Source organism: Triticum urartu, chromosome 2A, assembly GCF_056163025.1.
Source record: "Triticum urartu cultivar PI428250 chromosome 2A, HENAU_Tu73, whole genome shotgun sequence".
Lineage (NCBI taxonomy): Eukaryota > Viridiplantae > Streptophyta > Magnoliopsida > Poales > Poaceae > Triticum > Triticum urartu.
The window spans coordinates 35,097,311-35,169,399 of record NC_141874.1 but is presented as its reverse complement, the minus strand read 5'-3'; the positions used below and the strand labels follow the sequence as shown (position 1 = coordinate 35,169,399).

Here is a 72,089-nt window from a genome sequence, read left to right as displayed (position 1 = left end):
AAGAAGAACAGCAAGCAAGTTGCTGCTCAAGTAAAAAAACCCAAGTCTGGACCTAAGCCTGAAACTGAGTGCTTCTACTGCAAAGGGACTGGTCACTGGTAGCGGAACTACCCCAAGTAATTGGTGGATAAGAAGGATGGCAAAGTGAACAAAGGTATATTTGATATACAGATTATTGATGTGTATATTACTAGTGTTCGTAGCAACCCCTCGGTATTTGATATTGGTTCAGTTGCTAAGAGTAGTAACTCGAAACAGGAGTTGCAGAATGAACAGAGACTAGTTAAGGGTGAAGTGACGATGTGTGTTGGAAGTAGTTCCAAGATTGATATGATCATCATCACACACTCCCTATACTTTCGGGATTAGTGTTGAACCTAAATAAGTGTTATTTGGTGTTTGCGTTGAGCATGAATATGATTTGATCATGTTTATTGCAATACAGTTATTCATGTAAGTTAGAGAATAATTGTTGTTCTGTTTACATGAATAAAACCTTCTATGGTCATACACCCAATGAAAATGGTTTGTTGGATCTCGATCGTGGTGATACACATTTTTATAATATTGAAGCCAAAAGATGGAAAGTTAATAATGATAGTGCAACTTATTTGTGGCACTGCCGGTTAGGTTATATTCGTGTAAAGCGCATGAAGAAAATCCATGCTGATGGGCTTTTGGAATCACTTGATTATGAATCAGTTGATGCTTGCGAACCATGCCTCATGGGCAAGATGACTAAGACTCCGTTCTCCGGAACAATGGACCGAGCAACAGATTTGTTTGAAATCATACATACTAATGTATGTGCTCCGACGAATATTGAGGCTCGCGGCATGTATCATTATTTTCTGATCTTCACAGATGATTTGAGCAAATATGAGTATATCTACTTGATGAAACACAAATCTGAAACATTTGAAAAGTTCAAAGAATTTCAGAGTGAAGTGGAGAATCATCGTAACAAAAATAAAAGTATCTACGATATGATCGCAGAAGTGAAGTATTTGAGTTACGAGTTTGGCCTTCAGTTAAAACAATGTGAAAAAGTTTGACTACTCATGCCACCTAGAACACCATTACAGTGTAATGGTGTGTCCGAACATCATAACCGTACTTTATTAGATATGGTGCAATCTATGATGTCTCATACCGATTTACCACTATCGTTTTGGGGTTGTGCATTAGAGACATCTACATTCACATTAAATAGGGCACCATCTAAATCCGTTGAGACGACACCGTATGAACTATGGTTTGGCAAGAAACCTAAGTTGTCGTTTCTTAAAGTTTGAGGTTGCAATGCTTATGTGAAAAAGTTTCAACCTGATAAGCTCAAACCCAAATCGGAGTAGTGCATCTTCATAGGATACCCAATAGAAAATGTTGGGTACACCTTCTATCACAGATCCGAAGGCAAGATATTCATTGCTGAGAATGGATCCTTTCCAGAGAAGGAGTTTCTCTCGAAAGAAGTGAGTGGGAGGAAAGTAGAACTTGGTGAGGTAACTGTACCTGCTCCCTTATTGGAAAGTAGTTCATCACAGAAATCTGTTCCTATGACTACTACACCAATTAGTGAGGAAGCTAATGATGATGATCATGTAAACTTCAGATCAAGTTACTACCAAACCTTGTAGGTAAACCAGAGTGAGATCCGCACCAGAGTGGTACGGTAATCCTGTTCTGGAGGTCATGTTACTTGACCATGACGACCCTATGAACTATGAGGAAGCGATGATGAGCCCAGATTCCGCGAAATGGCTTGAGGCCATAAAATCTAAGATGGGATCCATGTATAAGAACAAAGTGTGGACTTTGGTTGACTTGACCGATGATCAGCAAGCCATAAAAATAAATGGATCTTCAAGAGGAAGACGGACGGTGATAGTAGTGTTACTATCTACAAAGCTAGAATTGTCGCAAAAGGTTTTCGACAAGTTCAAGGTGTTGACTACAATGAGAGTTTCTCACTCGTATCTATGCTTAAGTCTGTCCGAGTCATGTTAGCAATTGCCGCATTTTATGAAATCTGGCAAATGGATAAACAAAACTGCATTCCTTAATGGATTAATAAAGAAGAGTTGTATATGATGTAACCAGAAGGTTTTTTCAATCCTAAAGGTGCTAACAAAATATGCAAGCTCCAACGATCCATCTATGGACTGGTGCAAGCATCTCGGAGTTGGAATATACGCTTTGATAAGTTGATCAAAGCATATAGTTTTATACAGACTTGCGGTGAATCCTGTATTTACAAAAAAGTGAGTGGGAGCACTACAACATTTCTGATAAATATATGCGAATGACATAATGTTGATCAGAGATAATGTAGAATTATTCTTCAAAGCATAAAGGAATGTTTGAAAGAAGTTTTTCAAAGAAATACCTCGGTGAAGCTGCTTACATATTGAGCATCAAGATCTATAGAGATAGATCAAGACGCTTGATAAGTTTTTCAATGAGTACATACCTTGACAAGATTTTGAAGTAGTTCAAAATGGAACAGTAAAAGAAGGAGTTCTAGCCTGTGTTACAAGGTGTGAAGTTGAGTAAGACTCAAAACCCGACCACGGGAGAAGATAGAGAGAGAATGAAAGTCATTCCCTATGCCTCAGCCATAGGTTCTATAAAGTATGCCATGCTGTGTACCAGACCTATTGTATACCCTGCCCTGAGTTTGGCAAGGGAGTACAATAGTGATCTAGGAGTAGATCACTGGACATTTGTCAAAATTATCCTTAGTGGAATAAGGATATGTTTCTCGATTATGGAGGTGACAAAAGGTTCGTCGTAAAGGGTTACGTTGATGCAAGTTTTGACACTAATCCAGATGACTCAAAGTCTCAATCTGGATACATATTGAAAGTGGGAGCAATTAGCTACAATAGCTTAGTGTAGAGCATTGTTGACATAGAAATTTGCAAAATACTTACGGATCTGAATGTGGCAGACCCGTTGACTAAACTTCTCTCACAAGAAAAACATGATCACACCCTAGTACTCTTTGGGCGTTAATCACATAACAATGTGAACTAGCTAGATTATTGAATCCAGTAAACCCTTCGGGTGTTGGTCGCATGACGATGTGAACTATGGGTGTTAATCACATGGTGATGTGAACTATTGATGTTAAATCACATGGCGATGTGAACTAGATTATTGACTCTAGTGCAAGTGGGAGACTGAAGGAAATATGCCCTAGAAGCAATAATAAAGTTATTATTTATTTCCTAATTTCATGATAAATGTTTATTATTCATGCTAGAATTGTATTAACCGGAAACATAATACATGTGTGAATACATAGACAAATAGAGTGTCACTAGTATGCCTCTACTTGACTAGCTCGTTGATCGAAGATGGTTATGTTTCCTAGACATAGACATGAGTTGTCATTTGATTAATGGGATCACGTCATTAGGAGAATGATGTGATTGACTTGACCCATTCCATTAGCTTAGCACTTGATCGTTTAGTTTGTTGCTATTGCTTTCTTCATAACTTATACATGTTCCTATGACTATGAGATTTTGCAACTCCCGTTAACCGGAGGAACACTTCGTGTGCTACCAAACGTCACAACGTAACTGGGTGATTATAAAGGTGCTCTACAGGTGTCTCTGAAGGTACTTGTTGGGTTGGCATATTTCGAGATTAGGATTTGTCACTCCGATTGTCGGAGAGGTATCTCTGGGCCCTCTCGGTAATGCACATCACTTAAGCCTTGCAAGCATTGCAACTAATAAGTTAGTTGCGGGATGATGTATTACGGAACGAGTAAAACAGACTTGCCGGTAACGAGATTGAACTAGGTATTGAGATACCGATGATCGAATCTCGGGCAAGTAACATACCGATGACAAAGGGAACAACGTATGTTGTTATGCGGTCTGACCGATAAAGATCTTCGTAGAATATGTGGGAGCCAATATGAGCATCCAGGTTTCGCGATTGGTTATTGACCGGAGACGTGTCGGTCATGTCTACATAGTTCTCGAACCCGTAGGGTCCGCACGCTTAAGGTTTCGAGGACAGTTATATTATGAGTTTATGAGTTTTGATGTACCGAAGGAGTTCGGAGTCCCGAATGAGATCGGGGACATGACCAGGAGTCTCTAAATGGTCGAGGCGTAAAGATCGACATATTGGACGACTATATTCGGACATTGGAAAGGTTCCGAGTGATTCGGGTATTTTTCGGAGTACCGAAGAGTTACGGGAATTCGCCCGGAGTATATGGGCCTTATTGGGCCATACAGGAATAGAGGAGAGAGGCCAAAAGGAAGGAGGCGCGCGCCCTCCCCTCTGGTCCGAATTGGACAAGGGGTGCAGCCCACTTTTCCTTGTTCCTCTTCCCCTCTTTCCTTCTCTCCTACTCCAACAAGGGAAGGAGGAGTCCTACTCCCGGTGGGAGTAGGACTCTCCCCTTGGCGCGCCCTCCTCCTAGGCCGGCCGCATCCCCCTTGCTCCTTTATATACGGGGGCAGGGGGCACCCCATAGACACAACAATTGATCTCTTGATCTCTTACCCATGTGCGGTGGCCCCCTCCACCATAGTACTTGATAATATTGTAGTGGTGCTTAGGCGAAGCCCTGCGACAGTAGAACATCAAGATCGTCACCACGCCGTCGTGCTGATGGAACTCTTCCCCGACATTCTGCTGGATCGGAGTCCGAGGATCGTCATCGAGCTGAACGTGTGCTAGAACTCGGAGGTGCCGTAGTTTCGGTGCTTGATCGGTCGGGCCGTGAAGACGTACGACTACATCAACCGCGTTGTGCTAACGCTTCCACTTTCGGTCTACGAGGGTACGTGGACAACACTCTCCCCTCTCGTTGCTATGCATCACCATGATCTTGCGTGTGCGTATGATTTTTTTTTGAAATTACTACGTTCCCCAACAACGTCTCCAACGTATCTATAATTTTTGATTGCTCCATGCTATAATATGTACTGTTTTGGACATTATTGGGCTTTATTATCCACTTTTATATTATTTTTGGGACTAACCTATTAACCGGAGGCCCAGCCAGAATTGCTGTTTTTTTGCCTGTTTTAGGGTTTCGAAGAAAAGGAATATCAAACGGAGTCCAAACGGAATGACACCTTCGGGAACGTGATTTTCTCATCGAATAAACTCAGGAGACTTGGACCCTACGTCAAGGCAAGTAACAGGAGGCCACGAGGTAGGGGGGAGCGCCCTACCCTACCAGGCTGTAACACCCCGGATGTAACTTTCCCAATTTGTACTCCAACTCTTGCCGTTTCCGGCGTTAAGTTAATTTATTTTCTCGGGTTCATGTTTTTGTCTCCGTGTGTTGTTGTCATTGTCATGCATCTCATATCATGTCATCATGTGCATTGCATTTGCATACGATGCATTCGAGCATTTTCCCCGTTGTCCGTTTTGCATTCCGGCGCTTCGTTCTCCTCCGGTGGTCATTTCTAGCTTTCTTTCGTATGTGGGGATTAAACATTTCCGGATTGGACCGAGACTTGCCAAGCGGCCTTGGTTTACTACCGGTAGACTTCCTGTCAAGTTCCGTACCATTTGGACTTTGTTTGATACTCCAACGGTTAACCGAGGGACCGAAAAGGCCTCGTGTGTGTTGCAGCCCAACACCCCTCCATTTTGGCCCAAAACCCACCTAAGTCTTCTCCATCATCTAGATCGTTCGATCACGATCGCGTGGCCGAAAACCGCACCTCATTTGGACTCTCCTAGCTCCCTCTATGCCTATAAATAGACCCCTTCCCCGAAATCCGGATCCCCCCTCGTCCAAACCCTAGATCCACCCCTCGCGCGCGCCGGACATTGTCCGCCGGTGCCGGACACGCTGCCGCCAGCCACCCACCGCGCTGCCACGTGGCGCAGCCACCGCCTCCACCACCGCGGCCCGCCAAGCCCAGGGACGGCCCCCACGAGCCTGCGCCTGCCGCCGCCCTCCTCCCTCGTCGCGCCGCCCGGGGCCTCTCCTCCCCGCGCTCCGGCCACCGAGCCGCCATCGCCGCCCTGCCGCAGCTCCTCGCCGGCCCCACCGCGCCACCGCCTCCATCGCCGCGCCGTGCGCCGCCGCCTCGCCCGCTCCGCCCGACGCCGCCACCGGCCGCGCCGCCCTCTACGCCGCCCGGATCCGCCGCTGCCCGGCCTCCCCGGCCCTTCTCCTCGCCGGCCCGGCCACCAACGAGCTCGCCGGAGCTACAGTGCGCGCCGCCGCCTTGGTTCGCGCGCCGGTCAAACCCTAGATCTGGGGGTTGTTTTTTTTTCAAGTCCCTAAATTTTCAGTTCAAGTGCTCATGTTCATAGCTCCGTAACTTCGCATCCGTAGCTCCGATTCATGCATATAGCATATCAAAATGTTCATCTCAGAGAGTACATCATTTTCATTTGAGTTCATCTTGATGCCCAAAATGCTGTTAGAAGAGGGATACTTGAGTTAATTGTCAGATCTGCTACTCCATTTAGCTTTTTGTCATTTTTGCCATGATTAATGTGTGCATGATATGCCCGTGAGTTCTACATATGTTTTGTTAAGGGTTTTGTCATATTTCCAGAGGTGCAACCCATGTTTTTTTGTGATGTGTGTTGTGACTAGTGCAAGCTTGCAAAGTGGTGTACTTGCTAATTCTGTTTTCAGGGACTGAGCAATTCCACTAAGTCCTTGATCTGTTTATCTCATGTTGCCATATGTTCATGTTGTTTCCTAGTGATCCGTGCCTCTTTTGAGGATGATCAGTAAGGATGTTTTGTTAATCTTGTAGTGCTCTATCCATCCATATCTTTGTTTGCAATTATGGAGTACCCTAGCTTGAGTCAATCGAGCTCTACTTTTGCTACTTTGTGAATCTGGGCAGATTGTCAACTTGTTTGCAATTTTGCCGGTGATGTTGTAGTTGATCCGTGCATGCTATGCTATTGTTCTTGCCATTTCTAGCTTGCATTTTGTGCCTTCTTGATGGTTGTATGCTTGTCTTGCCATGACTTGCTCTGTAGTGAGTGCATCGAGCTCGTAAACATGCCTACATGGGATGTGTTTCAGCATGTGCAGTTTTCACTAAGTCTAAAAACTGATTATGTTTTTGCTATGTTCACATGCTTGCAATTGTATTTTATGATCCCTTTTGGCTCAAGGTCACTAAGGGACTTTTGTTAAGCTCTTTTAGTAGCTCCATGCCATGCTTTACTTTGCCATGTTCAGATCCTGTAGCATGTAGTTTTGTTGCTCCGAAGAGGGCTACCTGATCTGAAATTCCAGACAAGTGTTAATTTCACTAAGTCTGAGATCTGTTTGTCATATGCATTTTTGCCATGCTTGTTTGAACCTGTTAATGGATGAATTGGCCGTAGCTCAGTGATAGACTTTTGTTAAGCATCTTGTATGCATCCCTGCCATGTATTTTGTTGTCATGTTTGGGTGCTGTAGCATGTTCATCTCATTGCATTTAGATGGCTACTTGCTGTAAATCGTAGACCGGTGTCATATTTGAATCGCTTGTCATTTCCAAACCGTAACTCCGATTCCGGCGTTCTTTATATCGTTTTCAAGCGATTTCATCTCATCTTTCCAGTGGCACACTTGGTTTTCCAAGTTGAGGCCAGGTTCATGCATTTCCTGTCATATCTTGCATTTCGCATCCCGCATCGCATCCCGCATAGCATACCATCTTTGCATTGCGTTGTTTGAGTTTGCACGTGGTTGATTGTATCCTTGTTGCTTGTTTGTCTTGTTTGGGTAGAGCCGGGAGACGAGTTCGCTAACGAGGAGCCCGTTGAGTTTGCTTTCGAGGATGCAGTCAACTCTGACAACTGTGCAGGCAAGATGATCATACCCTCGAAATCACTACTATCTTTGCTATGCTAGTTTGCTCGATCTTTTGCTATGCCATTGCTACGATGCCTACCACTTGTTTTCAAGCCTCCCAAATTGCCATGTCAAACCTCTAACCCACCATTGTCCTAGCAAACCGTTGATTGGCTATGTTACCGCTTTGCTCAGCCCCTCTTATAGCGTTGCTAGTTGCAGGTGAAGATTGGAGGCCGTTCCTTGTTGGAACATTTATTTACTTGTTGGGATATCATTACATTGCCATGTTATCTTAATGCATCTATATACTTGGTAAAGGGTGGAAGGCTCGGCCTCTCGCCTAGTGTTTTGTTCCACTCTTGCCGCCCTAGTTTCCGTCATATCGGTGTTATGTTCCCGGATTTTGCGTTCCTTACGAGGTTGGGTTATAATGGGAACCCCTTGATAGTTCGCCTTGATTAAAGCTTTTCCAGCAATGCCCAACCTTGGTATTACCATTTGCCACCTAGCCTTTTCTTTCCCTTGGGTTCTGCAGACTCAAGGGTCATCTTATTTTAACCCCGCCGGGCCAGTGCTCCTCTGAGTGTTGGTCCAACCTAGAGCCCCTTGCAGCGCCACCTCGGGGAAACTCGAGGGCTGGTTCTAGCTGTACGAATTGCTTATCTGAGTGTGCCCTGAGAAAGAGATATGTGCAGCTCCTATCGGGATTTGTCGGCACATTCGGGCGGTGTTGCTCGTCTTGTTTTAACCTGTCGAATTGTCTTGAATTACCGAGATACCGAGTCTGATCGGAACGTCTTGGAAGGAGGTCTATTCCTTCGTTAACCATGAGAGCTTGTCATGGGCTAAGTTGGGACTCCCCTGCAGGGATTTGAACTTTCGAAAGCCGTGCCCACGGTTATGGGCAGATTGGAATTTGTTAATGTCCGGTTGTAGATAACTTGAACCTTAACTTAATTAAAATGAATCAACCGAGTGTGTTACCGTGATGGCCTCTTCTCGGCGGAGCCCGGGAAGTGGACACGGTGTTGGAGTAATGTTTGCGCAGGTTGCTCTCTAGTTTCTCGCTCGTGCTTTGCCTCCTCTTCTCGCTCTCTTTTGTGAATAAGTTAGCCACCATACTTGCTAGTCGCTTGCTGCAACTCCACATATTTACCTTGCCTTACCTATAAGCTTAAATAGTCTTGATCGCGAGGGTGCGAGATTGCTGAGTCCCTGTGGCTCACAGATTACTATTACACCAGATGCAGGGCCTGATGATTCCGCTCCAGGAGACGCGTATGAACTCAAGTGGGAGTTCGACGAAGACTCTCAACGTTACTATGTTTCCTTTCCCGATGATCAGTAGTGGTGCCCAGTTGAGGGTGAACGGGACCGTTGTCGCATGTTGGGTTCTCTTTTATTTTGGCGCCGTAGTCGGGCCATGAGTGTTTGGATGATGTAATGTTATTTATGTACTTGATTGACGTGGCGAGTGTAAGCCAACTATGTTATCTACCCTTCATTATTTATATTACATGGGATGTTGTGAAGATTGCCTAACTTGTGACATATGCCTTCAATGCGAATATGCCTCTAAGTCATGCCTCGACACGTAGGAGATATAGTCGCATCGAGGGTGTTACACAGGCGCGCCCCCACCCTTGTGGGCCCCCTGTTGCTCCACCGACGTACTTCTTCCTCCTATATATATATCCACGTACACCCAAACGATCAGATACGGAGCCAAAACCCTAATTCCACCGCCGTAACTTTCTGTATCCACGAGATCCCATCTTGGGGCCTGTTCCGGAGCTCCGCCGGAGGGTGCATCGATCACGGAGGGCTTCTACATCAACACCATAGCCTCTCCGATGAAGTGTGAGTAGTTTACTTCAGACCTACGGGTCCATAGTTAGTAGCTAGATGTCTTCTTCTCTCTTTTTGGATCTCAATACAATGTTCTCCCCCTCTCTTGTGGAGATCTATTCGATGTAATCTTCTTTTTGCGGTGTGTTTGTTGAGACTGATGAATTGTGGGTTTATGATCAAGTCTATCTATGAATAATATTTGAATCTTCTCTGAATTCTTTTATGTATGATTGGTTATCTTTGCAAGTCTCTTCGAATTATCAGTTTGGGTTGGCCTACTAGATTGATCTTTCTTGCAATGGCAGAAGTGCTTAGCTTTGGGTTCAATCTTGCGGTGTCCTTTCCCGATGACAGTAAGGGCAGCAAGGCACGTATTGTATTGTTGCCATCGAGGATAACAAGATGGGGTTTTCTTCATATTGCATGAGTCTATCCCTCTACATCATGTCATCTTGCTTAACGCGTTACTCTGTTTTTTACTTAATACTCTAGATGCATGCTAGATAGCGGTCGATGAGTGGAGTAATAGTAGTAGATGAAAGCATGAGTCGGTCTACTTGTCTCGGACGTGATGCCTATATACATGATCATACCTAGATATTCTCATAACTATGCTCAATTCTGTCAATTGCTCAACAGTAATTTGTTCACCCACCGTAGAATACTTATGCTCTCGAGAGAAGCCACTAGTGAAACCTATGGCCCCCGGGTCTATCTTTATCATATCAATCTCCTACTACTTAGTTATTTACTTTGCCATTTACTTTGCCTTTATTTTACTTTGCATCTTTAACATAAAAATACCAAAAATATTATCTTCTCATATCTATCAGATCTCACTCTCGTAAGTGGCCCTATAGGGATTGACAACCCCTATTTGCATTGGTTGCGAGGATTTATTTGTTTTGTGCATGTGCGAGGGACTCGCGCGTAGCCTCCCACTGGATTGATACCTTGGTTCTCAAAAACTGAGGGAAATACTTACGCTACTTTGCTGCATCATCCCTTCTTCTTCGGGAAAAACCAACGCAGTGCTAAAAGAGGTGGCATCGCACCCCTTGTACCTATATATGTGCCTAGTGCACGATCAATGAGAATATCGATGCACACAATCCCTTTTACAGGAGAGACAAAAAATATTAGCAGCCATCAGTGAGCTTGACCTCACCTAGCCAATCGCCCTGAAGGCTGCTAGTTATTATATATCGCACGTCATATATAAGAACGGACATGAGCGTTCATATATGAAACTCTAGAGGAATATGAACAAACATGTTACAAAAAAAACACGTCTATTGGGCCGGCCCAGTCGCGACCGCAGTCAGCAATTCCGGGATTCGACATGCCACGTCGACAATCCCTGTTTGGAAACTCTCTCGAGGTTCAAAATATACCGGGACCGGATAGTTCGATGTGTTGATTTCCGGGAGTGAAAGTTCATGGTTCGATTTAGATTTCGTCTACAAGTTCAAGGTTTGTTTTCAATTTTTGCTTCTGTGAGTCGTACACGAGCACCTGAACAGGCTGGTCGTCATCAGGGACATGCACGAGTCTATCAGACAGCAGGCACACGAACCCAATGCTCCAGTTAGGCCGGCGCCTGGCGTACCAAGACCTCCGCTGCTCCGCCCCATCCTTCTCGCGCCACATGATACATTCTTGTCAACTCCTTCTGCGACCATGAACCACAGGAGGCCAACTACATGGTGTCAAGATGGTGCACCAAGACCATTGCCCGATGGTGCCGGCCTTCTTCCTCGACAACAGCGCCCATGGACAGTCTACAACCTTGATGTCGGCGACCTTGCCGAGCTTGGAAATGGGCTCTGCAATTCTGGCAAAGCCTTTTCTCTCGGTTGTGATGTCTAGTGAGGCACAAAAGATCTTTTCTAGGAAGTTATAAATGTTGTAGTTGGCGATGAATTCATATGTGAGACAAATAAATAAATGCATTTCTATCCACATGTGAGACTAGTAATTAGCTTTCGTTATATTTTCTATCCACATATGGGACCATACAAATAAATAAATAAAGATCTTTTTCTAGGTGCTTATAATTGTAATTCAAAATGTTATACACTATTTATCTTGCAAAATACGCACTCACTAGTAGAAAAAGGGTCTGTTGTCCCGGTTCGTAAGGGCCTTTTGTCCCGGTTCTGGAACCGGGACTAAAGGGTCGGTACTAATGCCCTGTCCCTTTAGTCCCGGTTCAATCCAGAACCGGGACAGATGGGCCTCCACGTGGCCTGTGCGTGGAGCCCAGGCAGGAGACCCTTTGGTCCTGGTTGGTGGCACCAACCGGGACCAATAGGCATCCATGCGTCAGCATTTCTATGGTTGGGGTTTTTGTTTTATTTAAAGGGGGGGCTTTTGGGGGTTTGGGGGGGTTAATTTAGGTGTTTCATATATTGTGTTAGCTAGCTATAATTAATAGAGAGAAGTGTCCTCTCTTATGTCCGTGCTTGGTCGACGCTACGTACTATACATACGTATAGAAAGGACTAGACACGCTAGCTAGCTAGTAAGCAAACGAAGGAAACAGAAGATCGTCATGAACATATATGCATACAGAGAGAAGTGATATCGACCACCTCTCCTTCTCCGAGAAATTGGTCGAACAACAAGTTCTCGTATATCTATCTGACACTACCGCCCTCTAGTGTCATTGAAGGCCGGTGAACCGCCCCTGCCATCCTCCCCACCTCTGCTAGTCTAGTCCCTGGTTCAATCAAATCCTTCTCGCAGCTCGGGCTAGTTTGCTAGTTCGATCGTTCCCCAACATCCAAGCCATCAAGGTGTGTACTTTCCTTCATCTCAAATACTGGATGGATGTGTAGCACATGCAGAAAATTTATGTTTAATTTAAATTCTAATTACATTGTGGTTTACAATTCCGTCATTTATTAAGATTGAGAGATATATTATCTAACAAATGCCTCTAGCAAAAGTTCATAGAAACTGTCAGAAGATAATATTGGTATGATCATCAAAGACTATGCAGATATGGAATGTTAGAAAGTTTTAAGATAATATATATGAGTTATTCGTTATATAAATGTTGATTTTTGATGCATCTTAAGTGTTTGTATATAATGTCAGTATATATCATTATTTTGATGATTACATTAAGGGCCCCCCAGTTCTAGAGTTGCCCCGGACCCTGAAATGTCAGGACCAGCCCTGAGAAAATCACAGGCCTATACGGCCCGGTAGCTATAAATCTCTCGTGTGTCTCACCTCTGTTTCTCGCTGGATTGTCTCTTTTCTGCCTGGTTAGCAATGGCTGCTGCGTACGTGCGCGTCTCCGTGGAAAGTACTCGCCGAAGTTAGCACGTACGGTATGGAGGCCAACACCAATCCTACATCAATGCAGTGCATGCAAGATTTGCCTTGCATACCACATACCAAAATAACTTACTTGAATTGCACCTTGCAAACGTTCTATCGGGTATTACATATATTGGGTATTGACTAAGCCTCATAAGATTTATGGGCATTTATGTGAAAGGATGCGCTTTTTTAGTTCTTCATTTTCGTACAAAGATGCTGGAAAAATAGATTCGTTTTGTTTTGCTGTCAAAATTCCCTCATTCTTCTATCCTCTTATTTGACTGTCGTAGATATAGGTTCATCAAAAAGACATTTTATCTAACTGTTCTACTCCAGGTCCTTTGGAACAGAATAGTGAATAGTTGGAGCATATTAATTTCCATTTGCAGCGTAGCACCATGCCGCGTGTTTCCCACAAGAACACATCACCGTTACGGTTTCTGCTGCTTGCTAGGAGCTCAAAGCCACCGTGTGATCCTTCTCTGATATGAGATCTTGGACCTCTGGACCTCCGTACAACAGCCCGCTGTCACCGCGAGTGAGACTTTCATACATTATGTCTGTATATGCAAGAAAAATTATCCGATGGCAAGTATAGTAATTTATTTTTTGTAACTATGACACTACTGTGTTAACATATAGACTAGCTTACTTATAGTGTCCATGGGCAGATTATTTGAAGCATTCTTGGTATTGATATTGATATTTGTTCTAACTTTACGTCACTGCTGATATTATTCGTGCGAGTACAAAAGGGTGAGAAATAATGGCTAGAGAGGACGGAGGTCGAGAGGTGCATTAGAAAGGTGATGGACAGAGATAGAAGGATGAGTTCAAAAGAAAATCTGCAAAGTGGATGCAAAAGCCAAGGATGCAATGCAGGAAGGAGGAAGCTCAGATAAGCATATTGCCGACTTCACTGCGAAATATATGTCAAATTAAAGTCATACCAATGCATTCCTTACTTCAAGATAAGCAAGTAGGTGGTGATTCCAGTGGTATAATTCTTTTAGAGAGAATGTCATTTTACTTTTGTAAGTAAAGTGCTAAGCATTTTTAATTTTTAGCCTACTAACAACATGTGATAAAAATGTTTACATGCTACAGAATCAATTCGAGTAAACCGTATGGAGTCTATAAAACTATTTTCATAGCGATTGTCGGTTTACTATGTCCATGTATATTCTTACTATTCCACATGATAAAACACTTCGCCATAATTAATTAATGCAAGAAGATGATTCACTGTTCGTCCTAAAATTGCTTTGATACATATTTTGTTTGTTGCAGAACTAGGAATTCTGTAAGCTTATTTCGTACGGAGAGTTCAAACTGAATGCCTAAATGTATATAAAACAAGAACCCGTAGATGTCTCGGTTGATCAGATACATGGAAAGACACATAAAAGATTAACCTACGATCTCAATGAACATCATAGTATGCATATTTATGATAACATAATCATGTCTTCCTTTGTCGTATCCTATCCCCTATCATAAGGTGTCATGCACTCGGCCATTCTGGGAAGTTGGAGTTTTCTCATAGTCTTGTTGCAATGGATTGATTCCTTTGAAATTGTCCAAGTAGTATTCTCTAGTGATACAAATCACCAGTAGGATGCCACCAATTTTCAGTTAAGATATTACATTCCTATAAATACCCAAAGACCCGATGTAAAAATCATATATATGAAATTACCCTGTAGAGCTTACTCTTAACATAGTCAAATGTTTTAGAAATTTGGAAGCTTCATGAATATATATCAACATAATTCTTGCTCAAATTTTCACATACTGTACAATATATCCCACACGGTATTGATTTACATATTATAACAATGTATGGACATAATAAGATACATTATCATACACAACTTACAGACACATATGAACTATACATAGGACATGTGGACCTTAGTTATTCGAGAATTGTGCATATGTATGATCAGGTGGCATTTGGCGATCTTCCTATTTGGTGGGGTACGAAGGCTCCATGGCAAGACCACACATGCCCTTCTTGTCTGCAATGTCCTTCTCCATTCTCAAGTACCCATTCTCGCCCCAAGTTGTGCCCCATGAATTCTTCATCAACCAGAAACTTGTGCCATCACTAGTCTTTCCATACCCAATGGCCGCAATTCCATGGTCCAAGTCAGTACCGCAGGAGCCAGTCATCACCCCACCAGAGTAGAATTGGAATGTCATGTCGCCTCCGTCCATAGCTACGGACACTGGTTGGTTTGCCACCGCCTTCATAAGGGCACCCTCGTTATTGGCAGGCACATCCTCAAAGCCGGTGATGGTTGCGGCGCTATTGGATCCAGCCTTGCACTTGCCGTCGGCTGCAGTATATGGGTACCTGGACTCCATGGTCAGACCTCCATTCTTGATAATGAATTTGAAGGCATCATCCATGAGTCCTCCCTCGCAGCCTTGATCTTCACCATGAACATCACAGTCAACCAACTCTTGCTCCGATAGTGAGATTAACTTGCTGGTTTTCAGTTTTACAATGCCCTCTGTCACGGCAACGGCAGAAAATGCCCAACAACAGCCTAGAAATAATTGTGTTGTTATAGTGTTATCCAATAAAATATTAACACATATATGCAGTGCAACACCGTGTACTTACCACACTGGCCTTGATCCTTGATAGGGGTGACAGCCCCCTTAGCCCTCCAGTCCATCGTTGTTGGAAGAGCATCAAAACTCAAATTCTCATACCTGAATCCTGTAGAAAGAACTCGCATGGAGTTTGATTTCAACCCCTTGTTTGTGTTGGTTGTCCTGAACTCATCATTGGTGATATCAGCGAACTGGTTGACGCCGAGCCAGAACTTGTGATTCTGGGCATTGAATGTTTCAATGAATTCGACGTTGGCTTTGAAAACCTCGAACCGGCGCGCCTTCTCGGTGACGTCCTTGTACACACGGCCATACTAAACTATCCAATCCTCATGCTTCGCCACCATCGACAAGTCATCGTTCAGCTCACGAGCTGAAATGACAGTACCACCGAGGCAGATGCAACCAAGGATTGCAAGAAGCAAAGCCTTGTGGACGGCCATCTTCGGTTAGGCACCGAACTGCAATGACAGTACTGAAGAGGTAGATGAAACCTAGGATGGCAAGTCTCTGTACTTTGGTCTGGTTTGTTGGATGGTACTTGGTGGCATATATAGTGTCATGTATGTGTTAGAAATAGGAGACTGAGAGATACGGTGCTTGAGCGAAGGTGGTTATGGAAAAGGGCTTGTGCGTTGCCGTGGATTATGGTGGCCGGCTACATGGTATAAAAATGATGCGCACATCTGATTGACCGGCCAGATTGTATAAAAGTGATAGGACCCAACAAGGAAGTACCCTTGGTGCACGTCTAATAGTGACCCCTGCTTGATTATTTCTGGAGTGTACGTCTGATAGTGATCCATGCTTGAGAAATTTCTTAATCAAAGAAAGAACAACCGTGTTCTTGCAAATAAATTTTCTGAAGAGGACCGTGGACGCGGCGCCCAGTGTGTACAAAAGAATCAGGTAACCGCTTGCTAGTATCGACATGAATTTCCTGCCTGCCAAAAAATAGCATGATGATGTGACATACTCGCATGGGGTTTGCTTTCAACCCCTTGTTTGTGTTGGTTGTTCTGAACTCATCATTGGTGATATCAGCAAACTGGTTGACCCCGAGCCAAAACTTGTGATTCTGGGCATTGAATGTTTCAATGAATTCGACGTTGGCTTTGAAAACCTCGAACTGACGCATCTTCTCAGTGGTGTCCTTGTACACACGGCCATACTGAGCCATCCAGTTCTCATGCTTCGCCGCCATCAACAAGTCATCGTTCAGCTCACGAGCTGAAATGACAGTACCACCGAGGCAGATGCAACCGAGAATTGCAAGAGGCAAAGCCTTGTGAATGGCCATCTTCGGTTCGGCACCGAACTGCAATGACAGTATTGAAGAGGTAGATGCAACCTAGGATGGCAAGTGTCTGTACTTTGGTCTGGTTTGTTGGATGGGACTTGGTGGTATATATACTGTCATGTACGTGATAAAATAGAAGACCAAGAGATACGGTGCTTGTGGAAAAAGGCTTTTGTGTTGCCGTGGATTATGTTGGCCGGCTCGATGGTATAAAATTATATACGGACATCTGATGGGCCGGCCAAATTATATAAAAATGATAGTGCAAACAAAGAAGTACGTTCGGTGCACATCTGATTGTGACCCCTGCTTGATTATTTCAGGAGTGTACATCTGATAGTGATCCCTGCTTGAGAGATTTATTAATGAAATAAAGAATAAGTGTGTTCTTGAAAATAAGTTTCCTGAAGAGGACCGTGGACGTGACGCATGGTTTGTACAGAAGAATCAAGTAAGCGCTTCCTAGTACGGACACGAATATCCTTCCTGATAAAAAAATAGCTTGATGATGTAACATCTTAATCAACAAGTGTTGTCTAAGAGCATCTCTAGCAGACCCCGCATCCCGCCGACCCCCAAAACATGTTTGCAGTTCGCGAAAAAACGGTTTTACGGGCCAGCGCACACTGGTAGAAAAAGGGCCTATAGTCCCGGTTCGTAAGGACCTTTAGTCCCGGTTCCGGAACCGGGACTAAAGTGTCGGTACTAATACCTCCCCCCTTTAGTCCCGGTTCAATCCAGAACCGGGACTAAAGGCCCTCCACGTGGGCAGTGCGCAGAGCCCAGTCAGGAGACCCTTTGGTCCCGGTTGGTGGCACCAACCGGGACCAATAGGCATCCACGCGTCAGCACTTCTGTGGCTGGGGTTTTGTTTTTTTTAAAGGGGGGGGGGGGGGGGGTTGGGGGTTTTGGGGGGTTAATTTAGGTGTTTCATATATTGTGTTAGCTAGTTATAATTAATAGAGAGAAGTGTCCTCTGTTATGTCCGTGCTTGGTCGACGCTACGTACTATACATACGTATATAGAGAGGACTAGACACGCTAGCTAGCTAGTAAGCAAACGAAGGAAACAGAAGATCGTCATGAACATATATGCATATATACAGAGAGAAGTGATATCGACCACCTCTCCTTCTTCGAGAGATTGGTCGAACAACAAGTTCTCGTATATCTATCTGACACTACCGGCTACATATATACAATAATTATCTCTTACAAATATAATCATACGGACTCAGGGTCCACATAGAATTCTCCGTCTTCAGGGATCACGTGGTCAAGAAAGAATGCCGCCAATTCCTCTTGAATTGCTCGCATGCGAGCTGGTGCTAGGAGTTCATCCCGCTTCCGAAACATCTAATTTGAAGAAGGGGGTCAATACATATATATATATATATATATATATATAAATGAATGAAACTCAACACAAATGATGGTAATAAAATAAAATTGTGAATGTTGTTATTTACGTACTTCATATTGTTCGTTAGAGTACCCGCCCCGCTCACAGGTCGTGTGGCGGATGGACTCGCAGATGTAGTATCCACAGAAATCATTCCCTTGTTCCTGCCACAACCACTTTACAAGAAATAGAGGTCAATCAAACTGATAAGCAAGAATGCTAAATGGTATTGATGAAACTAGCGCTTGAATCACTAGGAGATGCGCGGAACATGCTACTATAGTACTTACTTTCGGGTGTCTAAATTCCAGCTCCTTCGGCAGTCCCGGAACTGTTTTGGTGAATTTTCTCCAAACCTTGCCGGACAAAGAAAACAATTACTTGATATCAGGAAATGAACAAAGTTGCTGATATGGTGGATAATGATCGATTTAACTTACTTCTTAAGGATTTCAGTCATGTCCGCATACTCCGCTTCGGCAAATTCCTTTCCAATAATGCGGTCATAGTTTCCTTTCGGCGGATCAGACTTCGGTGGTTTTGTCAGGGCAGCCAGAGTGCGCTTCACTTTCACCCAATCTACCTTCTCCTCCGGAGGTGGATGTTTCTTTGCTTTCACCCCTTCAAAGAAGTTCCTCACTTCTTCTCGCGCGATCTCGGCGTTCTCCTCCATGGTCCTCTCATATGGTAACTTCTCTGGAGTCTTCAGAGAAGGACCGAATCTGTATGTCCTCCCACCTCTGGTTGTACTGCTAGATGCCGACCGAGCAGACGGAGCGGTTGTCTTCTTTACTTGCTTAAGAGGCGGAGGAGAAGGACTACGACGCGCCGGAGCAGCTGGAGCGGCGGCAGGTCTCTTCCGCCCTTGCTGACGAGGCGGAGAAGGAGGAGGCTGGCTGCTCGGGCACGTCGGCGCAGGCGGAGAAGGAGGCCGGAGAAGGAGCCGGCCGAGGGCCCTGATCGTCACTCGCCGGAGGAGGAGGCGGTGGAGGCGGAGTGCCCTGACTCGCCCGAGGAGGAGGAGGAGGCGGTGGCGTCCAGTTCGGAAGGTTGATGAGCTCCTTCCGCCATAGGCATGGAGTCTTCAGAGCATACCCCAGCCGAGTCTCCCCTTCACCGGTAGGGTGGTCAAGCTGGAGGTCCTCAAATCCCTCCGTTATCTCATCCACCATTACCCTAGCATATCCTTCTGGAATCGGCCGGGAGTGAAAAGTTGCGCCGGGTTCAGTAGGATAAACAGAGCCAACAGCCGCCTTGACCTTAAAATTCATCCATTGCGTCATAAGGTGGCAATTTTGAGACTCCGTTATAGCATCCACGGGATAGCTGGCAGGAGCCATCAAGGCATGCTCCGGCTGAAGCAGCTCGGTGGAAGCCACGCTGCTTCTGCGCTGAGATGGCGGGGTTGCTTCGGGGGAAGCTTCGGCAGTACGTTTGCTGCGATTTGCTTCTCGTTCCTCTGTCGCGTCTACCCTTGCTTGCAGCGCCTGTATTTGGGTGTGCTGCACTTTTTTCCTCCTCTCATGGGATTTGTAACCGCCTGCGTCCGGAAACCCAACCTTCCACGGAATTGAGCCTGGCGTGCCTCGTGTCCGTCCAGGGTGCTCAGGATTCCCGAGGGCCATTGTGAGCTCGTCGTTCTCTCTGTCTGGAAAGAACGTCCCTTCCTGCGCTGCTTCGATATACTGCTTAAGCTTACTGACTGGTATGTCCATTTGATCGTTCGTCCAAATGCACTTCCTTGTTACAGGGTCCAGTGTTCCGCCAGCCCTGAAGAACAAAGTCCGGCAACGGTCTGGCCAGTTAATTGTCTCTGGTTCGATCCCTTTATGAACCAGATCATTCTTAGTATTGGACCACTTAGGCCAGGCTACGAGGTAGCCACCTGACCCCGTGCGATGGTGAAGCTTCTTCTTCACAGCATTTTGCTTGTTTGTCACCGAAATCTTCTTACTCTTTTCTGATGTCTTGTGGGCCACAAATGCGGGCCAGTGATCTCTGATCTTCTCATATCTGCCCTTGAATTCTGGTGTCTCATTATTTTCGACAAACTTATTCAGCTCTTTCTTCCACCTCCTGAATAGTTCTGCCATCCTCTTCAGAGCAAAAGACTTGATTAATTTCTCTTTAACCGGGTTCTCTGGATTATCCTCAGGCGGTAGGGTGAAATTTGACTTCAGCTCAGTCCAAAGATCATTTTTCTGCATATCATTGACATAAGACACCTCAGGGTCTTCTGTAGCTGGCTTAAACCATTGCTGGATGCTTATCGGGATCTTGTCCCTAACCAGAACCCCGCACTGAGCAACAAATGTGCTCTTTGTCCGGAGGGGTTCAATAGGTTGGCCATCGGGCGCGATTGCTATGATCTCAAACTTTTGATCCGAGCTCAACTTTTTCTTCGGGCCTCGTCTCTTTACCGAAGTTGTGCTCGATTCGGAGGGCTAGAAAAAAGAACAAAGACTTAATTAATATGTGTACATACCAAAACAATGAATGCATCAATCAGCTAGTCAGCATAGGCTTAACTAATATATATACCTGGCCGGACTCGGTTCGGTCACCGGAGCCGTCATCACGGTCTCCTTCTTGCACCGGCATTGGGTCACCGGAGCCGTCCTCATGTTCTTCTTCTTGCACCGGCATTAGGTCACCGTAGCCAGCTTGTTCACCCTCTCCTTCCAGACCATCGGTTTCGTTGAGAAACAACGAGATGGCATCACTTCCTTCTGCGATTATGTCCCTCAACAACGCTTCTTTTGTTGCTTCGTCTAGGGCGGTGTCCATAGTTTCTACAAATATTTACAACATGGCAATTATTATTCAAACATGACAGATCGATATATTAGTTCCAAACGTAGAACTAGCTACCTAATCATAGTAAGCTATCGGGAGGGGGTATATATCGACAACGACGACACTACATCTATGTCCCTCGACGACCCTCGTTCCCGATAAAAAAAAGAGGAAGAAGAAGAAAAAGAAGAGGAGAAGAAATAATAGAGGGGAAGATCTCCTCTATTCTTTCTTCTCCTCTTTTTTTCTTCTTCCTCTTCTTTTTTTATCATCTTCTTCCTCTCATGTTCGATAGGATCGCCGAGGGGTCGGGAGGTTGCCTAGTGTCAAGGGATTCAACAAAACCATGTCTTCATCATTAGGCGAAAGTAACATGTGCATGATGGTACGAAGCTCTTCAAAGTTGTTCTGGAACGGAGTCCCAGATAGGATAATTCGCTTTTTGGTACAAAGTTCAGCAAGAGCCTTCCGAATATCACTATTTGGAAGGCCTTTGCTGAATTCGTACCAAAAGGCGGATTATTCTATCCGGGACTCCATTCCAGAACAACTTTGCAGAACTTCGTACCAACATGCCCTGGTTACTTCCGACTAATGATGAAGGCATGGATTTCTTCAATACTTTGACACTAGGAAACCTCTCTCTACTTCCGGCTAATAAGAATAAGAAGAAGAAGAAGAAGAAGAAGAAAAGAAGAAAAAAAAGAGGAGAAGAAGAAAGGAATAGTGGAGAAAAGAGAAAATAGAATATATTCTATTTTCTCTTCTTCTCCACTATTCCTTTCTTCTTCTCCTCTTCTTTTTCTTCTTTTTTCTTCTTCTTATTTATTTCTCCTCTTCTTTTCGGTAGAGAAAACCCTAAATAGCTAGCAAGTATCGTGGGTGTGAGATACATGTGGCCTTCGGTGTCGGACACTACATCCACATCCCACAAGTGACGTGGGCGTCGAAGCCCGCGCCACTTGTGGGATGTGGGTGTAGTGTCCGACACCGACGGTACATGTATCTCACACCGATGATACTTTCTATTTAGGGTTTCTCCTCTACCGCTCCTCGACCTCTCGACGACCCTCGTTCCCGATAAAATAAAGAGGAAGAAGAAGAAGAAAAAAAAGAGAAGAAAGAATAGAGGAGAAGACTTCCTCTTCTTCCTCTCCTCTTCTTCTCCCTCTTCTTCCCGTTCTTCCTCGCCTCTCTCATGAATGTCCGGCATTCTCGACCCCCCCCCCACGTGTCGAAGAAAAAAAAGAAGAAAAAAAAAGAGGAGAAGAAGAAAGGAATAGAGGAGAAAAGAGAAAATAGAATATATTCTATTTTCTCTTCTTCTCCACTATTCCTTTCTTCTTCTCCTCTTCTTTTTCTTCTTTTTTCTTCTTCTTATTTATTTCTCCTCTTCTTTTCCTCTCCTCTTCTTCTTTCTTTCCTCTTCTTATTTTCTTCTTTCCTATCCTTCTTTTTCTAAAATTGTAACTCTTGCATATATAAAACTCTTCTAAAATTGTAACTTTCTATATAAAACTTTCCTATCGGGAGGGGGAGAAGATCGAAGAAAAAAAGAAGAAAAAAAAGAGGAGAAGAAGAAAGGAATAGAGGAGAAGAAGAAAAAATAGAAATTTTTTCTATTTTTTCTTCTTCTCCTCTATTCCTTTCTTCTTCTCCTCTTCCTTTTCTTCATCTCCTCGTCTTCTCCTTCTTCCTCTCCACTAACATAAAATGCACTAACCTAAAATGCAACAAACATAAAATGCACTAAATCGATCAACTAACCTAAAATCAGTGATAAAATGCACTAACCTAAAATCGATATCTACTAACAACTTAAAAAATTAGTACATATATGAAAAAAAAACATCATCATATCATCAACAGAAAAAAAACATCATCATATCATCAACAGAAAAAAAAACATCATCATATCATCAACCTAAAATCAGTGATAAAAAGGGCGCCAGCGGCCGGACCAAAAGTGGCGTCGTGTGGTCGGGGCGACGGCGACGCGGTTGGGGAAGGGGCGGCGCGCGCGGCGACAGCGACGGGGTCAGGGAAGGGGCGGCGCGCGGCGGGCGCTGGGCGGGGCGGGCTTGGGGACGGGGCGGGGCGACGACGGGCTCGGGGACGGGGCGGGGCGACGGCGCGGGGACGGGGCGGGGCGACGGTGCGGGGACGGGGCGGGCTCGGGGACGGGGCGGGGCAGGCTCGGGGATGGGGCGGGGCGACGACGGGCTCGACGACGGGCTCGGGGACGGGGCGGGGCGACGGCGGCGGGCGCGGGGCGACGGCGACGGCGACGGGGTCAGGGAAGGGGCGGCGCGGGGCGACGACGGGCTCGGGGCGGCGCGCGGCGGGCGCGGGGCGACGACGGGCTCAGGGCGGCGACGACGACGACGAACGGCCTGGGGGCGAATGGGAGCGGTTGGCCAAAATTTCACAAGTGTTGGCTTATATAGCCAAAGCAATGGTCCCGGTTGGTGCCACGAACCGGGACCAAAGGCCAATTTTCAGCAGCCGAAAGGGCGGGAAGCAGCGGCCTTTGGTCCCGGTTGGTGGCATTGGTCCCGGTTGATGCCACGAACCGGGACCAATGCCCCCTTTAGTCCCGGTTGGTGCTACCAACTGGGACCAATGGCCTTTGCTGCCCCGCGCCCAAAAGTTTAGTCCCACATCGCTAGCTGAAGGGCGCCGGCACTGGTTTATAAGCGCGGGTGTGCCTCCCCATTCGAGCTCCTCTCTAATGCAGGCTTTCGGGCCTAAACTTGCTACTGCCTGTGGGCCTATTGGGCCTTCTGTGGGCCTGAATCCTGGCCCATGTAGGGTTTCTAGTCGTATTCAGGCCGTGGAGGCCCAGTAGGAGGCATTTTTTTGGTTTTTTCTTTTTTATTTCTACATTTTTTTGGTTTTTTTATTTTTTTATTTCTACTTACAACTAAATACTTACAGTTTTTTAGTGATTTCTTTTTCCTTTTAGGTCACAAAAATTATAAACTTTCTGTTAGTGCCATTAGTTTTAAATTTTGAATAGTTTAAATTTGAATTTTTAAAAATTTGTGTGAATCACTAGTTTATGAATAACTTTACTAGAAAAATAGAATTTTTTTCTATTTATTTTTTATTTATACTTACAACTAAATACTTATAGTTTTTTAGTGATTTCTTTTTTATTTTAGGTCACAAAAATTATAAACTTTCTGTTAGTGCCATTAGTTTTAAATTTTGAATAGTTTCAATTTGAATTTTTAAAAATTTGTGTGAATCACTAGTTTATGAATAACTTTACTATAAAAATAGAATTTTTTTCTTCTTTGCTATTTATTTTTTATTTATACTTACAATTAAATACTTATAGTTTGATTTTAGGTCACAAAAATTAAATACTATAAAAATTCTTTTTGCTATTGAAGAATATTATAGTTTTATTTTAGTTGATCATAACATAATATTTTAATTGATTGTTTTGATTTTAATAAAAGTTTTGTAGTTCATTCTGTTTGCTATTAATTCATTCTTTGAGCTAAATGACTCTGAAATTGGAAAGCATTTCAAAATGAACTCTGAAAAGGTTGAAAGTTGGCATGGTATCATCATTTCACCCACATAGCATGTTCCAAAAAGTAGAGAGGGTTATGACAAAAACTTGATGCACTTCGTGTACAAAATGGACAATCACTTTCGAAGTATCAAAGTTTCGAACCATAAGACATGAAAGCATTTCAAATGAACTCTGAAAAAGTTGAAAGTTGGGATGGTATCATAATTTCACCCACATAGCATGTGCATGTACAAAACGGACAATGGTAGCATGTTCGTCTGTTACAAATTTGGCATGGTATCATCATAATAGTTGCGGGAGAAAGTCTTCACTTTTTCTTCGCTTGTGTCATTTGCTTATTGCGCCGTAACCATGGATAATCTTCATTGTTTATCAGGATGCTTGGGTCAGCCTTTACATTGAAGGGAGGAATTTCATGAAACTTTTCATAATCTTCAGACATGTCTGTCTTGCCGTCCACTCCCAGGATGTCCCTTTTTCCTGAAAGAACTATGTTGCGCTTTGGCTCATCGTATGATGTATTCGCTTCCTTATCTTTTCTTTTTCTCGGTTTGGTAGACATGTCCTTCACATAGATAACCTGTGCCACATCATTGACTAGGACGAACGGTTCGTTAGTGTATCCAAGATTTTTCAGATCCACTGTTGTCATTCCGTACTGTGGGTCTACCTGTACCCCGCCGCCTAACAGATTGACCCATTTGCACTTAAACAAAGGGACCTTAAAATCAGGTTCGTAGTCCAGTTTCCATATGTCCACTATGTAACCATAATATGTGTCCTTTCCGCTCTCGGTTGCTGCATCAAAGCGGACACCGCTGTTTTGGTTGGTGCTCTTTTGATCTTGGGCGATCGTGTAAAATGTATTCCCATTTATCTCGTATCCTTTGTAAGTCAATACAGTCAAAGATGGTCCCCTGGACAACAAGTACAACTCATCACAAACAGTGTTGTCACCTCTGAGACGTGTTTCCAACCAACTGCTGAAAGTCCTGATGTGTTCACATGTAATCCAGTCGTCGCACTGCTCCGGGTGTTTGGAGCGCAGACTGTTCTTGTGTTCATCGACATACGGGGTCACCAAGGTAGAGTTCTGTTGAACTGTGTAGTGTTCTTGAGACCAAGAATATCCGTCCCTGCATATTATTGAGTCTCTTCCAAGGGTGCCTTTTCCAGTGAGTCTCCCCTCATACCGCGATTTAGGGAGACCTATCTTGTTAAGGCCAGGAATGAAGTCAACACAAAACCCGATAACATCCTCTGTTTGATGGCCCATGGAGATGCTTCCTTCTGGCCTAGCGCGATTACGGACATATTTCTTTAGGACTCTCATGAACCTCTCAAAGGGGAACATATCGTGTAGAAATACGGGCCCCAGGATGACAATCTCGTCGACTAGATGAACTAGGACGTGCGTCATGATATTGAAGAAGGATGGTGGGAACACCAGCTCAAAACTGACAAGACGTTGCGCCACATCACTGCTTAGCCTTGGTACGATTTCTGGATCGATCACCTTCTGAGAGATTGCATTGAGGAATGCACATAGCTTCACAATGGCTAATGGGACGTTTTCCGATAGAAGCCCCCTCAATGCAACCGGAAGCAGTTGCGTCATAATCACGTGGCAGTCATGAGACTTTAGGTTCTGAAACTTTTTCTCTGGCATATTTATTATTCCCTTTATATTCGAAGAGAAGTCAGTCGTGACCTTCATACTGAGCAGGCATTCAAAGAAGATTTCTTTCTCTTCTTTTGTAAGAGCGTAGCTGGCAGGACCTTTATACTGCTTCGGAGGCATGCCGTCTTTTTTATGCAAACGTTGCGGGTCCTCCCGTGCCTCAGGTGTATCTTTTGTCTTCCCATACACGCCCAAGAAGCCTAGCAGGTTCACGCAAAGGTTCTTCGTCACGTGCATCACGTGGATTGAGGAGCGGACCTCTAGGTCTTTCCAGTAGGGTAGGTCCCAAAATATAGATTTCTTCTTCCGCATGGGTGCGTGTCCCTCAGCGTCATTCGGAACAGCTAGTCCACCGGGACCCTTTCCAAATATTATGTAGTGTAAATCATTGACCATAGCAAGCACATGATCACCGGTGCGCATGGCGGGCTTCTTCCGGTGATCTGCCTCGCCTTTGAAATGCTTGCCTTTCTTTCGACATTGATGGTTGGTCGGAAGAAATCGACGATGGCCCAGGTACACATTCTTCCTGCATTTGTCCAGGTATATACTTTCAGTGTCATCTAAACAGTGCGTGCATGCGTGGTATCCTTTGTTTGTTTGTCCTGAAAGGTTACTGAGAGCGGGCCAATCGTTGATGGTCACGAACAGCAACACCTTAAGGTTAAATTCCTCCTGTCTGTGCTCATCCCACGTACGTACACCGTTTCCATTCCACAGCTGTAAAAGTTCTTCAACTAATGGCCTTAGGTACACATCAATTTCGTTGCCGGGTTGCTTAGGGCCTTGGATGAGAACTGGCATCATAATGAACTTCCGCTTCATGCACATCCAAGGAGGAAGGTTATACATACATAGAGTCACGGGCCAGGTGCTGTGATTGCTGCTCTGCTCCCCGAAAGGATTAATGCCATCCGCGCTTAAAGCAAACCATACATTCCTTGGGTCCTTTGCAAACTCATCCCAGTACTTTCTCTCGATTTTTCTCCACTGCGACCCGTCAGCGGGTGCTCTCAACTTCCCAGCTTTCTTTCGGTTCTCACTGTGCCATCGCATCAACTTGGCATGCTCTTCATTTCTGAACAGACATTTCAACCATGGTATTATAGGAGCATACCACATCACCTTCGCAGGAACCCTCTTCCTGAGGGGCTCGCCGTCAACATCACCAGGGTCATCTCGTCTGATCTTATACCGCAACGCACCGCATACCGGGCATGCGTTCAGATCCTTGTATGCACCGCGGTCGAGGATGCAGTCATTAGGGCATGCATGTATCTTCTCCACCTCCAATCCTAGAGGGCATACGACCTTCTTTGCTGCGTATGTACTGTCGGGCAATTTGTTATCCTTTGGAAGCTTCTTCTTCAATATTTTCAGTAGCTTCTCAAATCATTTGTCAGCCACAGCATTCTCTGCCTTCCACTGCAGCAATTCCAGTACGGTACCGAGCTTTGTGTTGCCATCTTCGCAATTGGGGTATAACCCTTTTTTGTGATCCTCTAACATGCGATCGAACTTCAGCTTCTCCTTTTGACTAATGCATTGCGTCCTTGCATCGACAATGACCCGGCGGAGATCATCATCATCGGGCACATCGTCTGGTTCCTCTTGATCTTCAGCAGCTTCACCCATGGCAGCATCATTGGGCACATCGTCTGGTTCCTCTTGATCTTCACCAGCTCCCCCCGTTGCAGCATCACCGTATTCAGGGGGCACATAGTTGTCATCGTACTCTTCTTCTTCGCCGTCTTCCATCATAACCCCTATTTCTCCGTGCCTCGTCCAAACATTATAGTGTGGCATGAAACCCTTGTAAAGCAGGTGGGAGTGAAGGATTTTCCGGTTAGAGTAAGACCTCGTATTCCCACATTCAGTGCATGGACAACACATAAAACCATTCTGCTTGTTTGCCTCAGCCGCATCGAGAAACTCATGCACGCCCTTAATGTACTCGCGGGTGTGTCTGTCACCGTACATCCATTGCCGGTTCATCTGCGTGCATTATATATAATTAAGTGTCCAAATTAATAGAAGTTCATCATCACATTAAAACCAAAGTGCATACATAGTTCTCATCTAACAACATATAGCTCTCCAGAGCATCTAATTAATTAAACCATACATTGAAACTATGTAAAACATTTCGATGCGAAAACAAATGCGATCATAATCGCAACCAAGGTAACAATTGATCCAACGGCATAATGATACCAAGCATCGGTATGAATGGCATATTTTCTAATCTTTCTAATCTTCAAGCGCATTGCATCCATCTTGATCTTGTGATCATCGACGACATCCGCAACATGCAACTCCAATATCATCTTCACCTCCTCAATTTTTTTTTATTTTTTCCTTCAACAAATTGTTTTCTTCTTCAACTAAATTTAATCTCTCGACAATAGGGTCGGTTGGCATTTCCGATTCACATACATCCTAGATAAATAAAATCTATGTCACGTTGGTCGGCATAATTTTCATAAACAATAAATGAACCAATAGTTATAAAGATAATATACATACCAAATCCGAATCATAGACAGGACGAGGGCCGACGGGGGCGGATACCAAAACCATCGCACTATATAAGATGCAATAATAAATGTAAGAAAATGATACAAGTATCTATCTAAACATACAAGTAAGAATATTTTTTCTTTCAGAAAGAAGATAAGAACAAGAGGCTCACCACGGTGGTGTCGGTGATGAGATCGGCGCGGGTGATCGACGGTGGTGAAGACGGGGACGGGGCGTGACGGACCGCTAAATCTAGACAAATCTCGAGGAAAATGGAGCTTGGATGTCGAGCTTCGAGAGGAGAAAGCTTAAGTAGTGTGGCTCGGGCATTCCATCGAACACCTCATGTGCATAGGAGGTGAGCTAGAGGACCACAAAGCCGTCTCCCCCTCGGCCAGAAAAAACAGAGCACTGTGCTCTGCTCTTGCGCGAGGGGGTATATATAGGCACCTCATTGGTCCCGGTTGGTGGCATGAACCGGGACTAAAGGGGAGCCTTTGGTCCCGGTTCAAGCCACCAACCGGGACCAATGGTGGTGGCCAGGAGCGAGGCCCATTGGTCCCGATTCGTCCCACCAATCGGGACCAAAAGGTCCAGACGAATCGGGACCAATGGCCCACGTGGCCCAGCCGGCCCCCTGGGCTCACGAACCGGGACCAATGTGGGCATAGCTGAACCGGGACTAATGGGCTGAGCCGGCCTGGACCATAGCCCTGTTTTCTACTAATGGCCGATGGCTGCAGATACAGACCCCGCATAACGGACCCATAAAAAAGAATATTCGCGTATATTCTTTCCCGTGTCTTCTTCTTCCTCTCGCCTGTATTCATAGTCAGCTCCCGTCGTCCATGGTAGTCCCCGAATCGATCCAAGAGGCAGCTCCTCTGTTGCCGGATGGATCCAGGAGCTAGCTAGCTATTCCATGGCTGGCTGGATCGAGGAGCTTGCTAGCTACTCCCTCAAACGTTCGTGGCCGGATGGATCGAGGACCTTGCTAGCTAGGTAGGTAGCTAGCTAGCTCGTTCGTGGCCGGATGGATCGAGGACGTTGCTAGCTAGCTTGCTAACTTGCTCGTTCGTGGCCGGATGGATCAGGAGCTTGCTAGCTAGCTCGTTCGTGGCTGGGTAGCTGCTCAAGTCTTCAGCCATTGCTCCTGCGATCTACTCTGCAAGCCGACACTGCGGCAGTGGTAAATGGCGAGTTTTCGGCGAGATTCCGGCGAGTTCCGTGACGGAAGGTCACTGGAGCACGTGTGCGTACCATGACCGGTTTGCAGTGCCCCTTATATTTTGCCTTCAAATCTACAAAATTAAAGGTCGTGGGGATGGATTCCCAGGAGCCTGCAAATTTTTTACGGGTTTGACCGCTTTTGCGAGTTCTATTCGAAACGTTTTTTGACACCACGAAACTGCAAACGCGGATTTTTGCGGGTTTAACCGCTTTTGCAGGGTCTGGAGATGCTCTAAGTTTAGGAAGGTTGGTTGCTCAGCCTTGAAATTCCCTATGTCACACCCCAGCTTGCATTTTTCTCGTAGTGTAGCAGGAAAGAAGGAAAAATAATTTTACATATAGAAGTATAAGACACTGGAGAAATGGACTTTTATGCAGCTGGTAACAGGTGAAATTTAAAGACAATCACGTTTTGTTCGGCAATGTTACTAACACAATTTTCTTAACCTGGAATACTTGTATACACCGTAAGGTCTGCTCGTCTCATCATAAAAGGAGTAACCCATATGATAAACACTGTGCTTGGTTAATTAATTGGCAATGCCAAACTTGAGCCGTTGTGAAATGAAACAAAGCATGTAGTTTTATTGACTCTCAACCCTCATCACCCTTGTATATTGCCTTGGATGTGTGTTGTGTCTGTCGGTGGCATGTTGTATCCGCATTTGTATCTCTGGTCGTTGCTTTATATATAAAACAATGCAAAAGCCTTTTTCGGTATCAACTCTCAACTGACATTGCATAACTACAGCGTGTGCAGGCATTGATTCAAGGGCGATGCTACAAATCAGCCGGATGATTTCTTAAAGATATCATTCGCCTGTTCAGCCGTCGGATCAGCATGCTGGGAGTCGTTGGATGACAATAGGCAGGAGCGAGAGCGACAGCTTCAACGCAACGCCATTGCAGCCCCGCACAAAGCTCCAATGTAGCACCGATGTCCTTCGGTGAGCTCCATTCCAACCCGACGGAGCTCCAGCACAGCAACGAGCCTCCGGCGAACTCCATTGCAACTCCGGCCGAGCTCCATCCCAGCCCCGATAAAGCTCCAATGGCTCCGACGAAGCTTCCTTGCAACTTCGGCCGAGCTCCAACGCAGCACTGACGCTCCGTCGAAGCTTGATTGCAGCTCCAACCGAGCACCATGGATGCTTCTTTGAAGCTTTCGTCGCCAGCGAGCAGCACCATGGATGCTGCATTGAAGCACTATCACTGCTGCGTTGCAGCTCTGCCGTCGGCGAGCAGCGCTATGGATGCTGTGTTGAAGCACCATCGCTGCTGCGTTGCAGCTTTGTCGCCGGTGAGCAGCGCCATGGATGCTGCGTTGAGGCTTCGTCGCTGGCGAGCAGCACCACGGATGCTGCGTTGAAGCACTGCAGCTTCGGCAGCCGGCGCAAGCGCTGCAACGCAACACTAGGAGCCACCGGCGAGAGCTCCCTTGCAGCCAAGCAGTACGGCCGCCGGCGAGCTTCACGGGGTCAGGGCGCCGCTCTGTATTGTAGCTCCGCCGCCGTGGCGAGTTCCACGAGGATGAGACTTCCTCCGACGATGGATGGCACCCGCCTCTGGCCTTCCCGTTTTGCGCTGCAGCACCGGCGACCAGCGGCACCAGGATCCGGCATCCTCCTTCGTGCTGCAGCGCCATGCCTCTTTCTCCCGTGCGTGACAACAAGGGATGGGAAGGAGTGGGGCGAACGTGTGGTCACGGAGAAGATAAGGCTGGGGCGGTTGCGAGCAACGTGTGGGGCTGGACACGTGTCGTGCGCTCTAGGCAGTTTACGCGGCGTGAAAATGAACCAGCTTAATTTAAATGTTTTCTTTGATTCAAACCACAGTCGCTGCTGCCACTTCCGCTTCGGTAGAAGCCTCCTAAACACATGAACGAAGAAGATCTCTCCATACCCCTTCATAATAAAGGGTAGGATCGTCTTTTCTGAAAATACGTCGCCCGCATTGAGCGTGGCTTCAGGGCCGACCCATTTACCCTTTTTCTTTTCGGTTCTCATTTACTCTATTTCTTTTCTGTAAAAAAATAGAAAAAAAGTACAGAGGCTATATTCGAACTCGTGACCACGAAGTTAACAGGAATCGTATCAACCAATTGGGATAACTACCTCAACGTGCCTCTATAGTTCTTTTTCCTTTTAACAACCAACGGTAAAAAAGGGGACCTCGCCTACCGCGCCCTTTTGGGCTGGCCCATGTGTGGCGCGCTCGTTTTTTTTTTCGGCTTTCCTTTTTAGTTTTTATTTTCATTTTTATAATCTTTTTTTCAGCCTAAAAATATGTTTTTTTATATTACAGAATACGGAATTTCAAACCGTTCCAAAATTTCAAGACATTGTACATTCTGAAAAAAATGTTCAAGAAATCAAAAATATTGTGATTAAAAAAAATGTTCACATTTCAGAATAGGTTGGTGTATTCGAAAGAAAAAAAAGGAAAGAATACAAGCAAGAAAAATGCGGAAAAACCAAAGGAAAAATGAAAAAAATCGATGGGGAAGGAGTCTGAAACAGTTCAGCCCAAAATAAAATCGATCGCTTTAGGATACGCGCTAGGTCACTAACGAGCGACATACATGCCTAATAGCAGACGCCCTAAAAACACATAGCGGCTTTCTTGTTTGTTTTTTCTTTTGTTTTAGGCGGTATTTTCTTTGGTTTTTTACTTCTCGTTCTCTTTCTTTTTTAACTTCTTTTCTGCTTCATTATAAAATCATGATTTTTTGTTACATTCATGAACCTTTCAAAGTCGTGAACATTTTCCTAAATTTGTGAGCTTCTTTAAAAATCCATGAATTTTTTTCCGAATGCGTGAACCTTTTTGCAAATGCATGAATTTTTTCAATCCTCGAACTCTTTTCAAATTTTACTGTTTTTTATCGAAACCCATGAACTTTTTTCAAATTCAGGATCTTATTTCAAATTCTGCAAAATTTTCAAAATTTGTGAACTTTATTTTTCAAAATCAATAAAATGTCCTAACCATGATTTATTTTTGGACATGCGTGAAATGGCCCCAACTATTGCCAACAGGTAGGCATGCCCATAGTAGGCATCCATGTCAGATTTGAACTAATTCTGACACCGTATGCAAGTTGCTTCACTCCAACAGTTCATTGGTCATTTTTCACCTAAAAAACTTTATAAAAGATGCAAGATTTGTCGAAAAACAAAAATAACTTGGCACCGTGCCTTTAATTGGTCATATACTCTCATGAGAAAATATTGGATTATCTAAAGGATGTCAAAAAAAAGTGCTCTCAAACGGACCCTTCATGCCTAACTGAACACCCCTCCATAGAACATGGTCTATTTTTAGACATGCAAGAAATAACCCCAACTCTTTCGAGTAAGCGGGCATGCCCATGGGAGGCATCCATGTCAGGTTTGAATAAATTTTGATACATTATGCAACTTGTGTCACGTCCGACCATTTATCAGGCTTTTTTTCACTGAGAAAACTCTAGAAAATGCAAAGCTAGTCAAACACCCAAACAACTTGGGATGATGCCTTGAATTTGTAATATAAGGCTATGAAAAAAAATGGAGCCAATTCAAGGATGTCGAGAAACAACGTGCTCTCAAACGAAGCCTTCTGGCCTACCCGAACACCCTCCGTTGAACATAGTCTCGTTTGGACACTCTTAAAATGACACACACTTTTGCAACGGGTGGGCGTGCCCATGGTGCATCCGTGCTAGGATTGAACGATTCCCGACAGTGTAGGCAAGTTGCGACATGTCCGACCATTTATTGACCCTTTTTGACCGAGAAAACTCTAGAAAATGCAAAATTTGTCGAAAACCAAAATAACCCGGCATGCTGCCTTGAATTGGTCATACAAGGCAAGGAAAAGAATGGAGTCATTTGACAGCTGTCGAGAAACAATGTGCTGTCAATCAGGGCTTTCTGGCCTACCTGGACACCCTACGATGAACATGGTGTTTTCGGGACATTCTTGAAATTATTAGAATTTTTGCCAGAAGTTGGGCAAGCCCATGGTAGGCATCCCATGCCAAGTTTGAAGAAAAAGTATTTAAATTATAATTTAAACAGGAACTTAAAACTGTTATTTAATCTTTTTAACATAACTACTATATACAAAGGGATAAAATGGAAAAGGATAATAATTTAAAGCATTAAATAAATGTGTGACAAAAAAAGAATTTAAAATCATAATTTAAAACATTTCCTTAAAACTAACAATACTTCAAAATTTTGAACAGCTTTCAAAAAGAATAATAAAATAGAAAGGAGAAAAATGAAGTAACGATAAAAGGCAAGATAATGAAAAAAAATAGAAAAACAAAACACTTAGGCCTTGACCCAGTTAGGCGACAGTATCGCTCCCGTCGGGCGCCTGGTTTCTAAACTTATTTGCATTTCAAAAAATTGTTCGTTTTCCGAAAAATGCTTGGAAAGATAAAAAATCATGTTATATTCATAAATTATTTTCTATTTATTAAAAATATTCGGCATGTGCAAATTCTTCACGTTTTTTTTAAGAAAAGTTTCGATTTTTTTCAGAAATTGTTTTACATATGAACGCTGTAGTGTGGTCCTTATATAATTCGTGCTGATCGAAATCACAAGCTTTGACTTGTTCGAGTGGCAAGCAGCCTGCGCCGATAGCCTGAGATCTCAAGTTCGATTTCTTGATGCACTCCTTTTTCCAAAAAAATTCTATCAAAAAGCCTCATACAGGGAGTCTCCGTACGGCCAGCCTAAGTGCGTGAGAATTGACGTACGGCCCAAGAGCGCGAGAACAGACACCAAAAAGCCTCATACAGGGAGTCTCCGTACAGCGTACACATACAAAAATAGGTATATTGTGTGAAAGGTCTGTATTACTCTTTATACATTTTGTGAGGAGGTTGTACCGAAGCGAGACTCCGCTGCTGCACCTTCCCTGTAAGCGCGAAACCAGCACAATGGCCGAATGGCGTTCCCTCTAGCCAGCGAGCTCAGCAGCTTGGGTACACGAGGTTCATCTTGCACAGTGGTGGCAGCCTAACAGCTTAATGGTGCTTCTCGACCTTGAGGTACTATGTACATGCAACCTGCGGTAAGACTGCCGATGGCTGCCAAAAGTACATTGCTTGTTTGATTATTGAACTGACACCGAATCTTTTTTCACTTCTGTATATCCTGGTGACTCCTTTCACCGTAAACTCAATGTATTATGCGCTCACACATTCTGAGATGCCGGTGAGCAACAATAAGAAAATTTGGAGGTCGAAGATACCACTATAAGTTAAAGTCTTCATGTGGTATCTTCATAGGGGGGTTGTGCTAACCAAAGACAACCTCGCATGGCGCAATTGGCAAGGGAGTAAAAAGTGTTGTTTTTGTACTCATGATGAGACAATCAGACACCTCTTTTTCCAATGCAAGTTTGCACATTCTACCTGGTCAGTCATCCAAATAGCGTCAAGTTTATATTCGCCCACAAGTGCTGCCAATATTTTTGGTCATTGGTTGGACGGTATTTCAAATAGGTTCAAAACGCTATTGAGGGTGGGAGCGTATGCCTTACTATGGTCGCTTTGACTATGTAGAAATGATTTTGTTTTTAATGACAAAAATGTTTCTCCTTTGCAGGATATTTTTCGTTGTACGCACTCGCTTCGTATATGGTCTATGATACAACGAGCGGAGATCCAACCGCTATTCAAGGTGGTGTGTACGCGGTTGAAGCAGGTGGCTACGGAAGTTTTTACCGAAGATGGGTGGCAGCATAACCTCCGCATCAATCCATCTCACTTTTTGACATAGGCACAATGTCAGTCTATAGGACTCTACTATTGCCGATTTGTCGGTTGTTGTTTTCTTCTGGTTGTCAGACTTTTGGTGTTCGGCTGTGTGCATTCTACTTATGCAGAGGCCGGGTGTTGCTCATAATAATTTTATATCCACTTGATGCTACATTTTAAGTTAATAAAATTGCCCTTTATCGAAAAATATCCTGGTGTCTCCTAATCCTACGTCAACGCAGCACATTTCTCATGCGTGATTATATAAATTGCTTTGATTTAACCTTGTAGTAAACGCAGGTAAGTACATATGTAGAGCTCGGCAGATATGTGATATCAAGAAGCACTCAAATTTATAAAGAGGGCAACAATGATTTGGTAGCCTGCACTAGCCATTCACCAACCAAAAATACTGTAACAGAACTACTCAGATCATGTACAAGGACAACTAATGCTCATATGCTTAGAGCATCTACAGCCGGGCGTCTCAAATCCGCCTCGGCGTCTCAAATCCGCCTCAAACGCTCAGGCGAACGGCCTGATCACTGACCGGTCAAAAAAATGTGACCCTGACGGGCTCCTTAAACGGGCCCTAAACATCCTGACCCCTACTTGACTATGCAGACCCCGAACATGAATAACTAATCCTCACATCCTTACTCTTTCAATATTTTATGATCTTGCACTAGTAGAAAACAGGGCTTTGGACCAGGCCGGGTCAGCCCATTAGTCCCGGTTCAGTCCAGAACCGGAACCAATGTAGGCATTGGTCCCGGTTCGTGAGCCCAGGGGGCCGGCCGGGCCACGTGGGCCATTGGTCCCGGTTCATCTGGACCTTTTGGTCCCGGTTGGTGGGATGAACCGGGACCAATGGGCCTCGCTCCTGGCCCATCACCATTGGTCCCGGTTGGTGGCTTGAACCGGAACCAAAGGCTCCCCTTTAGTCCCGGCTCATGTCACCAACCGGGACGAATGAGGTGCCTATATATACCCCTCGCTCGCGAGCAGAGCACCCCAGTGCTCTGTTTTTCTCTGGCCGAGGGGGAGAGGGCTTTGTGGTGCTCTACCTCACCTCCTATGCACATGAGGTGTTCGATGAAATGCCCGAGCCACACTAATCAAGCTTTCTCCTCTCGAAGCTCGACCTTCAAACTCCATTTTCCTCGAGATTTGTCTAGATTTAGCGGTCCATCACGCCCCGTCCCTGTCTTCACCTCCGTCGATCACCCGCGCCGATCTCATCACCGACACCACCGTGGTGAGCCTCTTGTTCTTATCTTCTTTCTGAAAGGAAAAATATTCTTACTTGTATGTTTAGATAGATACTTGTATCATTTTATTACATTTATTATTGCATCTTATGTAGTGCAATGGTTTTGGTATCCGCCCCCGTCGGCCCTCGTCCTGTCTATGATTCGGATGTGGTATGTATATTATCTTTATAACTATTGGTTCATTTATTGTTTATGAAAATTATGCCGACCAACGTGACATAGATTTTATTTATCTAGGATGTATGTGAATCGGAAATGCCAACCGACCCTATTGTCGAGAGGTTAAATTTAGTTGAAGAAGAAAACAATTTGTTGAAGGAAAAAACAAAAAAATTGAGGAGGAGAAGATGATATTGGAGTTGCATGTTGCGGATGTCGTCGATGATCACAAGATCAAGATGGATGCAATGCACTTGAAGATTAGAAAGATTAGAAAATATGCCATTCATACCGAGGCTTGGTATCATTATGACGTTCGATCAATTGTTACCTTGGTTGCGATTATGATCGCATTTGTTTTCGCATTGAAATGTTTTACATAGTTTCAATGTATGGTTTAATTAATTAGATGCTCTGGAGAGCTATATGTTGTTAGATGAGAACTATGTATGCACTTTGGTTTTAATGTGATGATGAACTTCTATTAATTTGGACACTTAATTATATATAATGCACGCAGATGAACCGGCAATAGATGTACGGTGACAGACACACCCGCGAGTACATTAAGGGCGTGCATGAGTTTCTCGATGCGGCTGAGGCAAACAAGCAGAATGGTTTTATGTGTTGTCCATGCACTGAATGTGGGAATACGAGGTCTTACTCTAACCTGAAAATCCTTCACTCCCACCTGCTTTACAGGGGTTTCATGCCACACTATAATGTTTGGACGAGGCACGGAGAAATAGGGTTTATGATGGAAGACGGCGAAGAAGAAGACTACAATGACAACTATGTGCCCCCTGAATACGGTGATGCTGCAACGGGGGGAGATGGTGAAGATCAAGAGGAACCAGACGATGTGCCCAATGATGCTGCAGCGGGTGAAGCTGCTGAAGATCAAGAGGAACCAGACGATGTGCCCGATGATGATGATCTCCACCGGGTCATTGTCGATGCAAGGACGCAATGCATTAGTCAAAAGGAGAAGCTGAAGTTCGATCGCATGTTAGAGGATCACAAAAAAGGGTTATACCCCAATTGCGAAGATGGCAACACAAAGCTCGGTACCGTACTGGAATTGCTGCAGTGGAAGGCAGAGAATGCTGTGGCTGACAAAGGATTTGAGAAGCTACTGAAAATATTGAAGAAGAAGCTTCCAAAGGATAACGAATTGCCCGACAATACATACGCAGGAAAGAAGGTCGTATGCCCTCTAGGATTGGAGGTGGAGAAGATACATGCATGCCCTAAGGACTGCATCCTCTACCGCGGTGCATACAAGGATCTGAACGCATGCCCGGTATGCGGTGCATTGTGGTATAAGATCAGACGAGATGACCCTGGTGATGTTGACGGCGAGCCCCTCAAGAAGAGGGTTCCTGCGAAGGTGATGTGGTATGCTCCTATAATACCACGGTTGAAACGTCTGTTCAAAAACGAAGAGCATGCCAAGTTGATGCGATGGCACAGTGAGAACAGAAAAAAAGATGGGAAGTTGAGAGCACCCGCTGACGGGTCGCAGTGGAGAAAAATCGAGAGAAAGTACTGGGATGAGTTTGCAAAGGACCCAAGGAAGGTATGGTTTGCTTTAAGCGCGGATGGCATTAATCCTTTCGGGGAGCAGAGCAACAATCATAGCACCTGGCCCGTGACTCTATGTATGTATAACCTTCCTCCTTGGATGTGCATGAAGCGGAAGTTCATTATGATGCCAGTTCTCATCCAAGGCCCTAAGCAACCCTGCAACGAAATTGATGTGTACCTAAGGCCATTAGTTGAAGAACTTTTACAGCTGTGGAATGAAAACGGTGTACGTACATGGGATGAGCACAGACAGGAGGAATTTAACCTTAAGGCGTTGCTGTTCGTGACCATCAACGATTGGCACGCTCTCAGTAACCTTTCAGGACAGACAAACAAAGGATACCACGCATGCACGCAGTGTTTAGATGACACTGAAAGTATATACCTGGACAAATGCAGGAAGAATGTGTACCTGGGCCATCGTCGATTTCTTCCGACCAACCATCAATGTCGAAAGAAAGGCAAGCATTTCAAAGGCGAGGCAGATCACCGGAAGAAGCCCGCCATGCGCACCGGTGATCACGTGCTTGCTATGGTCAATGATTTACACTACGTAATATTTGGAAAGGGTCCCGGTGGACTAGCTGTTCCGAATGACGCTGAGGGACACGCACCCATGTGGAAGAAGAAATCTATATTTTGGGACCTACCCTACTGGAAAGACCTAGAGGTCCGCTCCTCAATCAACGTGATGCACGTGACGAAGAACCTTTGCGTGAACCTGCTAGGCTTCTTTGGCGTGTATGGAAAGACAAAAGATACACCTGAGGCACGGGAGGACCCGCAACGTTTGCACGAAAAAGATGGCATGCCTCCGAAGCAGTATAAAGGTCCTGCCAGCTACGCTCTTACGAAAGAAGAGAAAGAAATCTTCTTTGAATGCCTGCTCAGTATGAAGGTCACGACTGGCTTCTCGTCGAATATAAAGGGAATAATAAATATGCCAGAGAAAAAGTTTCAGAACCTAAAGTCTCATGACTGCCACGTGATTATGACGCAACTGCTTCCGGTTGCATTGAGGGGGCTTCTACCGGAAAACGTCCGATTAGCCATTGTGAAGCTATGTGCATTGCTCAATGCAATCTCTCAGAAGGTGATCGATCCAGAAATCGTACCAAGGCTAAGGAGTGATGTGGCGCAATGTCTTGTCAGTTTTGAGCTGGTGTTCCCACCATCCTTCTTCAATATCATGACGCACGTCCTAGTTCATCTAGTCGACGAGATTGTCATCCTGGGGCCCGTATTTCTACACAATATGTTCCCCTTTGAGAGGTTCATGGGAGTCCTAACGAATATGTTCGTAATCGCGCTAGGCCAGAAGGAAGCATCTCCATGGGCCATCAAACAGAGGATGTTATCGGGTTTTGTGTTGACTTCATTCCTGGCCTTAACAAGATAGGTCTCCCTAAATCGCGGTATGAGGGGAGACTGACTGGAAAAGGCACTCTTGGAAGAGACTCAATAATATGCAGGGACGGATATTCTTGGTCTCAAGAACACTACACAGTTCAACAGAACTCTACCTTGGTGACCCCGTATGTCGATGAACACAAGAATAGACTGCGCTCCAAACACCCGGAGCAGTGCGACGACTGGATTACATGTGAACACATCAAGACTTTCAGCAGTTGGTTGGAAACACGTCTCAGAGGTGACAACACTGTTTGTGATGAGTTGTACTTGTTTTCCAGGGGACCATCTTTGACTGTATTGACTTACAAAGGATACGAGATAAATGGGAATACATTTTACACGATCGCCCAAGATCAAAAGAGCACCAAGCAAAACAGCGGTGTCCGCTTTGATGCAGCAACCGAGAGCGGAAAGGATACATATTATGGTTACATAGTGGACATATGGGAACTTGACTACGGACCTTATTTTAGGCGGCGGGGTACAGGTAGACCCACAGTACGGAATGACAACAGTGGATCTGAAAAATCTTGGGTACACTGACGAACCGTTCGTCCTAGCCAATGATGTGGCACAGGTTATCTATGTGAAGGACATGTCTACCAAACCGAGAAAAAGAAAAGATAAGGAAGCGAATACATCATATGATGAGCCAAAGCGCCACATAGTTCTTTCAGGAAAAAGGGACATCCTGGGAGTGGACGGCAAGACAGACATGTATGAAGATTATGAAAAGTTTCATGAAATTCCTCCCTTCAATGTCAAGGCTGACCCAAGCATCCTGATAAACAATGAAGATTATCCATGGTTACGGCGCAATAAGCAAATGACACAAGCGAAGAAAAAGTGAAGACTTTCTCCCGTAACTTTGTAACACACGAACATGCTACCATTGTCCATTTTGTACATGCACATGCTATGTGGGTGAAATTATGATACCATCCCCACTTTCAACTTTTTCAGAGTTCATTTGAAATGCTTTCATGTCTTATGGTTCGGCCCTCGTAATACTAATGGCACTAACAGAAAGTTTATAATTTTTCTAAAACTAATGGCACTAACAGAAAGTTTATAATTTTGCTAACCTAAAAGAAAACAGAATTAAAAATTAAAGAAAAAACAAAAGAAAATAAATAATGCAAAAAACAAATCAAAAAAACAGGAAAAAACTATTTTTATAGTAAAGTTAATCACAAAATAAAATAAATAAAGCAACAAAGAAAACAAAAAAACTAAAAAAAGTGTTTTCAAATTTGAAAACTAATGGCACTAACATAAAGTAATTTTGCTAACCTAAAAGCAAACAGAATTAAAAATTAAAGCAAAAAACAAAAGAAAATAAATAATGCAAAAAACAAATCAAAAAAAAGGAAATAACTATTTTTATAGTAAAGTTAATCACAAAATAAAATAAATAAAGCAACAAAGAAAACAAAAAACTAAAAAAGTGTTTTCAAATTTGAAAACTAATGGCACTAACAGAAAGTTTATAATTTTTTCTAAACCTAATGGCACTAACAGAAAGTTTATAATTTTGCTAACCTAAAAGCAAACAGAATTAAAAATTAAAGAAAAAAACAAAAGAAAATAAATAATGCAAAAAACAAATCAAAAAACAGGAAAAAACTATTTTTATAGTAAACTTAATCACAAAATAAAATAAATAAAGCAACAAAGAAAACAAAAAAACTAAAAAAGTGTTTTCAAATTTGAAAACTAATGGCACTAACAGAAAGTTTATAATTTTTCTAAAACTAATGGCACTAACAGAAAGTTTGTAATTTTGCTAACCTAAAAGCAAACAGAACTAAAAATTAAAGCAAAAAACAAAAGAAAATAAATAATTCAAAAAACAAATAAAAAAAACAGGAAAAAACTATTTTTATAGTAAAGTTAATCACAAAATAAAATAAATAAAGCAACAAAGAAAACAAAAAAACTAAAAAAGTGTTTTGAAATTTGAAAACTAATGGCACTAACAGAAAGTTTATAATTTTTCTAAAACTAATGGCACTAACAGAAAGTTTATAATTTTGCTAACCTAAAAGCAAACAGAATTAAAAATTAAGCAAAAAACAAAAGAAAATAAATAATGCAAAAAACTAATAAAAAAACAGGAAAAAACTATTTTTATTGTAAAGTTAATCACAAAATAAAATAAAGAAAGCAACAAAGAAAACAAAAAAATGCCACCTACTGGGCCACCACGGCCTGAATACGACTAGAAACCCTACCATGGGCCAGGATTCAGGCCCGCAGCAGGCCGAGTAGGCCCATAGACATTGTAGTGACAGATTAGGCCCGAAAGCCTGCAGTTGAGAGGAGCTCGGGAGGGTGGGCGCAGCAGCGCTTATAAAGCACTCCTGAGCCCTCTCAACTAGCGAGGTGGGACTAAACTTTTGGGCGCGGGGCAGCACAACGCCATTGGTCCCGGTTGGTGGCACCAACCGGGACTAAAGGGGGCATTGGTCACGGTTCGTGTCACCAACCGTGACCAATGCCCCCCTTTAGTCCCGGTTGGTGCCACCAATCGGGACCATAGGCCTCTGCTTCCCACCCTTTCGGCTGCTGAAAAGAGACCTATGGTCCCGGTTAGTGCCACCAACCGAGACCAATGCCCCCCTTAGTCCCGGTTTGTGCCACGAACCGAGACCAAAGGCTTGGGTATATAAGTAGCACTTGGGAAAATTTGACGAACTCATCGCCAGTTGCCCCCAGCCCGCACGACGACGCCGAGCTCATCGACGCCGCCAGGCTGCCCAGATCGACGCCGATCCGCTGCCCCGACACCGCCCACCGCCCAGACACCGTCTGCGCGCCCCCGTCGTCGCCCCTGCCCCGTCGCCGCCAGGCTGCCCCGAAGCCGCCCGCCGCCCCCGCCGACACCGTCATCGTCGCCCGCACCGATTCCGGCCGGCGACCTCGACCCCTCCCCGCGCTGTGAGCCCCTGCCTCCTCTTTTCCTTCTCATTGCTGTCCCCGCACGTCATCCGTAAGCGTGCGCCACCGCCAACCATCATCGCCGTCGCCGTATAATGCTCATGTATATGCTCACTATATGTATGTATGTATGTATGTATGTGTTGGGTTTCGTAGTAATTTCAAAAATTTCCTACGCTCATGCAAGATCATGGTGATGCATAGCAACGAGAGGGGAGAGTGTGATCGACGTACCCTTGTAGATCGACAACGGAAGCGTTTGGTTGATGTAGTCGTACGTCTCCACGGCCCGACCGATCAAGCACCGAAACTACGACCTACGAGTTCTAGCACACGTTCAGCTCGATGACGATCCCCGGACTCCGATCCAGCAAAGTGTCGGGGAAGAGTTCCGTCAGCACGACGGCGTGGTGACGATCTTGATGTACTACCGTCGCAGGGCTTCGCCTAAGCACCGCTACAATATTATCGAGGACTATGGTGGAAGGGGGCACCGCACACGGCTAAGAGTATGATCACGTGGATCAACTTGTGTTGTTATGGGGTGCCCCTGTCTTCGTATATAAAGGCTCAAGGGGGGGGGGTGCGGCCGGCCTAGGAGAGGTACGCCAGGAGGAGTCCTACTCCCTTTGGGAGTAGGATTCCCCCCCAATCCTAGTTGGAATAGGATTCGCGGAGGGGGGAAAAGAGAGAGGGGTGCCGGCCCCCTCTCCTTGTCCTATTCGGACCAAGGGAGGGGAGGGGCGCGCGGCCCATCTTGGGCTGCTCCTTCTCTTTTCCACTAAGGCCCACTTAGGCCCATATAGCTCCCGGGGGGTTCCGGTAACCTCCCGGTACTCCGGTAAAATCCCGATTTCACCCGGAACACTTCCGTTATCCAAACATAGGCTTCCAATGTATCAATATTTATGTCTCGACCATTTCGAGACTCCTCGTCATGTCCGTGATCACATCCGGGACTCTTAACAGCCTTCGGTACATCAAAATGCATAAACTCATAATATAACTGTCATCGTAACCTTAAGCGTGCGGACCCTACGGGTTCGAGAACAATGTAGACATGACGGAGACACGTCTCTGGTCAATAACCAATAGCCGAACCTGGATGCTCATATTGGCTCCTACATATTCTACGAAGATCTTTTATCGGTTAGACCGCATAACAACATACGTTGTTCCCTTTGTCATCGGTATGTTACTTGCTCGAGATTCGATCGTTGATATCCTATACCTAGTTCAATCTCGTTACCGGCAAGTCTCTTTACTCGTTCTGTAATACATCATCTCGCAACTAACTCATTAGTTGCAATGCTTGCAAGGCTTAAGTGATGTGCATTACCGAGAGGGCCCAGAGATACCTCTCCGACAATCGGAGTGACAAATCCTAATCTCAAAATACGCCAACCCAACATGTACCTTTGGAGACACCTGTAGAGCTCCTTTATAATCACCCAGTTACGTTGTGACGTTTGGTAGCACACAAAGTGTTCCTGTGGCAAACGGGAGTTGCATAATCTCATAGTCATAGGAACATGTATAAGTCATGAAGAAAGCAATAGCAACATACTAAACGATCGGGTGCTAAGCTAATGGAATGGGTCATGTCAATCAGATCATTCAACTAATGATGTGATCCCGTTAATCAAATAACAACTCTTTGTCCATGGTTAGGAAACATAACCATCTTTGATTAACGAGCTAGTCATGTAGAGGCATACTAGTGACACTCTGTTTGTCTATGTATTCACTCATGTATTATGTTTCCGGTTAATACAATTCTAGCATGAATAATAAACATTTATCATGATATAAGGAAATAAATAATATCTTTATTATTGCCTCTAGGGCATATTTCCTTCAGTATGTTCACTGTATAATGCTCTGTATATGCTGTATATATAATGCTCGTTTTTGCATTTTTTTGTTACCAAGAAAAAGGTCTATTTTTTGTTGATATGTATGTTCATATGCTCATTAATATTTAAAAAAAATGTTCATATGCTCATTTAAGAAAATGTTCATATGTAACATTTAAGAAAAAAAGTAAATGTATGTATGTTCATATGCAAAGAATTATTTTTGGATGAAATGAGATGAGATGAGATGTGTTTTGTGTTGGAGAAGAAAATAGGAAGAAGGAAGAAGGAAGAAGAAGTAAAAGAGGGTCGAGGGGGGGGTCGATATACTCCCTCCCCGATAACAATTTTTTCCATGTATATATGCAAAAGTTACATTTTTAGAAAAGTTTTATATATCTAGCTAGAAAGAAGGAAGAAGAAGAAAAAGAAGGAGAGGAAAAAGGAAAATAAGAAGAGGAAGAAAGGAGAAGAAGAGGAGAGGAAGAAGGGGAAAAATAAATAAGAAAAAGAAAAAAAAAGAAGAGGAGAAGAAGAAAGGAATAGAGGAGAAGAAGAGAAAATAGAATATATTCCCTCCCCGATAACAATTTTTTCCATGTATATATGCAAAAGTTACATTTTTAGAAAAGTTTTATATATCTAGCTAGAAAGAAGGAAGAAGAAGAAAAAGAAGGAGAGGAAAAAGGAAAATAAGAAGAGGAAGAAAGGAGAAGAAGAGGGGAGGAAGAAGGGGAAAAATAAATAAGAAAAAGAAAAAAAAGAAGAGGAGAGAAGAAAGGAATAGAGGAGAAGAAGAGAAAATAGAATATATTCCCTCCCCGATAATAATTTTTTCCATGTATATATGCAAAAGTTACATTTTTAGAAAAGTTTTATATATCTAGCTAGAAAGAAGGAAGAAGAAGAAAAAGAAGGAGAGGAAAAAGGAAAATAAGAAGAGAAAGAAAGCAGAAGAAGAGGAGAGGAAGAAGGGGAAAAATAAATAAGAAAAAGAAAAAAAAAGAAGAGGAGAAGAAGAAAGGAATAGAGGAGAAGAAGAGAAAATAGAATATATTCTATTTTCTCTTCTTCTCCTCTTTTTTTTTCTTCTTTTTCTTCGATCTTCTCCTCTAGATATTCCTTTCTTCTTCTCCTCTTTTTATTTCAGGGTCGTCTAGGGGTCGAGGGTTCCAGGGTCGTTGAGGGTTCGAGGGGTCGAGGATCGCCGAGGGGTCGAGAGAGGTTTCCTAGTGTCAAAGTATTGAAGAAATCCATGGCTTCATCATTAGCCGGAAGTAACCAGGGCATGACGAAGTCCTCCAAAGTTATTTTGGAATGGTGTCCCGGATAGGATAATTTGCCTTTTCTATGAATTTTAGCAAAGGCCTTCCAAATAACGATATTTGGAAGGTTCTTGCTGAACATTGTACCAAAAGCGAATTATCCTATCTAGGACTCCGTTCCAAAATAACTTTGGAGAGCTTCGTACCATCATGCACCTATTACTTTCGCCTAATAAAATCTATGTCACGTTGGTCGGCATAATTTTCATAAACAATAAATGAACCAATAGTTATAAAGATAATATACATACCAAATCCGAATCATAGACAGGACGAGGGCCGACGGGGGCGGATACCAAAATCATCGCACTATATAAGATGCAATAATAAATGTAAGAAAATGATACAAGTATCTATCTAAACATACAAGTAAGAATATTTTTCCTTTCAGAAAGAAGATAAGAACAAGAGGCTCACCACGGTGGTGTCGGTGATGAGATCGGCGCGGGTGATCGACGGTGGTGAAGACGGGGACGGGGCGTGACGGACCGCTAAATCTAGACAAATCTCGAGGAAAATGGAGCTTGGATGTCGAGCTTCGAGAGGAGAAAGCTTAAGTAGTGTGGCTCGGGCATTCCATCGAACACCTCATGTGCATAGGAGGTGAGCTAGAGGACCACAAAGCCGTCTCCCCCTCGGCCAGAAAAAACAGAGCACTGTGCTCTGCTCTTGCGCGAGGGGGTATATATAGGCACCTCATTGGTCCCGGTTGGTGGCATGAACCGGGACTAAAGGGGAGCCTTTGGTCCCGGTTCAAGCCACCAACCGGGACCAATGGTGGTGGCCAGGAGCGAGGCCCATTGGTCCCGATTCGTCCCACCAATCGGGACCAAAAGGTCCAGACGAATCGGGACCAATGGCCCACGTGGCCCGGCCGGCCCCCTGGGCTCACGAACCGGGACCAATGTGGGCATAGCTGAACCGGGACTAATGGGCTGAGCCGGCCTGGACCATAGCCCTGTTTTCTACTAATGGCCGATGGCTGCAGATACAGACCCCGCATAACGGACCCATAAAAAAGAATATTCGCGTATATTCTTTCCCGTGTCTTCTTCTTCCTCTCGCCTGTATTCATAGTCAGCTCCCGTCGTCCATGGTAGTCCCCGAATCGATCCAAGAGGCAGCTCCTCTGTTGCCGGATGGATCCAGGAGCTAGCTAGCTATTCCATGGCTGGCTGGATCGAGGAGCTTGCTAGCTACTCCCTCAAACGTTCGTGGCCGGATGGATCGAGGACCTTGCTAGCTAGGTAGGTAGCTAGCTAGCTCGTTCGTGGCCGGATGGATCGAGGACGTTGCTAGCTAGCTTGCTAACTTGCTCGTTCGTGGCCGGATGGATCAGGAGCTTGCTAGCTAGCTCGTTCGTGGCTGGGTAGCTGCTCAAGTCTTCAGCCATTGCTCCTGCGATCTACTCTGCAAGCCGACACTGCGGCAGTGGTAAATGGCGAGTTTTCGGCGAGATTCCGGCGAGTTCCGTGACGGAAGGTCACTGGAGCACGTGTGCGTACCATGACCGGTTTGCAGTGCCCCTTATATTTTGCCTTCAAATCTACAAAATTAAAGGTCGTGGGGATGGATTCCCAGGAGCCTGCAAATTTTTTACGGGTTTGACCGCTTTTGCGAGTTCTATTCGAAACGTTTTTTGACACCACGAAACTGCAAACGCGGATTTTTGCGGGTTTAACCGCTTTTGCAGGGTCTGGAGATGCTCTAAGTTTAGGAAGGTTGGTTGCTCAGCCTTGAAATTCCCTATGTCACACCCCAGCTTGCATTTTTCTCGTAGTGTAGCAGGAAAGAAGGAAAAATAATTTTACATATAGAAGTATAAGACACTGGAGAAATGGACTTTTATGCAGCTGGTAACAGGTGAAATTTAAAGACAATCACGTTTTGTTCGGCAATGTTACTAACACAATTTTCTTAACCTGGAATACTTGTATACACCGTAAGGTCTGCTCGTCTCATCATAAAAGGAGTAACCCATATGATAAACACTGTGCTTGGTTAATTAATTGGCAATGCCAAACTTGAGCCGTTGTGAAATGAAACAAAGCATGTAGTTTTATTGACTCTCAACCCTCATCACCCTTGTATATTGCCTTGGATGTGTGTTGTGTCTGTCGGTGGCATGTTGTATCCGCATTTGTATCTCTGGTCGTTGCTTTATATATAAAACAATGCAAAAGCCTTTTTCGGTATCAACTCTCAACTGACATTGCATAACTACAGCGTGTGCAGGCATTGATTCAAGGGCGATGCTACAAATCAGCCGGATGATTTCTTAAAGATATCATTCGCCTGTTCAGCCGTCGGATCAGCATGCTGGGAGTCGTTGGATGACAATAGGCAGGAGCGAGAGCGACAGCTTCAACGCAACGCCATTGCAGCCCCGCACAAAGCTCCAATGTAGCACCGATGTCCTTCGGTGAGCTCCATTCCAACCCGACGGAGCTCCAGCACAGCAACGAGCCTCCGGCGAACTCCATTGCAACTCCGGCCGAGCTCCATCCCAGCCCCGATAAAGCTCCAATGGCTCCGACGAAGCTTCCTTGCAACTTCGGCCGAGCTCCAACGCAGCACTGACGCTCCGTCGAAGCTTGATTGCAGCTCCAACCGAGCACCATGGATGCTTCTTTGAAGCTTTCGTCGCCAGCGAGCAGCACCATGGATGCTGCATTGAAGCACTATCACTGCTGCGTTGCAGCTCTGCCGTCGGCGAGCAGCGCTATGGATGCTGTGTTGAAGCACCATCGCTGCTGCGTTGCAGCTTTGTCGCCGGTGAGCAGCGCCATGGATGCTGCGTTGAGGCTTCGTCGCTGGCGAGCAGCACCACGGATGCTGCGTTGAAGCACTGCAGCTTCGGCAGCCGGCGCAAGCGCTGCAACGCAACACTAGGAGCCACCGGCGAGAGCTCCCTTGCAGCCAAGCAGTACGGCCGCCGGCGAGCTTCACGGGGTCAGGGCGCCGCTCTGTATTGTAGCTCCGCCGCCGTGGCGAGTTCCACGAGGATGAGACTTCCTCCGACGATGGATGGCACCCGCCTCTGGCCTTCCCGTTTTGCGCTGCAGCACCGGCGACCAGCGGCACCAGGATCCGGCATCCTCCTTCGTGCTGCAGCGCCATGCCTCTTTCTCCCGTGCGTGACAACAAGGGATGGGAAGGAGTGGGGCGAACGTGTGGTCACGGAGAAGATAAGGCTGGGGCGGTTGCGAGCAACGTGTGGGGCTGGACACGTGTCGTGCGCTCTAGGCAGTTTACGCGGCGTGAAAATCAACCAGCTTAATTTAAATGTTTTCTTTGATTCAAACCACAGTCGCTGCTGCCACTTCCGCTTCGGTAGAAGCCTCCTAAACACATGAACGAAGAAGATCTCTCCATACCCCTTCATAATAAAGGGTAGGATCGTCTTTTCTGAAAATACGTCGCCCGCATTGAGCGTGGCTTCAGGGCCGACCCATTTACCCTTTTTCTTTTCGGTTCTCATTTACTCTATTTCTTTTCTGTAAAAAAATAGAAAAAAAGTACAGAGGCTATATTCGAACTCGTGACCACGAAGTTAACAGGAATCGTATCAACCAATTGGGATAACTACCTCAACGTGCCTCTATAGTTCTTTTTCCTTTTAACAACCAACGGTAAAAAAGGGGACCTCGCCTACCGCGCCCTTTTGGGCTGGCCCATGTGTGGCGCGCTCGTTTTTTTTTTCGGCTTTCCTTTTTAGTTTTTATTTTCATTTTTATAATCTTTTTTTCAGCCTAAAAATATGTTTTTTTATATTACAGAATACGGAATTTCAAACCGTTCCAAAATTTCAAGACATTGTACATTCTGAAAAAAATGTTCAAGAAATCAAAAATATTGTGATTAAAAAAAATGTTCACATTTCAGAATAGGTTGGTGTATTCGAAAGAAAAAAAAGGAAAGAATACAAGCAAGAAAAATGCGGAAAAACCAAAGGAAAAATGAAAAAAATCGATGGGGAAGGAGTCTGAAACAGTTCAGCCCAAAATAAAATCGATCGCTTTAGGATACGCGCTAGGTCACTAACGAGCGACATACATGCCTAATAGCAGACGCCCTAAAAACACATAGCGGCTTTCTTGTTTGTTTTTTCTTTTGTTTTAGGCGGTATTTTCTTTGGTTTTTTACTTCTCGTTCTCTTTCTTTTTTAACTTCTTTTCTGCTTCATTATAAAATCATGATTTTTTGTTACATTCATGAACCTTTCAAAGTCGTGAACATTTTCCTAAATTTGTGAGCTTCTTTAAAAATCCATGAATTTTTTTCCGAATGCGTGAACCTTTTTGCAAATGCATGAATTTTTTCAATCCTCGAACTCTTTTCAAATTTTACTGTTTTTTATCGAAACCCATGAACTTTTTTCAAATTCAGGATCTTATTTCAAATTCTGCAAAATTTTCAAAATTTGTGAACTTTATTTTTCAAAATCAATAAAATGTCCTAACCATGATTTATTTTTGGACATGCGTGAAATGGCCCCAACTATTGCCAACAGGTAGGCATGCCCATAGTAGGCATCCATGTCAGATTTGAACTAATTCTGACACCGTATGCAAGTTGCTTCACTCCAACAGTTCATTGGTCATTTTTCACCTAAAAAACTTTATAAAAGATGCAAGATTTGTCGAAAAACAAAAATAACTTGGCACCGTGCCTTTAATTGGTCATATACTCTCATGAGAAAATATTGGATTATCTAAAGGATGTCAAAAAAAAGTGCTCTCAAACGGACCCTTCATGCCTAACTGAACACCCCTCCATAGAACATGGTCTATTTTTAGACATGCAAGAAATAACCCCAACTCTTTCGAGTAAGCGGGCATGCCCATGGGAGGCATCCATGTCAGGTTTGAATAAATTTTGATACATTATGCAACTTGTGTCACGTCCGACCATTTATCAGGCTTTTTTTCACTGAGAAAACTCTAGAAAATGCAAAGCTAGTCAAACACCCAAACAACTTGGGATGATGCCTTGAATTTGTAATATAAGGCTATGAAAAAAAATGGAGCCAATTCAAGGATGTCGAGAAACAACGTGCTCTCAAACGAAGCCTTCTGGCCTACCCGAACACCCTCCGTTGAACATAGTCTCGTTTGGACACTCTTAAAATGACACACACTTTTGCAACGGGTGGGCGTGCCCATGGTGCATCCGTGCTAGGATTGAACGATTCCCGACAGTGTAGGCAAGTTGCGACATGTCCGACCATTTATTGACCCTTTTTGACCGAGAAAACTCTAGAAAATGCAAAATTTGTCGAAAACCAAAATAACCCGGCATGCTGCCTTGAATTGGTCATACAAGGCAAGGAAAAGAATGGAGTCATTTGACAGCTGTCGAGAAACAATGTGCTGTCAATCAGGGCTTTCTGGCCTACCTGGACACCCTACGATGAACATGGTGTTTTCGGGACATTCTTGAAATTATTAGAATTTTTGCCAGAAGTTGGGCAAGCCCATGGTAGGCATCCCATGCCAAGTTTGAAGAAAAAGTATTTAAATTATAATTTAAACAGGAACTTAAAACTGTTATTTAATCTTTTTAACATAACTACTATATACAAAGGGATAAAATGGAAAAGGATAATAATTTAAAGCATTAAATAAATGTGTGACAAAAAAAGAATTTAAAATCATAATTTAAAACATTTCCTTAAAACTAACAATACTTCAAAATTTTGAACAGCTTTCAAAAAGAATAATAAAATAGAAAGGAGAAAAATGAAGTAACGATAAAAGGCAAGATAATGAAAAAAAATAGAAAAACAAAACACTTAGGCCTTGACCCAGTTAGGCGACAGTATCGCTCCCGTCGGGCGCCTGGTTTCTAAACTTATTTGCATTTCAAAAAATTGTTCATGTTTTCCGAAAAATGCTTGGAAAGATAAAAAATCATGTTATATTCATAAATTATTTTCTATTTATTAAAAATATTCGGCATGTGCAAATTCTTCACGTTTTTTTTTAAGAAAAGTTTCGATTTTTTTCAGAAATTGTTTTACATATGAACGCTGTAGTGTGGTCCTTATATAATTCGTGCTGATCGAAATCACAAGCTTTGACTTGTTCGAGTGGCAAGCAGCCTGCGCCGATAGCCTGAGATCTCAAGTTCGATTTCTTGATGCACTCCTTTTTCCAAAAAAATTCTATCAAAAACTGACAGACGAGATTTAATGGGCCAGCCTAAGTGCGTGAGAATTGACGTACGGCCCAAGAGCGCGAGAACAGACACCAAAAAGCCTCATACAGGGAGTCTCCGTACAGCGTACACATACAAAAATAGGTATATTGTGTGAAAGGTCTGTATTACTCTTTATACATTTTGTGAGGAGGTTGTACCGAAGCGAGACTCCGCTGCTGCACCTTCCCTGTAAGCGCGAAACCAGCACAATGGCCGAATGGCGTTCCCTCTAGCCAGCGAGCTCAGCAGCTTGGGTACACGAGGTTCATCTTGCACAGTGGTGGCAGCCTAACAGCTTAATGGTGCTTCTCGACCTTGAGGTACTATGTACATGCAACCTGCGGTAAGACTGCCGATGGCTGCCAAAAGTACATTGCTTGTTTGATTATTGAACTGACACCGAATCTTTTTTCACTTCTGTATATCCTGGTGACTCCTTTCACCGTAAACTCAATGTATTATGCGCTCACACATTCTGAGATGCCGGTGAGCAACAATAAGAAAATTTGGAGGTCGAAGATACCACTATAAGTTAAAGTCTTCATGTGGTATCTTCATAGGGGGGTTGTGCTAACCAAAGACAACCTCGCATGGCGCAATTGGCAAGGGAGTAAAAAGTGTTGTTTTTGTACTCATGATGAGACAATCAGACACCTCTTTTTCCAATGCAAGTTTGCACATTCTACCTGGTCAGTCATCCAAATAGCGTCAAGTTTATATTCGCCCACAAGTGCTGCCAATATTTTTGGTCATTGGTTGGACGGTATTTCAAATAGGTTCAAAACGCTATTGAGGGTGGGAGCGTATGCCTTACTATGGTCGCTTTGACTATGTAGAAATGATTTTGTTTTTAATGACAAAAATGTTTCTCCTTTGCAGGATATTTTTCGTTGTACGCACTCGCTTCGTATATGGTCTATGATACAACGAGCGGAGATCCAACCGCTATTCAAGGTGGTGTGTACGCGGTTGAAGCAGGTGGCTACGGAAGTTTTTACCGAAGATGGGTGGCAGCATAACCTCCGCATCAATCCATCTCACTTTTTGACATAGGCACAATGTCAGTCTATAGGACTCTACTATTGCCGATTTGTCGGTTGTTGTTTTCTTCTGGTTGTCAGACTTTTGGTGTTCGGCTGTGTGCATTCTACTTATGCAGAGGCCGGGTGTTGCTCATAATAATTTTATATCCACTTGATGCTACATTTTAAGTTAATAAAATTGCCCTTTATCGAAAAATATCCTGGTGTCTCCTAATCCTACGTCAACGCAGCACATTTCTCATGCGTGATTATATAAATTGCTTTGATTTAACCTTGTAGTAAACGCAGGTAAGTACATATGTAGAGCTCGGCAGATATGTGATATCAAGAAGCACTCAAATTTATAAAGAGGGCAACAATGATTTGGTAGCCTGCACTAGCCATTCACCAACCAAAAATACTGTAACAGAACTACTCAGATCATGTACAAGGACAACTAATGCTCATATGCTTAGAGCATCTACAGCCGGGCGTCTCAAATCCGCCTCGGCGTCTCAAATCCGCCTCAAACGCTCAGGCGAACGGCCTGATCACTGACCGGTCAAAAAAATGTGACCCTGACGGGCTCCTTAAACGGGCCCTAAACATCCTGACCCCTACTTGACTATGCAGACCCCGAACATGAATAACTAATCCTCACATCCTTACTCTTTCAATATTTTATGATCTTGCACTAGTAGAAAACAGGGCTTTGGACCAGGCCGGGTCAGCCCATTAGTCCCGGTTCAGTCCAGAACCGGAACCAATGTAGGCATTGGTCCCGGTTCGTGAGCCCAGGGGGCCGGCCGGGCCACGTGGGCCATTGGTCCCGGTTCATCTGGACCTTTTGGTCCCGGTTGGTGGGATGAACCGGGACCAATGGGGCTCGCTCCTGGCCCACCACCATTGGTCCCGGTTGGTGGCTTGAACCGGAACCAAAGGCTCCCCTTTAGTCCCGGCTCATGTCACCAACCGGGACGAATGAGGTGCCTATATATACCCCTCGCTCGCGAGCAGAGCACCCCAGTGCTCTGTTTTTCTCTGGCCGAGGGGGAGAGGGCTTTGTGGTGCTCTACCTCACCTCCTATGCACATGAGGTGTTCGATGAAATGCCCGAGCCACACTAATCAAGCTTTCTCCTCTCGAAGCTCGACCTTCAAACTCCATTTTCCTCGAGATTTGTCTAGATTTAGCGGTCCATCACGCCCCGTCCCTGTCTTCACCTCCGTCGATCACCCGCGCCGATCTCATCACCGACACCACCGTGGTGAGCCTCTTGTTCTTATCTTCTTTCTGAAAGGAAAAATATTCTTACTTGTATGTTTAGATAGATACTTGTATCATTTTATTACATTTATTATTGCATCTTATGTAGTGCAATGGTTTTGGTATCCGCCCCCGTCGGCCCTCGTCCTGTCTATGATTCGGATGTGGTATGTATATTATCTTTATAACTATTGGTTCATTTATTGTTTATGAAAATTATGCCGACCAACGTGACATAGATTTTATTTATCTAGGATGTATGTGAATCGGAAATGCCAACCGACCCTATTGTCGAGAGGTTAAATTTAGTTGAAGAAGAAAACAATTTGTTGAAGGAAAAAACAAAAAAATTGAGGAGGAGAAGATGATATTGGAGTTGCATGTTGCGGATGTCGTCGATGATCACAAGATCAAGATGGATGCAATGCACTTGAAGATTAGAAAGATTAGAAAATATGCCATTCATACCGAGGCTTGGTATCATTATGACGTTCGATCAATTGTTACCTTGGTTGCGATTATGATCGCATTTGTTTTCGCATTGAAATGTTTTACATAGTTTCAATGTATGGTTTAATTAATTAGATGCTCTGGAGAGCTATATGTTGTTAGATGAGAACTATGTATGCACTTTGGTTTTAATGTGATGATGAACTTCTATTAATTTGGACACTTAATTATATATAATGCACGCAGATGAACCGGCAATAGATGTACGGTGACAGACACACCCGCGAGTACATTAAGGGCGTGCATGAGTTTCTCGATGCGGCTGAGGCAAACAAGCAGAATGGTTTTATGTGTTGTCCATGCACTGAATGTGGGAATACGAGGTCTTACTCTAACCTGAAAATCCTTCACTCCCACCTGCTTTACAGGGGTTTCATGCCACACTATAATGTTTGGACGAGGCACGGAGAAATAGGGTTTATGATGGAAGACGGCGAAGAAGAAGACTACAATGACAACTATGTGCCCCCTGAATACGGTGATGCTGCAACGGGGGGAGATGGTGAAGATCAAGAGGAACCAGACGATGTGCCCAATGATGCTGCAGCGGGTGAAGCTGCTGAAGATCAAGAGGAACCAGACGATGTGCCCGATGATGATGATCTCCACCGGGTCATTGTCGATGCAAGGACGCAATGCATTAGTCAAAAGGAGAAGCTGAAGTTCGATCGCATGTTAGAGGATCACAAAAAAGGGTTATACCCCAATTGCGAAGATGGCAACACAAAGCTCGGTACCGTACTGGAATTGCTGCAGTGGAAGGCAGAGAATGCTGTGGCTGACAAAGGATTTGAGAAGCTACTGAAAATATTGAAGAAGAAGCTTCCAAAGGATAACGAATTGCCCGACAATACATACGCAGGAAAGAAGGTCGTATGCCCTCTAGGATTGGAGGTGGAGAAGATACATGCATGCCCTAAGGACTGCATCCTCTACCGCGGTGCATACAAGGATCTGAACGCATGCCCGGTATGCGGTGCATTGTGGTATAAGATCAGACGAGATGACCCTGGTGATGTTGACGGCGAGCCCCTCAAGAAGAGGGTTCCTGCGAAGGTGATGTGGTATGCTCCTATAATACCACGGTTGAAACGTCTGTTCAAAAACGAAGAGCATGCCAAGTTGATGCGATGGCACAGTGAGAACAGAAAAAAAGATGGGAAGTTGAGAGCACCCGCTGACGGGTCGCAGTGGAGAAAAATCGAGAGAAAGTACTGGGATGAGTTTGCAAAGGACCCAAGGAAGGTATGGTTTGCTTTAAGCGCGGATGGCATTAATCCTTTCGGGGAGCAGAGCAGCAATCATAGCACCTGGCCCGTGACTCTATGTATGTATAACCTTCCTCCTTGGATGTGCATGAAGCGGAAGTTCATTATGATGCCAGTTCTCATCCAAGGCCCTAAGCAACCCTGCAACGAAATTGATGTGTACCTAAGGCCATTAGTTGAAGAACTTTTACAGCTGTGGAATGAAAACGGTGTACGTACATGGGATGAGCACAGACAGGAGGAATTTAACCTTAAGGCGTTGCTGTTCGTGACCATCAACGATTGGCACGCTCTCAGTAACCTTTCAGGACAGACAAACAAAGGATACCACGCATGCACGCAGTGTTTAGATGACACTGAAAGTATATACCTGGACAAATGCAGGAAGAATGTGTACCTGGGCCATCGTCGATTTCTTCCGACCAACCATCAATGTCGAAAGAAAGGCAAGCATTTCAAAGGCGAGGCAGATCACCGGAAGAAGCCCGCCATGCGCACCGGTGATCACGTGCTTGCTATGGTCAATGATTTACACTACGTAATATTTGGAAAGGGTCCCGGTGGACTAGCTGTTCCGAATGACGCTGAGGGACACGCACCCATGTGGAAGAAGAAATCTATATTTTGGGACCTACCCTACTGGAAAGACCTAGAGGTCCGCTCCTCAATCAACGTGATGCACGTGACGAAGAACCTTTGCGTGAACCTGCTAGGCTTCTTTGGCGTGTATGGAAAGACAAAAGATACACCTGAGGCACGGGAGGACCCGCAACGTTTGCACGAAAAAGATGGCATGCCTCCGAAGCAGTATAAAGGTCCTGCCAGCTACGCTCTTACGAAAGAAGAGAAAGAAATCTTCTTTGAATGCCTGCTCAGTATGAAGGTCACGACTGGCTTCTCGTCGAATATAAAGGGAATAATAAATATGCCAGAGAAAAAGTTTCAGAACCTAAAGTCTCATGACTGCCACGTGATTATGACGCAACTGCTTCCGGTTGCATTGAGGGGGCTTCTACCGGAAAACGTCCGATTAGCCATTGTGAAGCTATGTGCATTGCTCAATGCAATCTCTCAGAAGGTGATCGATCCAGAAATCGTACCAAGGCTAAGGAGTGATGTGGCGCAATGTCTTGTCAGTTTTGAGCTGGTGTTCCCACCATCCTTCTTCAATATCATGACGCACGTCCTAGTTCATCTAGTCGACGAGATTGTCATCCTGGGGCCCGTATTTCTACACAATATGTTCCCCTTTGAGAGGTTCATGGGAGTCCTAAGGAATATGTTCGTAATCGCGCTAGGCCAGAAGGAAGCATCTCCATGGGCCATCAAACAGAGGATGTTATCGGGTTTTGTGTTGACTTCATTCCTGGCCTTAACAAGATAGGTCTCCCTAAATCGCGGTATGAGGGGAGACTGACTGGAAAAGGCACTCTTGGAAGAGACTCAATAATATGCAGGGACGGATATTCTTGGTCTCAAGAACACTACACAGTTCAACAGAACTCTACCTTGGTGACCCCGTATGTCGATGAACACAAGAATAGACTGCGCTCCAAACACCCGGAGCAGTGCGACGACTGGATTACATGTGAACACATCAAGACTTTCAGCAGTTGGTTGGAAACACGTCTCAGAGGTGACAACACTGTTTGTGATGAGTTGTACTTGTTTTCCAGGGGACCATCTTTGACTGTATTGACTTACAAAGGATACGAGATAAATGGGAATACATTTTACACGATCGCCCAAGATCAAAAGAGCACCAAGCAAAACAGCGGTGTCCGCTTTGATGCAGCAACCGAGAGCGGAAAGGATACATATTATGGTTACATAGTGGACATATGGGAACTTGACTACGGACCTTATTTTAGGCGGCGGGGTACAGGTAGACCCACAGTACGGAATGACAACAGTGGATCTGAAAAATCTTGGGTACACTGACGAACCGTTCGTCCTAGCCAATGATGTGGCACAGGTTATCTATGTGAAGGACATGTCTACCAAACCGAGAAAAAGAAAAGATAAGGAAGCGAATACATCATATGATGAGCCAAAGCGCCACATAGTTCTTTCAGGAAAAAGGGACATCCTGGGAGTGGACGGCAAGACAGACATGTATGAAGATTATGAAAAGTTTCATGAAATTCCTCCCTTCAATGTCAAGGCTGACCCAAGCATCCTGATAAACAATGAAGATTATCCATGGTTACGGCGCAATAAGCAAATGACACAAGCGAAGAAAAAGTGAAGACTTTCTCCCATAACTTTGTAACACACGAACATGCTACCATTGTCCATTTTGTACATGCACATGCTATGTGGGTGAAATTATGATACCATCCCCACTTTCAACTTTTTCAGAGTTCATTTGAAATGCTTTCATGTCTTATGGTTCGGCCCTCGTAATACTAATGGCACTAACAGAAAGTTTATAATTTTTCTAAAACTAATGGCACTAACAGAAAGTTTATAATTTTGCTAACCTAAAAGAAAACAGAATTAAAAATTAAAGAAAAAACAAAAGAAAATAAATAATGCAAAAAACAAATCAAAAAAACAGGAAAAAACTATTTTTATAGTAAAGTTAATCACAAAATAAAATAAATAAAGCAACAAAGAAAACAAAAAAACTAAAAAAAGTGTTTTCAAATTTGAAAACTAATGGCACTAACATAAAGTAATTTTGCTAACCTAAAAGCAAACAGAATTAAAAATTAAAGCAAAAAACAAAAGAAAATAAATAATGCAAAAAACAAATCAAAAAAAGGAAATAACTATTTTTATAGTAAAGTTAATCACAAAATAAAATAAATAAAGCAACAAAGAAAACAAAAAACTAAAAAAGTGTTTTCAAATTTGAAAACTAATGGCACTAACAGAAAGTTTATAATTTTTTCTAAAACTAATGGCACTAACAGAAAGTTTATAATTTTGCTAACCTAAAAGCAAACAGAATTAAAAATTAAAGAAAAAAACAAAAGAAAATAAATAATGCAAAAAACAAATCAAAAAACAGGAAAAAACTATTTTTATAGTAAACTTAATCACAAAATAAAATAAATAAAGCAACAAAGAAAACAAAAAAACTAAAAAAGTGTTTTCAAATTTGAAAACTAATGGCACTAACAGAAAGTTTATAATTTTTCTAAAACTAATGGGACTAACAGAAAGTTTATAATTTTGCTAACCTAAAAGCAAACAGAACTAAAAATTAAAGCAAAAAACAAAAGAAAATAAATAATTCAAAAAACAAATAAAAAAAACAGGAAAAAACTATTTTTATAGTAAAGTTAATCACAAAATAAAATAAATAAAGCAACAAAGAAAACAAAAAAACTAAAAAAGTGTTTTGAAATTTGAAAACTAATGGCACTAACAGAAAGTTTATAATTTTTCTAAAACTAATGGCACTAACAGAAAGTTTATAATTTTGCTAACCTAAAAGCAAACAGAATTAAAAATTAAGCAAAAAACAAAAGAAAATAAATAATGCAAAAAACTAATAAAAAAACAGGAAAAAACTATTTTTATAGTAAAGTTAATCACAAAATAAAATAAAGAAAGCAACAAAGAAAACAAAAAAATGCCACCTACTGGGCCACCACGGCCTGAATACGACTAGAAACCCTACCATGGGCCAGGATTCAGGCCCGCAGCAGGCCGAGTAGGCCCATAGACATTGTAGTGACAGATTAGGCCCGAAAGCCTGCAGTTGAGAGGAGCTCGGGAGGGTGGGCGCAGCAGCGCTTATAAAGCACTCCTGAGCCCTCTCAACTAGCGAGGTGGGACTAAACTTTTGGGCGCGGGGCAGCACAACGCCATTGGTCCCGGTTGGTGGCACCAACCGGGACTAAAGGGGGCATTGGTCACGGTTCGTGTCACCAACCGTGACCAATGCCCCCCTTTAGTCCCGGTTGGTGCCACCAATCGGGACCATAGGCCTCTGCTTCCCACCCTTTCGGCTGCTGAAAAGAGACCTATGGTCCCGGTTAGTGCCACCAACCGAGACCAATGCCCCCCTTAGTCCCGGTTTGTGCCACGAACCGAGACCAAAGGCTTGGGTATATAAGTAGCACTTGGGAAAATTTGACGAACTCATCGCCAGTTGCCCCCAGCCCGCACGACGACGCCGAGCTCATCGACGCCGCCAGGCTGCCCAGATCGACGCCGATCCGCTGCCCCGACACCGCCCACCGCCCAGACACCGTCTGCGCGCCCCCGTCGTCGCCCCTGCCCCGTCGCCGCCAGGCTGCCCCGAAGCTGCCCGCCGCCCCCGCCGACACCGTCATCGTCGCCCGCACCGATTCCGGCCGGCGACCTCGACCCCTCCCCGCGCTGTGAGCCCCTGCCTCCTCTTTTCCTTCTCATTGCTGTCCCCGCACGTCATCCGTAAGCGTGCGCCACCGCCAACCATCATCGCCGTCGCCGTATAATGCTCATGTATATGCTCACTATATGTATGTATGTATGTATGTATGTGTTGGGTTTCGTAGTAATTTCAAAAATTTCCTACGCTCATGCAAGATCATGGTGATGCATAGCAACGAGAGGGGAGAGTGTGATCGACGTACCCTTGTAGATCGACAACAGAAGCGTTTGGTTGATGTAGTCGTACGTCTCCACGGCCCGACCGATCAAGCACCGAAACTACGACCTACGAGTTCTAGCACACGTTCAGCTCGATGACGATCCCCGGACTCCGATCCAGCAAAGTGTCAGGGAAGAGTTCCGTCAGCACGACGGCGTGGTGACGATCTTGATGTACTACCGTCGCAGGGCTTCGCCTAAGCACCGCTACAATATTATCGAGGACTATGGTGGAAGGGGGCACCGCACACGGCTAAGAGTATGATCACGTGGATCAACTTGTGTTGTTATGGGGTGCCCCTGTCTTCGTATATAAAGGCTCAAGGGGGGGGGGTGCGGCCGGCCTAGGAGAGGTACGCCAGGAGGAGTCCTACTCCCTTTGGGAGTAGGATTCCCCCCCAATCCTAGTTGGAATAGGATTCGCGGAGGGGGGAAAAGAGAGAGGGGGGCCGGCCCCCTCTCCTTGTCCTATTCGGACCAAGGGAGGGGAGGGGTGCGCGGCCCATCTTGGGCTGCTCCTTCTCTTTTCCACTAAGGCCCACTTAGGCCCATATAGCTCCCGGGGGGTTCCGGTAACCTCCCGGTACTCCGGTAAAATCCCGATTTCACCCGGAACACTTCCGTTATCCAAACATAGGCTTCCAATGTATCAATATTTATGTCTCGACCATTTCGAGACTCCTCGTCATGTCCGTGATCACATCCGGGACTCTGAACAGCCTTCGGTACATCAAAATGCATAAACTCATAATATAACTGTCATCGTAACCTTAAGCGTGCGGACCCTACGGGTTCGAGAACAATGTAGACATGACGGAGACACGTCTCCGGTCAATAACCAATAGCCGAACCTGGATGCTCATATTGGCTCCTACATATTCTACGAAGATCTTTTATCGGTTAGACCGCATAACAACATACGTTGTTCCCTTTGTCATCGGTATGTTACTTGCTCGAGATTCGATCGTTGATATCCTATACCTAGTTCAATCTCGTTACCGGCAAGTCTCTTTACTCGTTCTGTAATACATCATCTCGCAACTAACTCATTAGTTGCAATGCTTGCAAGGCTTAAGTGATGTGCATTACCGAGAGGGCCCAGAGATACCTCTCCGACAATCGGAGTGACAAATCCTAATCTCAAAATACGCCAACCCAACATGTACCTTTGGAGACACCTGTAGAGCTCCTTTATAATCACCCAGTTACGTTGTGACGTTTGGTAGCACACAAAGTGTTCCTGTGGCAAACGGGAGTTGCATAATCTCATAGTCATAGGAACATGTATAAGTCATGAAGAAAGCAATAGCAACATACTAAACGATCGGGTGCTAAGCTAATGGAATGGTTCATGTCAATCAGATCATTCAACTAATGATGTGATCCCGTTAATCAAATAACAACTCTTTGTCCATGGTTAGGAAACATAACCATCTTTGATTAACGAGCTAGTCATGTAGAGGCATACTAGTGACACTCTGTTTGTCTATGTATTCACTCATGTATTATGTTTCCGGTTAATACAATTCTAGCATGAATAATAAACATTTATCATGATATAAGGAAATAAATAATATCTTTATTATTGCCTCTAGGGCATATTTCCTTCAGTATGTTCACTGTATAATGCTCTGTATATGCTGTATATATAATGCTCGTTTTTGCATTTTTTTTGTTACCAAGAAAAAGGTCTATTTTTTGTTGATATGTATGTTCATATGCTCATTAATATTTAAAAAAAATGTTCATATGCTCATTTAAGAAAATGTTCATATGTAACATTTAAGAAAAAAAGTAAATGTATGTATGTTCATATGCAAAGAATTATTTTTGGATGAAATGAGATGAGATGAGATGTGTTTTGTGTTGGAGAAGAAAATAGGAAGAAGGAAGAAGGAAGAAGAAGTAAAAGAGGGTCGAGGGGGGGGTCGATATACTCCCTCCCCGATAACAATTTTTTCCATGTATATATGCAAAAGTTACATTTTTAGAAAAGTTTTATATATCTAGCTAGAAAGAAGGAAGAAGAAGAAAAAGAAGGAGAGGAAAAAGGAAAATAAGAAGAGGAAGAAAGGAGAAGAAGAGGAGAGGAAGAAGGGGAAAAATAAATAAGAAAAAGAAAAAAAAAGAAGAGGAGAAGAAGAAAGGAATAGAGGAGAAGAAGAGAAAATAGAATATATTCCCTCCCCGATAACAATTTTTTCCATGTATATATGCAAAAGTTACATTTTTAGAAAAGTTTTATATATCTAGCTAGAAAGAAGGAAGAAGAAGAAAAAGAAGGAGAGGAAAAAGGAAAATAAGAAGAGGAAGAAAGGAGAAGAAGAGGGGAGGAAGAAGGGGAAAAATAAATAAGAAAAAGAAAAAAAAGAAGAGGAGAGAAGAAAGGAATAGAGGAGAAGAAGAGAAAATAGAATATATTCCCTCCCCGATAATAATTTTTTCCATGTATATATGCAAAAGTTACATTTTTAGAAAAGTTTTATATATCTAGCTAGAAAGAAGGAAGAAGAAGAAAAAGAAGGAGAGGAAAAAGGAAAATAAGAAGAGAAAGAAAGGAGAAGAAGAGGAGAGGAAGAAGGGGAAAAATAAATAAGAAAAAGAAAAAAAAAGAAGAGGAGAAGAAGAAAGGAATAGAGGAGAAGAAGAGAAAATAGAATATATTCTATTTTCTCTTCTTCTCCTCTTTTTTTTTCTTCTTTTTCTTCGATCTTCTCCTCTAGATATTCCTTTCTTCTTCTCCTCTTTTTATTTCAGGGTCGTCTAGGGGTCGAGGGTTCCAGGGTCGTTGAGGGTTCGAGGGGTCGAGGATCGCCGAGGGGTCGAGAGAGGTTTCCTAGTGTCAAAGTATTGAAGAAATCCATGGCTTCATCATTAGCCGGAAGTAACCAGGGCATGACGAAGTCCTCCAAAGTTATTTTGGAATGGTGTCCCGGATAGGATAATTTGCCTTTTCTATGAATTTTAGCAAAGGCCTTCCAAATAACGATATTTGGAAGGTTCTTGCTGAACATTGTACCAAAAGCGAATTATCCTATCTAGGACTCCGTTCCAAAATAACTTTGGAGAGCTTCGTACCATCATGCACCTATTACTTTCGCCTAATGATGAAGACATGGTTTTGTTGAATCCTTTGACACTAGGCAACCTTCCGACCCCTCGGCGATCCTCTCGAACATGAGAGGAAGAAGAGGATAAAAAAAGAAGAGGAAGAAGAAAAAAAGAGGAGAAGAAAGAATAGAGGAGTTCTTCTCCTCTATTCTTTCTTCTCCTCTTTTTTTTCTTCTTCTTCCTCTTTTTTTATCGGGAACGAGGGTCGTCGAGGGACATATAGATGTAGTGTCGTCGTTGTCGATATATACCCCCTCCCGATAGCTTCAACACGTGGGGGGGGGGGTCGAGGCCAATAATTAATATATATGATTCCTTACTATGATTAGGTAGCTAGTTCTATGTTTGGCACTAATATATCCATCTATCATGTTTGAATAATAATTGCCATGTTGTAAATATTTGTAGAAACTATGGACACCGCCCTAGATGAAGCAAAAGAAGCGTTGTTGAGGGACATAATCGCAGAAGGAAGTGATGCCGTCTCGTTGTTTCTCAATGACACCGATGGTCTGGAAGGAGAGGATGAAGAAGCTGGCTACGGTGACCTAATGCCGGTGCAAGAAGAAGAACATGAGGACGGCTCCGGTGACCCAATGCCGGTGCAAGAAGGAGACCGTGATGACGGCTCCGGTGATCGAACCGAGTCCGGCCAGGTATATATATTAGTTAAGCCTGTGCTGACTAGCTGATTGATGCATTCATTGTTTTGGTATGTACACATATTAATTAAGTCTTTGTTCTTTTTTCTAGCCCTCCAGATCGAGCACAACTTCGGTAAAGAGACGAGGCCCGAAGAAAAAGTTGAGCTCGGATGAAAAGTTTGAGATCATAGCAATCGCGCCCGACGGCCAACCGATTAAACCCCTCCGGACAAAGAGCGCATTTGTTGCTCAGTGCGGGGTTCTGGTTAGGGACAAGATCCCGATAAGCATCCAGCAATGGTTTAAGCCGGCTACAGAAGACCCTGAGGTGTCTTATATCAATGATATGCAGAAAAATGATCTTTGGACTGAGCTGAAGTCAAATTTCACCCTACCGCCAGAGGATAATCCAGAGAACCCAGTTAAAGAGCAATTAATCAAGTCTTTTGCTCTTAAGAGGATGGCAGAACTATTCAGGAGGTGGAAGAAAGAGCTGAATAAGTTTGTCGAAAATAATGAGACACCAGAATTCAAGGGCAGATATGAGAAGATCAGAGATCACTGGCCCGCATTTGTGGCCCACAAGACATCGGAAAAGAGTAAGAAGATGTCGACGACAAACAAGCAAAATGCTGCGAAGAAGATGCTTCACCATCGCACGGGGTCAGGTGGCTACCTCGTAGCCCGGCCTAAGTGGGCCAAGACTGACAATGATCTAGTTGATAAAGGGATCGAACCAGAGACAATTAGCTGGCCAGACCGTTGCCGGACTTGGTTCTTCGGGGCTGGCGGAACCTTGGACTCTATAACAGGGAAGTGCATTTGGACGAACGATCAAATGGACATACCAGTCAGGAAGCTTAAGCAGTATATCGAAGCAGCGCAGCAAGGGAAGTTCTTTTCAGACAGAGAAAACGATGAGCTCACAATGGCCCTCGGGAATACTAAGCACCCTGGACGGACACGAGGCACGCCAGGCTTCATTCCGTGGAAGGTTGGGTTTCCGAACGCAGGCGGTTACAAATCCCATGAGAGGAGGAAAAAAGTGCAGCAGACCCAAATGCAGGCGCTGCAAACAAGGGTAGACGCGATAGAGGAACGAGAAGCAAATCGCAGCAAACGTACTGCCGAAGCTTCCCCCGAAGCAACCCCGCCATCTCAGCGCAGAAGCAGCGTGGCTTCCACCGAGCTGCTTCAGCCGGAGCATGCCTTGATGGCTCCTGCCAGCTATCCCGTGGATGCTATCACGGAGTCTCAAAATTGCCACCTTATGACGCAATGGATGAATTTGAAGGTCAAGGCGGCTGTTGGCTCTGTTTATCCTACTGAACCCGGCGTAACTTTTCACTGCCGGCCGATTCCAGAAGGATATGCTAGGGTGATGGTGGATGAAATAACGGAGGGATTTGAGGACCTCCAGCTTGACCATCCTACCGGTGAAGGGGAGACTCGGCTGGGGTATGCTCTGAAGACTCCATGCCTATGGCGGAAGGAGCTCATCAACCTTCCGAACTGGACGCCTCCGCCTCCTCCTCCTCCTCCGGCGAGTCAGGGCACTCCGCCTCCTCCACCGCCTCCTCCTCCGACGAGTGACGATCAGGGCCCTCGGCCGGCTCCTTCTCCGGCGCGTGGCGGCACTCCGCCTGCGCCAGCGCGCCCGAGCAGCCAGCATCCTCCTTCTCCACCTCGTCAGCAAGGGAGGAAGAGACCCGCCGCCGCTCCAGTCCTTCTCCTCCGCCTCGTAAGCAAGTGAAGAAGACAACTGCTTCGTCTGCTCGGCCGGCGTCTAGCAGTACAACCAGAGGCGGGAGGATATACAGATTCGGTCCTTCTCTGAAGAGTCCACAGAAGTTACCATACGAGAGGACCCCGGAGGAGAACGCGAAGATCGCGCGAACCGAAGTGGATGACTGGTTTCAAGGGTTGAGAGCAAAGAGACATCCACCTCCGGAGGAGAAGGTAGATCCGGTGAAAGTGAAGCGCACTCTGGCTGCCCTGGCAAAACCACCCAAGTCTCCGCCGAAAGGCAACTATGAGCGCATTATTGCAAAGACATGGGCCAAAGCGGAGCGGTCGGGAGGTACAGTCAGTGATCAAAGGCTGAAAGAACGATGAGCAGCTGGGAAAAAAATTGCCCAGCTCGGCGAACAAGCGAAGCAATCGTGCCCCCCCTCAAGGTGCCTAGCGACATCGTCGATCCGAGGATGGTGCCCGGTTATGGCAATGTTGACGATTACCTGCCCGACGATGTACATTATGATCCCATGGAGGTGCAGATACACAGATACGAGTACGGGAAGCCTCTCGTCAAAGATGAAAAATCTTTAACAACAATTATGCGAAGATTACATGATTGGTACTTGAAAATCTGCAGAGAGTCTGGGGGGAGGAGTACTTTGTATGCGAGAGTTAAACTGGAGCATGACCTCGTTGGAATTGAACTGTTGCCTATTCCATTTGAGGAGTTCTATCAGTTTTTCAATCAATTGGCCCTCGATAAAACAATGATCACCTGCTACTGTCCGTAAGTACTACTACTTCTGTCATTAAGTCTCTCTATATAGCTCATCTCTTTCATTGCATGTATTTATAATTATCCTCACTATATTATGCAGAATGAAGATCGCCGAATTGAAGAAAAGACAAATCGGTGATATTGGGTTCGTTAACACATATCTCATAGATGCAACTGAGGTTGAACATCGTCCCGGAGATACCGAGGCCAACTTGCTACGATCATTCAAAAAAAATGAAAACAAAGATATAATACTCTTTTCTTACAACTTCAAGTGAGTGTTACTGTCTTGTGCATATTCGGTTTCCCTTATATATTAGTCCAGGTTATAGTAATGTAATTGATGAGTTATGCATGCGTGTGCAGTTTCCACTATATTCTCCTAGAGTTAGGCTTGAGCAGGGAGTAGTAACCGTCTTGGACTCTAAACGAAAAGATCCCCAGGAGTATGCGGACATGACTGAAATCCTCAAGAAGTAAGTTAAATCGATCATTATCCACCATATCAGCAACTTTGTTCATTTCCTGATATCAAGTAATTGTTTTCTTTGTCCGGCAGGGTTTGGAGAAAATTCACCAGAAAAGTTCCGGGACTGCCGAAGGAGCTGGAATTTAGACACCCGAAAGTAAGTACTATAGTAGCATGTTCCGCGCATCTCCTAGTGATTCAAGCTCTAGTTTCATCAATACCATTTAGCATTCTTGCTTATCAGTTTGATTGACCTCTATTTCTTGTAAAGTGGTTGTGGCAGGAACAAGGGAATGATTTCTGTGGATACTACGTCTGCGAGTCCATCCGCCACACGACCTGTGAGCGGGGCGGGTACTCTGACGAACAATATGAAGTACGTACATAACAACATTCACAATTTTATTTTATTACCATCATTTGTATTGAGTTTCATTCATTCATATATATATGTATTGACCCCCTTCTTCACATTAGATGTTTCGGAAGCGGGATGAACTCCTAGCACCAGCTCGCATGCGAGCAATTCAAGAGGAATTGGCGGCATTATTTCTTGACCACGTGATCGCTGAAGACGGAGAATACTATGTGGACCATGAGTCCGTATGATTATATTTGTAAGAGATAATTATTGTATATATGTAGCCGGTAGTGTCGGATAGATATACGAGAACTTGTTGTTCGACCAATCTCTCGGAGAAGGAGAGGTGGTCGATATCACTTCTCTCTGTATGCATATATGTTCATGACGATCTTCTGTTTCCTTCGTTTGCTTACTACCTAGCTAGCGTGTCTAGTCCTCTCTATACGTATGTATAGTACGTAGCGTCGACCAAGCACGGACATAAGAGAGGACACTTCTCTCTATTAATTATAACTAGCTAACACAATATATGAAACACCTAAATTAACCCCCCAAAACTCCCAAACCCCGCCCCTTTCAAAAAAAAAAACCCCAGCCACAGAAATGCTGACGCGTGGATGCCTATTGGTCCCGGTTGGTACCACCAACCGGGACCAAAGGGTCTTCTGCCTGGGCTCTGCGCACAGGCCACGTGGAGGCCCATCAGTCCTGGTTCTGGATTGAACCGGGACTAAATGGACAGGGCATTAGTACCGACACTTTAGTCCCGGTTCAGGAACCGAGACTAAAGGCCCTTACGAACCGGGACAACAGGCCCTTTTTCTACCAGTGTTGTGAACATGCTAAGATGCTCAACATTTATTTATATTTGTTTGCGGAGATCATATACGCACCAATTCTCCTAAGGGTTCTAATTTCCTAATTCAAAATTCATCCAAACATTCTGTTTCCACTTTTCTGCTGATATCTTTGGCAGTCAACTGATGAATCCAGCCTGGCCTAGTCGTGCATATGCACACAGAGGGTGTACTAGATATTTTCACAAGCAGAAAAGAGAGGGTGTACTAGATATGCTTTCCTTAGATCAGATACATGGAAAATTGAAACTTAATGCCTAAATGTATATAAAACAAGAACTCATAGATGTCTCGGTTCATCATATACATGGAAAGACACATAAAAGATTAACCTACGATCTCAATAAACATCATAGTATGCAAATTTATGATAACATAATCATGTCTCCTTTGTCCTAGCCTATCACCTTATCATAAGGTGTTGTGCGTTAGGCCATTTTGTGAAGTTGGATTTTTTTTCCATAATCATGCTGCAATGGATTGATTCCTTTGAATAGTGCTTGTAGTATTCTCTAGTGATATAAATCACCAGTAGGATGCCTCCAATTTTCAGTTAAGACATTACATCTCTATAAATATCCAAAGACGCGGTATAAAAAATCATATATATGAAAGTACCCTTTAGAGTTTACTCTTAAGATATTCAAATGTTTTAGACATTTGAAAGCTTCATGAATATATATCAACATAATTCTTAATCAAATTTACACATACTGTACAATATATCACACACAGTATTAATTTACAAAGTATATATAACAATGTATGGACATAAGATACATTATCTTACACAACTTACGGACACATATGAACTATACATAGGACATGGGGACCTTAGTTATTTGAGAATTGTGCATATGTATGATTATGTGGCATTTGGTGATATTCCTATTTGGTGGGGTATGAAGGCTCCATGGCCAGACCACACATGCCCTTCTTGTCTGCAATGTCCTTCTCCATTCTCAAGTACCCATTCTCGCCCCAAGTTGTGCCCCATGAATTCTTCATCAACCAATAACTTGTGCCATCACTAGTCTTTCCATATCCAATGGCCGCAATACCATGGTCCAAGTCAGTACCGCAGGAGCCGGTCATCACCCCACCAGAGTAGAACTGGAATGTCATGCCGCCTCCGTCCACAGCCACGGACACTGGTTGGTTTGCCACTGCCTTCATAAGGGCACCCTCGTTATTGGCAGGGACATCCTCAAAGCCGCTGATGGTTGCGGCATTGTTGGATCCTGCCTTGCACTTGCCGTCGGCTGCAGTATATGGGTAGCTGGACTCCATGGTCAGACCTCCGTTCTTGATAATGAATTTGAAGGCATCATCCATGAGTCCTCCCTCGCAGCCTTGATCTTCACCATGAACATCACAGTCAACCAACTCTTGCTCCGATAGTGAGATTAACTTGCCAGTTTTCAGTTTTACAATGCCCTCTGTCGCGGCAACGGCAGAAAATGCCCAACAGCAGCCTAGAAATAATTGTGTTGTTATAGTGTTATCCAATAAAATATTAACACATATATGCAGTGCAACACATTTTTTGTGTACTTACCACACTGGCCTTGATCCTTGATAGGGGTGACAGCCCCCTTAGCCCTCCAGTCCATCGTTGTTGGAAGAGCATCAAAACTCAAATTCTCATACCTGAATCCTGTAGAAAGAACTCGCATGGAGTTTGATTTCAACCCCTTGTTTGTGTTGGTTGTCCTGAACTCATCATTGTTGATATCAGCGAACTGGTTGACGCCGAGCCAGAACTTGTGATTCTGGGCATTGAATGTTTCAATGAATTCGACGTTGGCTTTGAAAACCTCGAACCGGCGCGCCTTCTCGGTGACGTCCTTGTACACACGGCCATACTGAACCATCCAATTCTCATGCTTCGCCACCATCGACAAGTCATCGTTCAGCTCACGAGCTGAAATGACAGTACCACCGAGGCAGATGCAACCAAGGATTGCAAGAAGCAAAGCCTTGTGGACGGCCATCTTCGGTTAGGCACCGAACTGCAATGACAGTACTGAAGAGGTAGATGAAACCTAGGATGGCAAGTCTCTGTACTTTGGTCTGGTTTGTTGGATGGTACTTGGTGGCATATATAGTGTCATGTATGTGTTAGAAATAGGAGACTGAGAGATACGGTGCTTGAGCGAAGGTGGTTATGGAAAAGGGCTTGTGCGTTGCCGTGGATTATGGTGGCCGGCTACATGGTATAAAAATGATGCGCACATCTGATTGACCGGCCAGATTGTATAAAAGTGATAGGACCCAACAAGGAAGTACCCTTGGTGCACGTCTAATAGTGACCCCTGCTTGATTATTTCTGGAGTGTACGTCTGATAGTGATCCATGCTTGAGAAATTTCTTAATCAAAGAAAGAACAACCGTGTTCTTGCAAATAAATTTTCTGAAGAGGACCGTGAACGCGACGCCCAGTGTGTACAAAAGAATCAGGTAACCGCTTGCTAGTATCGACATGAATTTCCTGCCTGCCAAAAAATAGCATGATGATGTGACATACTATTCAACAAGAGTTGTCTAAGTTCCGGAAGGTTGGTTCCTCAGCCTTGAAATTCCCTATCTCACACCCCAGCTTGTATTTTGCTCGTAGTGTAACAGGAAAGAAGGAAAAATAATTTCACAGAAGTATAAGACACCGGAGAAATGGACTTTTATGCAGCTGGTAGCAGGCGAAATTTAAAGACAATCACGTTTAGTTCGGCAATGTTACTAACACAGTTTTCTTAACCTGGAATACTTGTATACACCGTAAGGTCTGCTCGTCTCATCATAAAAGGAGTAACCCATATGATAAACACTGTGCTTGGTTAATTGCCATACTTGGATGGGCCGCGGCCCTCA

At 44.2% G+C, this 72,089-nt stretch overlaps 1 protein-coding gene, 1 long non-coding RNA gene and 2 pseudogenes across 2 annotated transcripts; all 4 read right to left on the bottom strand.

The window, feature by feature from the left end:
* Positions 1-14,962: 14,962 nt before the first annotated feature.
* Positions 14,963-16,062, bottom strand: LOC125540771 (senescence-specific cysteine protease SAG39-like; annotated as a pseudogene).
* A 6-nt stretch (positions 16,063-16,068) lies between these two features.
* On the bottom strand, positions 16,069-16,919 carry LOC147983303 (senescence-specific cysteine protease SAG39 pseudogene; annotated as a pseudogene).
* A 1,180-nt stretch (positions 16,920-18,099) lies between these two features.
* On the bottom strand, positions 18,100-18,680 carry LOC147983302 (uncharacterized). Its single transcript, XR_015614958.1, has 3 exons — positions 18,612-18,680; positions 18,393-18,497; positions 18,100-18,275 (listed from the first exon to the last, which is right to left on the bottom strand). It is a non-coding gene; the product is annotated as an uncharacterized LOC147983302 (long non-coding RNA).
* A 51,429-nt stretch (positions 18,681-70,109) lies between these two features.
* LOC125540770 (senescence-specific cysteine protease SAG39-like) lies at positions 70,110-71,215 on the bottom strand. The gene is made up of 2 exons (XM_087539479.1): positions 70,780-71,215; positions 70,110-70,696 (listed from the first exon to the last, which is right to left on the bottom strand). The coding sequence occupies exons 1-2, from the start codon at positions 71,213-71,215 to the stop codon at positions 70,110-70,112; spliced, it is 1,023 nt and encodes a 340-aa protein (XP_087395605.1).
* Positions 71,216-72,089: the final 874 nt, after the last annotated feature.

What these genes read in the sequence shown, in the direction of transcription:
- LOC125540770 (XM_087539479.1), bottom strand. Translation starts at nt 71,215, where the DNA reads ATGGCCGTCCACAAGGCTTTGCTTCTTGCAATCCTTGGTTGCATCTGC. An exon ending in CAAGGATCAAGGCCAGTGTG is followed by an intron (nt 70,697 to 70,779) that starts GTAAGTACACAA and finishes AATTATTTCTAG; the next exon opens with GCTGCTGTTGGGCATTTTCT.